This window comes from Myotis yumanensis, unplaced genomic scaffold (genome assembly GCF_028538775.1).
Source record: "Myotis yumanensis isolate MYYU_CA2020_CCGP unplaced genomic scaffold, mMyoYum1.0.hap1 SCAF_5, whole genome shotgun sequence".
Taxonomy (NCBI): domain Eukaryota; kingdom Metazoa; phylum Chordata; class Mammalia; order Chiroptera; family Vespertilionidae; genus Myotis; species Myotis yumanensis.
Genome location: NW_027223756.1, coordinates 40,081,601 through 40,153,689, shown reverse-complemented (window position 1 = coordinate 40,153,689; position 72,089 = coordinate 40,081,601).

Here is a 72,089-nt window from a genome sequence, read left to right as displayed (position 1 = left end):
CTCCATGACTTCCCAGCAAATTCTGCACAGAGAACCTTAAGAAAATGGAGTTGAGAAGGGTAACCATTGCAAATAATTATTTTCTGGAGGAAACTGGTATACCTGAATATACAATACTAGATAGGTATCAGTGTCTTCTTTTTATAATTTGGTTTTATTGTTACTTTTCTAATAAGATGCATTGTTCTTTAAAATGAAGATTATAATATTATGAATGTACACTAATAAAAGGATAATATGCTAATTAGACTGGATAGACTGGACGTTTTCTGGACAAAGCCACAGTGGTGGGGGCTGAGGCAGAGGTGGTTAGGGGCAATTAGGCCGGCAGGGGAGAGCAGTGAGGGGCAATCAGGCAGGCAGGGGAGCAGTTAGGGGCATCAGGCAGGGAAACAAAGTGGTTAGGAGCGATCAGGCAGGCAGGCAGAGTGGTAGGGGCAACTAGGCAGGCAGGCAGGTGAGCAGTTAGGAGCCAGCAGTCCCAGATTGCGAGAGGGATGTCCGACTGCCGGTTTAGGCCTGATCCCACAGTCAAACATCCACCGAGGGGTCCCGGATTGGAGAGGGTGCAGGCTGGGCTGAGGGACCCCCCCATGCATGAATTTTGTGTGCTGGGCCTCTATTCTATATAATAAAAGGGTAATATGCTAATTAGATCAAACATCTTCCAGATGTCATTCTAGACGTTCTTCCTGACAAAGCCGGGGCTGGAGGAAAGCCGGCCTGGGTCCCTGGTGCCTGTGGGCAGCTGGAAGCCCAGGTCCCAGGTGCCGGAGGGAAGCCGGTCCCAGCAGCCAGGGGAAGGAAGGCCTACTCTTGCATGAATTTTCATACATCAGGCCTCGAGTACTTAAATAAATTGAAAAGCAGAGCATTTAAAGGATTTCACAAAAAGGGCTATATTAATCTAATACAATATATTTAACAAATATGTCTATTTAAATGCTTCACATTTCCTTTCTGCTAAATAGAAAGTTTAATTAATAAAAAACAATCCAATCGAAGAGAATCACAGTGTGAGGCTGGCCTTGGAGATAGATTAGCAATGGGAGCATCCTGAAAAGGCCATAAGCTCTTACCTAAACTCTCTGTCCCCTAACAATTAGTTCAGCTGTGTACTGGTAGAAGTCATATATTGTGTGCATTATCAATGCTTATGTCTAAAGTTAGCATTCATGAGGACTCACTTTTCTTAAAGAACTTTCTAACAGTTTACAATTAGGAAGAAGAAAAGGCTGGATATTTCTGTTATTCTCTGATATTTTTAATAGTGCCACTGTAATTAGAATATAGAGTTTTAGCAGATAATTACAATAGATATTTATAGAACCATCTAAGAGCCACTACCTTCAGAATTCTAAGAAAAGTTATATAATTATCGGATAAATAATCATAAAACTTAGGCTGAGTTCTTTTACACACTTCAGCATTTTATGGCTTGCCTACATGGCACTGTGGCATTAGTGCTGGAGATATATGTAAAGAAAAGTAATCATGATGAGTTCTTGCCCTCATGGAGCTTTTGATCCATCAGAGGAGACACTCATTAATTACAGGACCACACAAAAATGTACAATTACAACTCTGTAAAGTACTCTGAGGGAGTGTGACAAAGTCCTATTCGAGTTTGTACAAAGGAATTTTTAACATAGTATGGCCAGTAAAGGATTCATTAAAAGAATGGCATTGAACTAATATCTGAAGTAACTGGAAGAGGGAAGAGAAATTGGGACCCTCCTGTTCAAAGGTCCTGGGACAGGGAGAAGTATAAGAAGCTAAAATAAAGACAGTGTGACTGAATCCCATTTAGTAGAGCTTTAGAAAACAGGTTAAAGCTTTCCATAAATATGCTGAAAGAGATACAAAGCCACTGGAATTTTGAAAGCAGCAGAGATATTATTGGATTTGTTTTGAAAAGTCATTGTGACTGCAAATGGCAAATGGATTGGAGATAGAAAAAGTGAAGGCTAATGCAGTTGTTCAGGTGAGAGTCCACCAGGCTTTAGTCTCTACATCTCTATTAGAACTCCTATTTTTAAGGTCATTGATAACCACCACGTTGAGTAATGGCCAAACACCACTCATTTCATCCAACTGTTCAGCAGTATTTGATATGATTGATAATATTGCTTCACCTGTCCTGCTCAAACCTTCTTTATCCTCCTTCTCAATCTCCTTGGCTGGTTCCTCCCATCTCCCTGGTGAGCTACAGTACTCCAGGGCTTGTTCTATCTCTATGCTTCTTCCATAGGTGATCACATCCAATCCCAGGTCTTTAAATGTATCTACATGCTGACATCTTTTAACTCTATACCCTCATTTCAAACCTTATCCATTGACCTTTTATTATATGTCAATCATGTCAAAATATATTTTGAACCTGACCTTCATTGCTGATACTCTATTTCAGGCCAACATCTTTCAACTGCAATGGCTTCCTACATTGTCTCCTTGCTTTTGCCTTCCAAAATGGAAATCAAATCATGTCACCCTTTGGCCCAAATCCTTCTAAAGTCTTTTAGTCTTAAGAGAGAAATCCAAAATGCTTCTCATGATCTACAAACTCCTACATGACCTGCTCTCTCCCTACCCTTTTAATTATCTTCCCTTGCTATCTCCATTTCAGCCACACTGGCTTCCCTGCTGGTCCTGAAAAAAGCTAAGCAGGCTAGAAATCCTGCATTTTCTGTTTTCTCTACCTAGAAAGCAACCACCCCAATATCACAAGGCCATTTCCCACAGATACCTCGTATCTTTCCTCAAATGTTTACATGTAAAGTTTTTAATCACCCTCTATAAAATAACTCATCTGAATCTCTCCCCTTTACTCTTGCTGGCTTTATTTTTCTTGCTGGAATTTATACCACAATTTATCCCACATTGAATGTATGTCTCACATTTCATTTATTTAGTTAATTAGCTAGCTAGTTATTTTAACTCATCCCCCCAAAAAATTTTTTTTGAGCTCTATGAGACCAGGAAGTTTGTTTTGCTTGTTACTATATGAGACAGCATACATGGTAAAATATTTGATAAATAAATAAATAGACCCATAAAGTTGGATTAAAAATAAACTGCTGAGAATTTAAAGAAAAATGACATATATAGTGGACACTAAAAAATGATGAAAAAATGACGGTTATGAATAATTATCCATACATTATTATATTTAACTCTCAGAAATCTTCATTAAGGTGAAAAAATATTAGTCTTATTTTACAGATAAGAAAATTTTGTCTCAAGAGACATTTGTAAATTTGCCAAAGAGTCTACAGTCAGTACATATTTTAGTAAGAAATCCTATCTAGGTTTTATAACACTTCCCACTGTTTCCTATAAGCAACCTGGGTATTACAAGCAGACTTTAACTGACTTTGGGTATTAAGGTTAATTACATAAAAAAATCTTGGTACAAAAGTAAGATAATGGTTTGTGGAATATGATAGGGATAAAGAATCAGAAAAACTATGCGTCAAATTCTGGCTCAAGCAATAACCCAGGTTATGACCTTAAACACTCTCTTCACCTCTCAACTTCAATATTTGCTTCAATAAGCTGATAATCTTAAAACTTGTGTAGTGCCCGGCAGGATACCAATGATTAATGATAATTCTACAAAGAATTATCTAAGTGCTAAATAATATTATCATTGCTAACAGGCTTGGAATTCTGGCTCAGAATATTTGGCCACTTATTCAAACCTTATCTAAACTATCTTAAAGTCTTGGGTCTTTAAAACTGGCCTTACTAAAGCTTTCTCACTGCATGTAGTCTAAAATAACTTACTTAGAAGAGAGTTGATACTATGAAGGTTATGAAATTTTCCAATTTCTGCTTTGAAGTTATTCCTCAAAAGGAAGTGGAGAGGTATTTACTAGGAAAACAGAAACAACCTGCTGGACAAGGAATTCCTTTTGAATTTGCCATTTGGTGTCAGTATCCTGTGGTGGATGCTGCTAATTTTCTGAACCTATGCTTCAGCCAAATTTCACAATGGCAGTGGAATTCCTAAACACTTCCTGCCCAAAAGGATACAAACTGGAAAATGGGTCATTAAAAAAACAATATCCCACACTGCCATTCAGTAATTTTCCTTGATACCAATTTCAGATAATTCACTGTAGTACCACTTTAAGAGCTATTTTTTTTCCAATGCATAAATACCATTCTGAGCCCTAATTGGTTTGGCTCAGTAGATAGAGTGTCGGCCTGAAGACTGAAAGGTCCCAGGTTCGATTCCAGTCAAGGGCATGTACCTTGGTTGCGGGCACATCCCCAGTAGGAGTTGTGTAGGAGGCAACTGATCGATGTTTCTCTCTCATTGATGTTTCTCTCTATCCCTCTCCCTCTCTCTCTGTAAAAAAATCAATAAAATATATTAAAAATACCATTCTGATAATATTATACTACATATATCATGCATATTGTTTACTAAGATATTTACTGATTGCTTAATAGATGACAAAGACTTTGTTAGACCTGGAAATATGAAGAAAAACACACACACCACACACAGCCAGGTACATTACCAAAAACGCTAATGGCAGTAAACACAGGAGCATGGATGAAAGGCCCTAATCTGATCTGTGGATATTTGTTTCCTGTGGCTTTTGAGAAAGATCTGCATAGTGGTTAAAGCAACAGACTCAAGCCAATTGCGTGGCTAAGTTCCAGCTCTGCCACTTAGCTATGTGATTTGGGGCAAGTTATTTAACTTCCCTGTGCCTCATTGCTCCTTTGTAAAATAGAGATATAATAGAACCTACCTCACAGGACTGTGAAAACTAAATTAGAATAAGCAGAAAACACTTAGAAGGTACCTGGCAGAAAATATGTAATTAGGAGTCGTTGTTATCCCCAATGTAATAGTCTTTCTGTTTTACCAATACACAATCCAATGTTTCAATCAAACAAAAGTCGGAATAACTATAGAATATAGTAGTTGACAGTATTAACTTCTAAATGTAACTGAACAGTCTCTATGAGTTTCATTCAGGGCTTCAGCACTTACTAGGCGAATGAACTTGGACAGGCTACCGAATCTCTCTGTACTTCCATTTCCCCAGTTGCACACAAGGGATAATATCTGCACTTCTGATGAGGGAGGATTAAATTACTTGATAAAAGTAAAGGACTTAGAAAAGATACTGGCACACTGAGTTAATGTTAGTTATTATTATTGCTAATGTCAAAAAACAAATTATGATCAAAAGGAAACAGGCCAAAGTTTCTATAATTAATTGATAATAAAGTCCATCATATATCATTTATAGTGCAAAATGCTTCCTCTAAGATGGACAGTTATTAGTAAGAAATAATCAATTAAAAATAAACACATTTTAGCCCTGGCCAGGTAGTGCAGTTGGGTAGAGCATCATTCCAATATGCCAAGGTTTTGGGTTTGATCCCTGTTCAGTTCAGGGAACATACAAAAATCAATCAATGAATGCATAAATAAGTGGAACAACAAAAAAATGCCTCTCTCTCTCACTCTCTCTTTCAATCTCTTCCTCCCTCTCTCTCTAAAATCAATTAAAAATTAAAAATAAACAAACACTTTTAGGTCTGCAGCTGATAAAGTAATACACACACACACACACACACACACACACACACACACAGCTGACAGCTAATGAATACCATGGGTTTGGTTTTTTTTTGGAATTAGTTGGACAAGCTTCTGTGGGTAGACATTAATCTTTTAAATTTATATAACACCTACCAACTAGCCTGAAACCCTTAACAAGCTGTGACATGGAATGATTTAAAGTAGTAACAAGGAAAAGAAAACAAAATAAAAAGTGGAAGGAAAAAGTGCATGCTGCTCTGTTGAGTTTCACAACCTGGCCAGTGGCCTACTTAAATCTTAAGAGCTACACTTGAAGTTGCTGAGTCTTGTTTAAACAGTTAACGCTAAGTCCCAAGGAAGTGAGAGATCCAATGTCTACCATAACTTTTTATCATAACTTATATGAGTCATCTATAATAAACACCAACCATGTTGGGGGAGTTCATTTTGACTGCACACTGGCAAGGTGTAACAAAATTCCTCTCATCTGCTCACAAATAGAGTGTACTCATGTATAGCTTAGGAGGTAAAAGTATCATCACTTTCTACACTGATGTGTGTAAAAACAATGCTGTTTATAGTCCCATCCACCCAACTTTCCTGTTCTTTCTAAACTCGCTAAATTCTTACTTACAGCCTTTCTAGCCTCCAGTATACACCTCCAGCTCGTTCCTAAGAAGAGATAGTGTTTCCAGGCCTGTGCACACTGAATATAGTCAGAGAAGAGTTCACCTTTGTTAAGGCTAGGATGATAGGAAATTTCCTATTATTAAAGTACATGAACCAGCTTTTATTTACTCCGCATGCTTGATGACAGCACTCTCATGCTGGAATGAACATTCTGGGGCTGGCCAGAATCTAAAAGCAGAATAGTTTCTGTGAGGCAGCACAAATCCTGCAAAATTGTGTGTGGTTTCCCCTTAAAAACTGTTTATTAAAAGCCTCACCAGTAGTAAGGAGTATCCCAGAGATGTTGGCAAGGAAATTCTACTTGTACAAATCATGTAAATATGTGTCTTTAGGATTTTTTTAAATAATAAACTCAAACTGGTTTATATTTTGTTGCATTTACACTTGTAAAAAATAAATAAGGCAACCAGGTCCTCTTTATTGTTACCCAGCCAACAAAGGTTATGACCAAGCTGGTTTTGATTCAGACAAAACAGAAATTGTGTATATCCCTATGTCTAGGATAAGCCTGTAAAAATTCATGAGCATAACAGCAACTAATCCTTGATCTGCTTCTCTTCTCTCCTTGGACTGCAAATGCTTGTTTGAAAAAAAAAAAATCAGCAGTTACAGAATCATGCCTCTACATTGAAGAAAGCTGTGGGAGTGGACACAAAAACTGCCAAAAGGCATATATATACATATACTTTCCTGATTCAATTTCTACAAACTCCCAATTTAAAGTACCACCAACACCAACAAAAATGGTAACCCTGTACTCCTGGTTCAGTATTGTCTCTACTCCAAAGATCATTTTATTAGTGGTAACCCACATATTGCTGCTTGATAAAATAATCTATTCCAGGCAGCCTCTTGGTGACCTAACGAAATCAGTTAGAAATAACCTAATAGATCTGTGGAAAAAATATTCAAGATAATGTTTAAAAGAACATAATTAGTGTTTCCTAGTAACAGAAGAGTTACTTTGAAAAAGAAATGAAACAATACTTTGAAAATGTTCCTTTAAAACATGTAAGTACAAGCTACCACTATGGATGAGATCCAGTTTAAAGGATTCAAGTTCATATTGAGCCATGCAAAAACCACCTTGCTAAACAACTGCATATAAATTAAACTTTTAAGAGTTGAATATGCAAATGCATAATATCTAAAGAACTCTTATTAAAATAAAGATCTTTCCTTGTGGTTTGTTTTGTCATTTTTGTGATACTTTTCAGCAGAAGCCTTAAAACCAGACACACCTACAATCTATAAATAAGAAAAACAGGGGTGGAGGGGATCCATGTTGTAATACCTGTAACCTATCAATGAAGTGATTATCATAAGGACTGTCTAAAATTGAAAATAGCTGGAAAACATTTCTTTTCACTTTTATCTCATCGAGTTTTCCATTGCTTTTTCTTCACAAAATGTATTTTAAAGTTATTGTGGGTTTTGCCACCTATGAACAGTTCCAAATTCCACTTGACGTAGTCATAATGCTTTCTTCCCAATGGCAGGCCTAGGGGAAGGAAAGACCTTAGGAAATAAATAACTGCTGAATCCTCTAATGTTGACTCTCCTGCAAATAAGACATAACAGTTATTCTTATCTTCTTGCAAGAAGTTAATGTATTTTGAATAAGGACCTAGAACAAATGCATTAAAAATGAAACCAGCTTCATGATGAATATATGCAACACAACTATAACACATTTTCCACTCTGGTACTATTATTTCTTAGGTCTTTTTTTTTTTCAAATAGAGACAGAATGTGCCTTCCTTTCAAGAAAGGATCATAAAATGAAATAGGAACAAAGAAATGAGAAATGACAAATCTTTCGCAGGGGACAGCTTTTATAAGGTTCTGCACACTAGGTTATTTCATCGCTTTAAGTGTCTATAACAGTACTTCCCTTCCTCCCAGCAATTTGGACCGGAAAGACAGTAATTGGAATATGAGTCATAGGATGTGCTTTAGGTCAAGACAGCACTTAAGGAATGCCAAGTCAATATTTTTTCAAATTGTGGAAGTTTGGGGGATTTTTCTTTTCTTTCCTTTTTTTTGTTTTGTTTTGTTTGCTTTCATTTTTTAAAGCACTGATTTGATGTTTTGGCCTAAAGTCCTTCGTGCTCTTAGAATTTTGGCTAGCATTTAAGAAGTCATAGGGTGGCCCTGGCCAGGTAGCTCAGTTGGTACGAGTGTCATCCTGATATGCCAAGGTTGTAGGTTTGATCTTTGATCAGAGCACACAGAAGAAGCAACCAATGAATGCATGAATAAGTGATAAGTAGAGCAGCAATCTCTCTCTCTCTCTCTCTCTCTCTCTCTCTCCTTTTAAGTAATTTTAGAGAATTCATGTAGAGAAGGTCCTGATCTAAAGTTATCCTGATCTGAAGTTGAAGATATAAAATATTTTCAGCTAGAGCACATTTAAGTAATTGTGGCCACAGCATATTTCATAGAATAAAACATACTTAGCAGTTTAAAGTTACTTAAATTATGTTTGTAGGGATCTCTTTTTTTTTTGAAGTCTTAGTTTGAAAATCACAATTCCTGGGATCAGGAAGTTTTTGTTTGTTTTTGTTTGTTGTCATCCAATTGAACAGAGTCACTATGCAATGAGCATTCATGGTAGTGTATTATGCCTGTAGACAAGTGTTGATATGGTATGTTGTTGGCATTATAGGCAATTTGAAGCAGGGAATAAACACTGGGTCTGGCAATGTCTCTTAATTTCAAGACATCTATCACCATGATGATGAGATACGTAAACAGACATACTAACTTAAAATCGGTACAGAAGTTACCAAATTTTTTTAGTTTATTGACTTTGTTTTTTTAGAGAGAGAGGAAGAGAGAAACATTGATGTGAGAGCACAACACACCCATCTGCTGCCACCACATCCCTCCTGCCAGGGGATCAAGTCCACAACCCGGCCATGTGCCCTAACCAGGAATCGAACGGGCAACCTTTTGTGTGGGACAACACTCCAACCAATTGAGCCACACCCTCCAGAGCAACTGCTAACTTCCTTACATGCATTGCTGTTGGACGCAGGATCAGGGAGGGGCAGGAGAGTGCGTCATAGATCTAGGAAGTGTAATTAAGAGGAAGCACTTTGCTCCGGACTTGGCTACACCATGATGGCCTATTTCTCAAACAATTTGATCTTGTTTCCTTTGTTAGTCCTGGGCAGTGGAGTAGAGGTATAATTAGAACACATATGGACCAGGACTTCTCCTACTGCACCCAGTAAGAAGTATGGCTATTGGAGTAGGTGGCCCATTACTCTGTTTTTCAAAGCTTAGTTTTGGCAGAACTGGATAAACTGGAATTCACAGAATGATAAATTAATTTAAATTGATGCTATTGGCTTTATCTAGCACCCATGAAAGCAGGAAAAACTTCTCTATTTTCCTTGTGATGTTCATTTTTTAATGCCTCTTATTCATAGAATCATTCAGAAAACTTATCTTCTGCAAAATTCTAAAGTTAACAGACATCCTCTCCGAGGTTTTTCCAATCACCTTAATTAACTAATTACAAACCTTCCCTGGTCATCCTATTTTAGGAGTCTACCTCAGTTCCTCTTGTTACCATTTAAAACAAGAACCTGTTCATAACATTGGCCTAACTAGAGTCATGCTGGGAATTTGGTCATTGTTATATTTGTATTTAGTGTGCCTTAAAAAATTCCTTCTTTTCTAAGAAATCATTTCCCTTGTAAGAAATAATGTAAACTTTCTTTTTTAAAATATATTTTTATTGATTTCAGAGAGGAAGGGAGAGGGAGAGAGAGATAGAAACATCAATGAGGAGAGAGAATTATTGATCAGCTGCTTCCTGCACACCCTCTACTGGGGATGGAGTCCAAGACCCAGGCATGTGACCTCCTGATTTATAGGTCTATGTTCAACCACTGAGCAACACTGGCCAGGCTAAAACTTTCTTTTTTAAAATTAATATACATTCAAATTAAAATTTAATAAAGAATAGAATTTTTTTTAATAAAACAAAGTACTTTACCTAGCAACAAAGTTTTAGGTTGTGTATTTTGTTGTATTTTTTGGAGAAACATGAAAATATTAGATTAAGAAAAATGTGCAATCTATAATTTTTCATCTTTATTTTCTAAGCTAATATATTGTTTTTAAATAGTCTAAGTAAATATAATTTTTAAGTGAATATAAAATCACATTGCTGAGATGCAACATACTTTTAATAAGAAATGTGATGCTTTTATTTTTCCATTTTATTATTAAATAAATTTGAGATGTATTTTGTTGTGTAGTAAAGTGAGGATTTAACATGATCTTTTTTAAAAAGAAAAACAAAACAAAAATGTTTCCAACTACTTTCTTTTAAGCAATATACTCTCTCTTATTGGTTTCATATACTATCCTTAGCTTTGTAACTGACATCAAATCTGCTCTTAACAAAGCGATGTTTTAAAAAAACAAATTTTATTACATTGTCACACTGTCTGAGTAACTGGTGGCATATGAGAACCGTAGGAGAGGTAAATTTTTAGTGAAAACAAACCAGTATACCAGTTTTGAGCTTGCAGCTTAGGGATGAGCAACATCAAGATAATTTTTAAGGCATACTACTGGAGAAGCTCAAAGTTTGGGACCTGAAGCACTCCACTGCTTAAAGAATTACTGAAAAATGAGTTGAGAAGGGGAAGCTAAAGAGTCAACAGAGTGAGGGCCAATGAGGAAAATGTTTCAAGAGAGGGAAGGAGTCAACTGTGGTTGGTAATAAAGAATTATGAGGTCTAAGAGGTCATCCTTGGATTTAGCAACCTGGGGGTTGGTGACTTCAGCAATAGTTGTTTTGGTAAAGTGATAATTGAAATTGATTGGAGTGGGTTTAAGAGAACATGAAAATTCAAGAAATGAGTATGGAAAACCTTTCCAAAGAACATAACTGTAAAGGTAAGCAAATAAATGGGGTGTCAGCTGCAGTAGGCTGGAGAGACAAAAGAATGTTTTTAAATGGAAAGTATTCAGGTGGGAATGATTGGATTAAGATGGTGAAATTAGAGTGCAGAAAATTAGAATAAGAAAGGAAAAATTGCTGGGAAACTGATCTAAAATAGGTTAGAGGGAATAGAATCTATTGTACCAGTGGGGAGTTGGTTTTAAACGGGAACAACAGTAGATGGAGGGGAGCAGAGTACATACAAATGCAGGTTGGTGTGACGATGTGCTGGTGGGGCATGTGATTACTTCAATTTTTATTTTTTAGCCAAATGTGAAATAAGGTAAACTGAAACTGAGGATGTTGAGGCTCTATTGGAGATTTGAGAAGAAAGTGTAAAATGTTCCTCAGCCCAAGTAGGAGAATGAAACAACCAGGATAGTAAAGTAGCTTTATGGGCAGTCCAAATCTGTATCATGAATTTAAAAGAAGGCCAGACAGCATGGTTTTGCATTCTATAATAACCAGTCCATTTAATAGGTAGAGCAGAGAGATAGATTTAACAAGGGTCTGGGTTTTGCCATACAAACATGACAAAAGTTAGGGGAATCAGGAGTTGATGGTGTATGGGGACAGTGATAACAATAATTAATACAGAACATAAGCAGAGGAAGATGGAAGTGGGTAGCTAAGAAGAGAAGTAAAATGTAAGTAGGTTCATGGAGTGCAGATTGTTGAGGAAGCTGAGTTCTAACTATATGTATTAGAGAGAATGAGCTAGAATAAGGCAGAGTGAGGTCAGAAAGTGAGATTCCCAAATCTGAGGCTATAGATTTAGGTAATTTTAAAACATTAAAAACATTGACAACTTTCTCTTTCACATAAAAATTAAACCTTTTTGCCCTCGCCGGTTTGGCTCAGTGGATAGAGTGTCAGCCTACGGACTGAAGGGTCCCAGGTTCAATTCCGGTCAAGGGCACATGCCCAGGTTGCGGGCTCGTGGGGAGCATTCAGGAGGCAGCCAATCAATGATTCTCTCTCATCATTGATGTTTCTATCTCTCTCTTCCTCTCCCTTCCTCTCTAAAATCAATTAAAAAAATACTTAAAAAAAGAAACTTTTTTTGCTGTTGATTCACTAAATACCAGAAAGCAGCTTGACATATTAGAAGAGCTCAGTCCCAACATGTTTTACATACTAATTACACTGAGTGCCAAAGAATGCGGACTTTACATAGTATTTCTAACAAAGGTTTCAACACATTTTCTAACCTCTCATAAGGAGTGAATAAAATGAAAATTCAAATATTCTCTGCCATTCTTGAATAACACTTGCAGTTTTTTTTCTGAGTCTAGAAAAGAAACTACAGAAAAATATACTTTCCAGAGTAAAATAATTTGATTTTAGTATTAACAGTAACTGGGTTATTTGCCTTACAAAATTACTACTAGTATTTGTTAGTAAAAAGAAATTCAAGGAGGAGACAATATTTACTATAGAGAAAAATATTGGCTTTTATATAAGAAATGTGAATGATATAAGAAAAATGCTCTAACATTATGATTTTAATTTTTATTAATTTCAGAGAGGAAGGGCGAGAGAGACAGAAACACCAATGATGAGAGAGAATCATTGATCGGCTACCTCGTGCATGCTCCCTACTAGGAATCAAGCCCACAACCTGGGCAGGTACTCTGACTGGAATCGAACTATGACCTCCTGGTTCATAGATAGATGCTTAACCAATGTGCCATACTGGCTGGGGATGATTTTTAAATAAACACCACAAAAATTAGTATATTTTGTAAGCCCTATTCTCATTGCTAAATTATCTATTTCTAATCTGTATATTTCTATCAAATATATACATATGCACTATTATGAACTAAACTAGAGGCCCGATGCATGAAATTTATGCAAGAGTAGTTCTTCCTTCCTCCGGCTGCTGGCACTGGCTTCCCTCTGGCACCTGGGACCCGGGCTTCCCTCCAGCCCTGGCTTCGGCCAGAAGGATGCCCGGAATGACGTCTGGTCTAATTAGCATATTACCCTTTTATTATTATAGACTAGAGACCTGATGCACGAAATTCGTGCAAGGGGCTCGGCCCCCAATTCCTCCCCCATCCTCCCTCCCGCCCACGGCTTCCAGAAGGACAGAAGGACATCTAGTCTAATTAGCATATTACCCTTTTATTATTATAGATTTCTGTCTCCCACAAATTCTTATGTTGAGCACTAATCCCCATTGTGATGGTATTTTGAGATGAGTCCTTGGCGAGACAGAGTTAGATAAGGTCATGAGGGTGCAGCCATCATGATGGGGTCAGTGCCCTTAAGAGACGGGAGAATTTGCACAGTGGAAAGGCTAATCTAGTACATGTACTAGAAAAAGCTACTGACTGAACCTGCCAAATTCCTTACATCCAAGTTGACTAATACTTTTTATACTCAATGATGCACTTGTTATTTTTGTATCCATAGTTACTCTAGGAGATTCCAAGTCCCTCTTAAAAGAAATTTTAGGAGACTCAGAATAATTAATACCATTTATTTTATATCTTACAATGTTAACTTTTAAAATCATGTGATTACTTCGTCACTTGAAATTGGCTAATGCAGGGTTAATTTCCAAGCAAATACCCACTGGTAAAAAAAGAACAGGTTTCTTTTTCAGCAAACACTCTGGAGTTTTTGATAATTCAGTCTTTCAGTCCTGCCAAATTTTGCTCTGATGCATTCCATGTAGACAGACAACTCTAGCAGGCTTGAGCAGGTGCTATTTGTGAAATCTAGTGGGATTAATTCTTTGTAGTTTAACAAGCACAAGCCATATTATGCACTAAATCATCTCGATGTCAGCCTCCTAAAGAATTCTTTAGCTTAAACAAACCATAATCTGTTGCTAAGAGAGATAAAATAATAATAATAGTTATAGCAGGGAAATGTTGTAACCTTCTGACCAAGACCTTGTTGACATTTCAGCTTTTTCCGTGAATTGAACTTGTCAAGTTTATATAGACGAGTGTTTGCACTGATTTCATTTCAAATGTGCTATTGTTAAGCTTATTATATTTTTCAAACAAAGTATAAAGAAGCCTGTCAAACAACATGGAAAATCCTGGAAGGGAGACATGTGTTAGATACTCATGATAGGTCAAAACAACGGTTTTGATTCAGTCTCATTTTAGTACTTTAAAACTCAGGACTTAAAAAGAAGATGCTTTATAGTAGAATTTGAAATGTTCTTTAGTTTTGACTTATATTTAAGAAATAAGCCACACAGTACATCCTGTAGCTTTACTGAGCCAGCACTGTGCTCAGAATGTTTCTCCTGTGGAAAATAAAAGAAGTACAGATACTGACTGTGATTAAATTGAAGACTGACAGACCTGCAGCCTTCAAGAACACATGATTGACCAACATTTACCTTTAGTGTATTACATGCAGGATATGCTTCAAGTACTGTTTAAACAAAGAGAAATTTCACAGTGCACAAAAGTGTTATATTTAATACAAATCCCCCAGGGTAGAGGTTAAGCAATTGGATCAGTGTCAAGAACAGAATGTTTTTAGCTTTGATGAATGCTCTAGCCAAGCACAGGGTTCCAAATGAAACTCAAGATTACTGTGATAGGACTGACCAGTAAAAGATGAAGTTTCTACCCAAACCAGGAACTGATTAAGTGAAATGAATGAAAAATAGCTTTACAGATTAAGGAATTTCGGTTAAAATGTCTTAGTAATAAGCACAATGCAATTGATAGTTTCCATACATTAATCACTCTCCTATTTATTTATGCCAAGTAACTAAATGGTCTTATGATTTTAAAAATACCATTGTTGATACTCTTGGCACAGTCAGAGACTGTACTATTTTCCTGTTAAACGCTATACAAATTGTTGGTAACCACAATACCAAGCGTGTTTTCCACTTATTTAAGTAATTGTTCTTCACTTTGATTTACCACGGTGTCTCATCTTTTCTGTTGATTTACAGTTGTCAGGGTTGAACTACAAAGGGACCAGGAAACCATGATAAATGGAAACACACATGCAATAAATAGCAGACTGAAGTGATGCATCTGTTTCAGAGAGCTATCCTGCCACTTGGCTAGTTTCATTTCCTGAGTAAATAACTATAATTTTCTTATTATAAACCTTACTGAACTCATGTTCAGGCAGCTGTGAATTTCTATAGTTGCTTCACTGAGGGATGGTGTGTTAACCATTTAATATACTTCCTATTCTAAATCTTCACAGTAGTGAAAAAAATTCTAACAAGACACTTATTAGCATAATGTTCAAGTTTTAAAACTGAAGTAGCCACAAAAGTCTGTTGTTCTAACATTGTAAAAGTTTGTCTTTAGCTGCTTGATTTTAAATTATATATGTCATTTCTAAAAATCAAAGACATTCTTTGAATAACTTTTTAAATCATTCAAATGTGTATATAATATTCTTAAATATTCCCATTTGTTAAGTGGAATTGAAAGGAAAATAAAAACAGGACAGGATTTTAAAATGGCACATGCCCTTGTACACCTCCTATTTATGACTGCTGCCGGAAAAGTGTAATGAGTCTGAATCAAAGCATTATTTCTTTCTTTAACTAGTAATTTTTTATGTAAGGAAAAAAATCTATATGCTTGCACCACAATTAGAAAACTGAATTTGAACTAAGTTATTAGTTGCTCATTAAATATTTTTATAATTATGACAAATTTTTTATACCATGTAGATAGTACTCAAGCCTGGGGTGTCTTTATGGTGGACACCAGACTATTTCAATTAATGAGTTATATGTATTAATAGCTCCACTTTCTTCCTCTCCACACTAATTTCCATCAACTGTCACGCTCACTCAAATTCAGGAAGAGTTAAGGGATGCTAGGACTCTGCCCTTCTCCATGTTGTAGTATAGCCGTTCTCATCGTGCACCATTAACAATGATCTTTGTCTGCAACTGAAGTAGAAGCAAGTTGGATGACAATGGAACATCTGACCCAGAAATATGCATGTCCATTTCAGAGGACCAAAGTAAGTGGACACCTTTATATGCCTGGGCTGCTCATTAAGTTAACTTCAAGCTCAGAAACAGTGTGAGATATCATAGCAAAGAATCAAAGTAACATGTTGCATTCAAAGACTGCCAATGTTTAATTAACAATCAAATTAATATTCTAATTGTAGAAGTATTGCCATTTTATTAGTGATTTCTAAATTTTACCTAATGTTTACTTCTTTTATTATTCTAAGAAAATTGATATGTACATTGTAAGATTGCTTTTATTAAAAATTCAAACAGAATGATTTTACTCAATTTGAAATTCCTTTTTCTAAAAGCAATATACATAACAAAGTGACCTCCAAGGACAAAAATAAACCATAAATTGAAATCCTGTACTAAAGTCTACTGTGGAAAATTATTTATTCTGAGCTAACTTTGCACACTAAATTTAGTTATTCTAAAAATATGCTCAATTACATAATTATTGCTTATGTATTGATAGACTTAAGTGAAAATAAGTATATATGCTTACATTAGAAACAATTGTATATTAGAGCCAAAATTTAATGACTGATTTATTCCCTCTTTTGAATCATCTTAAAATAAATATCTCAAAATTCCATTTACATCACATATTTATAATCAATAAACATTTTATTTTCAAGGTTTTCAAAAAATATATCAGGCAAAGACTTAGAAACATCTGAGATTTTGTTATTATTTTAATGAAAGTAATTTAATTGGTTGGAACCCAGTTTTTTACAAAAACATTTTTAAAGTTTCTTTCCTCTCCAAGGTCTCTGTGCACTTCAGTTACCTAATCACATAACAGCAGGGTGTTTTTACATCAATAGTATAAAATGCAGAGTAGGTTACATTCTAAAAAACAAAACAAACCAAACAAGAAACAATATGGATGCCTCTTAACTTTAGTATAAGTTCAAAATATAAGAATAAGGATGCCCCAAATCTAGTCTAAGAACTCCAGGACTACTGTGACTTCTAGGTGGTCTTCCTCCTATTTTTACCTATCATATTGACAAGAAGAAATCTCTGTCCTCCTAGGAGACTTGCTGTTCTTTGCCATAGCAACCAGTGACCAACCACCTGAACCACACTTTTAAATACTCCATCAAATGAATGAAAACTCACTTCTGTAACCATGCCTCTGAAAGTCAGCTAATCAGTGACAACTCCCTGTTTCTGAAGTCACCCAAATAGTGGTAGCTTCACCGAAGTGAATATATTTTACATGTCAACTAATCAGCCATAGTCTCACTGAGATAATCAGTTTTGTAACTAAAAAATTAGCCAACCTCTAAATACCGCTGCTTCTGAAAGTCCATCAGTCCTTAAACACCATGATTCCCAAGCCCTTATGTAAGGTCAGCTCTCTTTCTTTGAAAGACTTTGCCTTAACAGTATAACTCTGCCCGATTTAGCAAAAAATACATTCGGATTTTGTGTTGGACATTGACTGTCTTTTTTACACCTATAATTATGATAGGTCAATGTGAACAGCAATATGATTAGCTCCTTTAGAAATGAATATAATGGAGTGGAGATAAGTAAAGTTATTTATTTTTCTTGGGTAATAAGAAATCTAGAAGTAGGAAGAACGAGGCTGGTATAGAGAAATATAAAGTTATCAAACATCCAGGCTCCTTCTATTTTTCAGCTCAGCCATTATTACCAGCATCTTAGAAAAAAAAGGAGGGCAGAACAGTTTTGGGGTAGCTAGTACTAACTGCCACAAAATTATAGTAGTTGAGAGTTTTGTTTCTGTTATTTCCTCTGGGTTAAACTTTTTGTTCTGCAATTAGTGTCATGACATTGGAAAAATTATTTAATCTCCTCTGAACCTTATTTTTGTCTGTACAAAGACCTACCACAGAGAATTATAGTAGGGATTAAATGATACAACACTTGTAAGGCATTATAAAAAGTAACTGAATAATAAATATGGATATCATTGCTCTATAAATACAGTTATGTGCACACATTGATTTTTCACAAAAGATAGCATCACAAGTATTAATTCTGGTGAGATTTCTATACAGAAAACATAGAATAGCAAACTAAGATATTTTAGCTCTGCCCAAAGTGACTTAAAACTTTTTTAAAAAGTGGAAAAGATTGCACTAGATTATATTGATAAAAAGTAAGCATGAATTTGTTTGCACTTTAGCTTCCTTTGGCTATCATCTGCAAGTTTTTATTTTTAAAGGAATCTATCTTGTCTAAACATGGTAAAATTATTGACCAGTCCAACTTCCAAAAAAACTAAAATAAGCCCACATTTAATGAAAGTTCATGAACCTTGGCAACGCTTTTGTTGAACCTCCCTGAGTTTCAGGATTATTTGAAACTGAAACCAAGTGAATCTCAGAATGTTTCACAAAGTTCTACAAATAAAATATGATTTATACAACATGCAATATTTGATCCTTACCTGCTGCTAAGTCTTCTTCAAAATTTCTCACTATTTATATCTGACTTTTTATGCTCTATTTAGTAATTTTCAGGCTGAATACTCCTTATATATTTTTAAAGTTTGGTACTTGAAACAAATAAATATATTATTATTAATTAAATATATTTTTATGGTAAGGTGAGACATTGACAACTCCCAGAAGTTCACTCTTCCTCCAAGATGAGTATAATCACATAAGAATTTCTTCCTCTTAAACACTTTAGATCAGTGGTTCTCAACCTTCCTAATACTGCGACCCTTTAATACAGCTCCTCATGTTGTGGTGACCCCCAATTTCATTGTTACAAATTGAACATAATTAAAGCATAATGATTAATCACAAAAACAACATGTAATTATATATGTGTTTTCCGATGGTCTTAGGCAACACCTGTGAAAGGGTCATTGGACCCTCAAAGGGGTCGCGACCCACAGGTTGAGAACCGCTGCTTTAGATAAAAGTATAATTTTACTTGATAATTTTTTTTCAATTTTTATACTTATTGTACATGTATCTCAAGTTGACCAGCTCCAGTTCAGGGTAGTTACTTATGCATTTTCTATACACAATGACTTTAGATTTCCACATTCTTCACTTCTTGAAAATACCACAGACTATTTATTGCCATGTCATCTCTTATTTTAATACAAAGGAAGATAAATAGTGACAAAAGTGCCATGATATATATTATGATTAGTTCAGTAATATGTTATACAGAGTGTGGCAAAAGTAGGTTTATAGTTGTTTATTTGGAAAATAATATAATCTATATATATAAAAGCCTAAGCAACCATTACGACCAAACAACCAGAACGACCAGAACAACCAGTCGACCAGTCGCTATGACGCGCACTGACCACCAGGGGGCAAACACTCAACGCAGGAGCTGCCCCCTGGTGGTCAGTGCACTCCCACAGCCAACCTTCTGCAGCCCCTCTCCCCAGCTGGCCAACCTTGAACAGTCCCTTGCCCCCCAGCCGGCCAACCTCCCGAGTCCCTCCCCCTGGCAGGCCCCCCAATAGGCCTCGATTGCCGGCCAGGCCGAAGGACCCCACCCATGCACAAATTCATGCACTGGGTCTCTAATAATTAATAAATAATAAGACTCAACTCTATGTTTCATGCATTCACAACTGTAAACCTACTTTTGTCCCACCCTGCATATGACCCAAGCACAAGTATTCTTTGATTTTTATACTTATTCACCTTCTTTTTATATCAGTGAGAACGAATTATGGACAAAATCCCTGTAAATATAGATTTCAAACTTATATTAGGTGGGTACCTTAATGTAAATGGCTTCTGAAATCCCCATTTTCTAGGTAATATTATTTAGAAAAGAGCAAGCTTAAATAATTTACCAGCCATCCAATGGGTGCTTCTCCCATTGTAAAATGCCTGGTAAAAGGACAGACAGTCATGTAAAGGCCCTTGTAGTGTAACATGCATATCTATATATATAAAACCCTAATATGCAAATAGACCAAATGGTGGAACAACCGAATAACCAACCAACTGGTAGCTATGATGTGTGCTGACCACCAGGGGTTGAACGTGGAACATGGCGGGCATCGGCAGCAGGCGGCAGAACATGGCAGCCATCAGCTGCAGCGGGATGGTGGAACAGGTGAGTGGAGGTGTCAGACCAAGGTGGGGTGCCAGTTGCTGTCATCAAGGCAAGCCTCTGGTGGTTACTGAAAAGTTTTTGCTCCCACTTGCCGTGGTCCCACCGAGTGCTCGCATCTGCTGCCGGTGCCCGGTGCCAGTCCCGATCACTCGGCACTGTCAGCAGATGCCAGCAGCGGCTGTCGGCCCTGATTGCCCCTCAGGGCTTCTCCACCTCCCACTGCTCCTGAGGGGCGATTGGAGCCGGCAGCCACCTCTCACACCCACTGCCAGCACCAGCCCCACTCACATCCACAGACGATGCCAGAGGCACCACTCGCATCTGCTGCTGGCGCTGTCAGCAGGTGCGAGCGATGGTTGCTGGCCCCAGTTGCCCCTGAGGGCTGCTCCACCTCCCCCTGCTCCTGAGGTGTGATCAGGGCAGCAACAGCCACTCGCACCTGCTGACAGCGCCAGTCCCACTTGCACCTACTGACAGCGCCAGTCCCAAAGGCTCCGTGCCATCAGCGGGTGTGAGCGGGGCTGGTGCCATCAGCGTGTGGGAGTGGTAGCAGCAGGGGCTGCCAGCAGACAGGGGCCCAGGGGCCGCAGCAGGAGGGGCTGGGCGAGGGCACGGAGGATGGGCTGAGACCTGCCCCTGTGCCCACTGCAGCCTCTCGGCCCACAGTTCCTTTCGAGGTGCATGAATTCGTGCACTGGGCCCCTAGTAAGAAAATAAGTGAGGATAAAATTGTATAATGCTAATTAAATAAGTACTAAGAAAACACTATCTCAAAGCAAGAACAAAACTGGTTTTGATTAGCTTCCTTGAAGGAATTTTCCATTAAATTCTTTTATCTACAGACCTTTCTGAAGTCAGAATATAATATTTCCCCAAATATGGATCCCCTGCTATTGCCCCTGCCTACTATTTACAAACCCCAAAGCCCAGAATTTAATGTCTTTTATGTTTAGACTAGAGGCCCGTTGCACAAAGAGATTTGTGCAATAGGCCTTCCTTCCCCTGGCTGTCAGCACCGGTTTTCCTCCGGCACCCGGGACCCAGGCCTTCGCTCTGGCCACAGCGAAGAAGCCAAACCTGGAGGCTTCTCCACTCTGGCCACAGTGGAGAAGGCAAGCCTCTTCAGTCGTCTTCAGTCTTCAGTCATCTTCAGTCTTCAGTCTTTGCTCAGGCCGGAGCCTTTAGTCTTTGCTCTGTGCCTGCATTTGCAAATTAACCACCATCTTTGTTGGGTTGATTTGCATACTCATCCTGATTGGCTGGTGGGCGTAGTGGAGTGACACAATTTGCATGTTTCTCTTTTATTAGTGTAGATCACTTCCTTCACTAATTTATGTTACTTGCTTGGACCCATCAGGCATTTTGATTTGCTACTCCATCAAAACCAATACAAGAAAAAGAGAAAGAACCACTGCAGACAGATTATGAATTTAGAGAAAACTACCCAGCAATTATTAGCATGTGAGTTGTTCAGTTACAAAGTTGATGTTGCTACATTGAACAAAACCAGATTTCCTGATGAAGCCACACAGAGGAAGGAGTCAGATTCTATTAGTTCTGGGGAAATGGTCATCCTCAAGAAAAATGCTGATTTCTCACTGCATAAAAAGAAGTACATTTCCTGACACTTGGAAAAGCACTAACATACAGGAAGCAAAATGAGGGAATTAGAAGAAACTGAATATCTCTCTGTAGGGGTATTTTGGTGAAAAGTATTGAGGGAAGATGATAAATAGTTGCTTACATTTTAAGGTCATGATACCGTGGCTAAGATGTTATACAGTAGGTATGTTACTATTCAAAATCTTGGATGAAAATCATATCCTGGATTCTCCCTGTATTTTATGTATCACCTTGTTTCAACCCCCAACACACACAGAGCAAAACATTTTCCTGTGATGCCAACATCACATAAGATACCAACATCTTGACCCTAGAGTGCTCATGTACTAGGCTGCTGAAGAGAGCTATGCAGGTCACACATATTTGCCCAACTCCAGAGGTGCCATTTTCCCAACCTAGAGGTGGATGGTCAACTCAACAGCCTTGCTAACATGAATTAACCCACCTATTAAGAAACAAAATCAAACTCTAAAATTCTCATTTTTAGGTCTGAAGATATAATCTACCATTGATTGTGATATAGTAAGAGCCACTGCAAATGAGAGGTTAGGCCAATTGAGCTGGCAATGTTCTTTCATTTCCTACTCCCAACTTTTACTTTCTTAATTTCTGTATTTTTATTCTTTACTCATGTGTTTCAATTAATAGTCACAAGAGCTTTGAAACAGGAAAGTTTTTTTTGACTCTTCCTCTAACCCAACTGACATGCTCCCATGTGTCTTCCCAGAAAGTGGCCTCTCCCACTCGCAGAAACCCTCCCAGCCAGCATCACAGCCCAGGTGGCTCTGTTCTCAAGGGTGTTCAGCAGGTTCAGTCTGGTTGGAAGGTAGTGCCTGCCATCTGACCTTTGTCCTGCACATCTACACGGACGAGATGGAGAAACAGAGGGTTGGCATTGCTGAGCACTGGGTCAGGAGAAGGAAGAGAAAGAGACAAAAACAGAGTCTGGGATCCAAGAAGGCCAAACACTGTTTGGCTTGGCCCTCAGACATGGCAGCTCAGCAACAGGAAATGTCAGCTTATTAGAGACTTCACATGGCATCATCGGAGGACAGCCATCAAACTCCCTGGCACAGTCCCCAAGATCACACTGAGGAAGGAAAAACAGTATGAACCAATATGAATGTCTAGATTTCCTTTCTAAGACAGCAGTGTTTACTAGGCTGGCTGATTTGGCAAGCTGTTAACAGAACTAATTTGATTGCTTTGGCAAGGATAAGAGGATGCACAAGGAGGTCTACCGGCTCTGATGCCAGCTTTGAATCCCAATGATTATCCTGTATTGCTGGTGACCTGCTGTCGTTGAGGAGACGGGGTGGCTTGGGGTGGAGACTGCAGAAGCATCACCAAAAGTTACCAGAGTGGATGGAAGTTAGCCACTTGTAGGTGCATAGAAATGCCTTCTCTGTCAGAGGCATATAGGACCCATCCCAGGGCTATTACATTTTGGGTTGAGGTTCCAAAGAGACACATTTACCATGTTTGTCACACCTGTGAATGTGCCACTGGTATTATTGTCCTCACCATGTATCACTTTGCTCTTAAAACTGCTGGCTAAAAGTCCTTCCTGTTCTGGGATAGATTCTACTTACCAAAGTGTAGAGTCTGTTGAAGTACAGTCTTGGAAAGTTTTGTTGCTATTGAAACCCATAGCTGAACATGAAGGAGCAAACAGAAGTCAATATGGCCTGCCTTCGTTAAGATTTTTAGGATACTCCCAAGGCAACTTTCTCACTCACTGCAAAATGTATGTGCCACCAGCGCAGGAGGCACATGGACTCATTCACCACTGAGGAACTTGCCTTTGCTGCCAGCATCCCTGTCAGAGCCCTGTATTCCTCTTGGCATCTCTCCCTTTTAATCACACCATACTCAGAAAACCAGGCCAGGCAGATTTAATTATCAAGAAAGCCCACAGGGACCTGCTAGAGGCAGGCAGAAGGAAAGGGAGTCTGAGCAGGGACTCAGCCCAGGTGTTTGGCAAAGGTTCCTCACAGCTAGTGAACCTTAGTGAACATGGGACAATTGTGCATTTTTCAGAGGCTCCATGCTGTAGAGCCTTGGTTATTGCTTCAAAAGATATCCTAGATTCCAGACTATACTTGAATACATCATCTGAACTCCTAGGGAAATACATTTCTCTTATTTTATACATACCCACCTGTCTTGGTTGCTTTTTCAGCGCTATAACACTGGCTGCCATTCTAACCTTGCTGAAATACACACTTACTCCTTATTTGTTTATATAAAATAGGTGGTAAGTTAAGGATCTAGGACATATTTTAAAAGGCGATTTTACTTAATGGCATGAGTCATATTCTTATTTATTAAGCCAACAGTATTTATACTATTCACATTACATGTGCAAGTCACTATGCACAGAGAGAATGAATATAAGTTAAATGGGTAAGTTTCCAGGCATAATCTAAAGCAGTGGTTCTCAACTTTGGCTGCACATTAGAATCACCTGGGAATCTTTTTAAAATCCTGATTTCTGGGCCTCATCCTCCGGAAATTCTGTCTCTTTGTTACTAATGTTGTGGCCCCACCCCATAACAAAGAAACAGAATTTCCGGAGGATGAGGCCTAGAAATCAGGATTTTAAAAAGATTCCCAGGGGATTCTAATGTGCAGCCAAGGTTGAGAACCACTGATCTAAAGGAAAAAATATATTTTCTCTTAATAGGCTAAATTACTTTATCAAAGGTTAAAACTGCCAGGTTTTATAATTCTCTCTCTCTCTCTCTCTCTCTCTCTCTCTCACTCCTCTCTCTATCTCTCTCTCTCACACACACACACACACACACACACAATCAGAAGGAGACATAGATTCTCAGGGAACTACACCAAATAGGGAAGAACATAATCTTAGACTCTTAGACTTGTTTATCAGGGCACATGTGCATTTACCAGAGAGTCTGAATTCAATATGCAAGCTCAAACAGCTGGAAGTGGTTCTAATTTGTTTGCCTGGCTGTTTTTAATAAAACATAATCTCAATAGTGATCTGCACTTTAAAAAATAAATGAAGATGTCAAAAAATTCCTTGGAATAGTGTAAGGAAAGAATCTAAACACTTAGAAAATTCTACCCATGGTAGTGTATTTATCAAGGATAATCCCCCCCACCAAACCCCTAACCTTTTACTTCAAGAAGGTGCTGAAATCTGTCCTCAAGACATTGAGAAATAGGTTTTTGAGAGAAATATTGTTATTTTATTATAGATATACTTGTATTAATGGGAATATTTTCAACACAAATATGAATAGAATTACTATTGCCTGAAGAATGTCCTTAGTCCCAAAACTATATTCAGTTTATACCAGAAACTACACATAACTATCATATGGCAGAATTTGTCCCAGTTTACAATCTATGTGAAAAATAAATAAATGTGAAAGATTAACTCTGTGGCTTCAAGGATTTGGTAGTGTTTCTCCTAATAGCACTTTATGTAGCTTAATGCTTTCACTATAAAACAAAAACGCCATTTATTTTGACTCTTCAGAATATTATAAATTGAAGGATTCCCACTGCAATGAGCATGCCTATTTTTCCAAGACCAGAAGGAATGTAATAGCTAACTAAATAACTGGCTTCAATTCTAGGAAAACAATGTGTTTTACAGGGCAAAAATTTAAACACTAAAATAAATTCTAAATGTATGTGTCAGAGCAGCAAGAGAGTCAAGTAAAAAAAAAAAATCCCTTTTGTAATGGACATGTTTCTCAAATCTGTCTTGAACCATCTAAGACTTCTCCCTTGGCTCCGGTTACTTCGAGTTCACCACTGGAATGCCCAGTTAACACATCAGCACGCCAGACCTCACTGTCCCAAAGCCGAGGCCAGACTCTCATGCCACAGGTGCGTCACCTGCATCTTCTCTAAGGTTCTTGCCATAATTCTGAATTATAGGCATATCAGCCCTACGTTGATTTTTGCCTTTTTGCTTTCTCTAATGCGTCGCTATATTTCTCCCACAGTTTATAATAATTATATATATATATATATATATATATATATATATATATATATATATTTGGATCAACACTTTTCTCCAGTTCCACAGGCAAAACCACTGCCTGGTATGCCACTGCTGCATTTTTCCCTTGACTGATAAAAGAGATTTCTACATAGTATGTCGTCTCCACTCTTTCCCTGTCTATTCAGAATTATCTTCTCCAAAAGCAGTTCCCATCCTCAGGCGCTGGCTAGTGACCTTGCAATTAGGGCTTGCACCTGACAGCTGGACAGTTAAATTAACGAACCCTTCTGTGGGTCTCCCCCGCCATACTCCACACCTGGCTGCCTCGCGGAGCAGGCCCCTGGCAAAGCGTCCTAAGCCCGCGGCCCGGGAGCCCCTGGGAGGTGCAGAGGTCCCATCCTAGGCAGAGGCCGATGACGCAACTTCCGACTCCCAGAAGCGGCCTGGGGGCTGGAAGGCGGCTCCTCTGACCACCTGCCCCACCAGGAGAGGAGCAGAGAAAGGCCGGAGCCTCCCTCAAGGTGACCCGAAACCCCCACCCACAGCAGGCAGGCCGCTGAGCCTGTGCGCAGAGGACTCACCTCCAGCCCAGCCGGTGGCCCTGCCGCCGCCATGGCACTCCTGGGCGCAGGCCCCAGCGGGACGTGGGGTGGCGGCCGGGGCGCTGTGAGTCCTGGGCTCCTCGCCTGCCTTCCGCAGCCTCCTCCTGCCTCAGGGCCTCGCCCTCCACGGCCTCCTCCTCCCCAGCGCCCAGAGCAGCGGACCCACCCAGGGCACTCCCCACTGGCCAGGGGGTGAATGGAGCAGCAGGGACTCCCGGGTGAAGGGTCGCCCAGGGGAGGAGTCCGAACACTTGCACGCCCCGCTCCTGGAGGCTGCCCAGGCCCTGAGCGCAGCACGGAGCCGCGCAGGCCTGGAGGGCACGGGCGGGGCGGGCGCACTGCGCCTGGTGCAGTGGGAGGTGCTGGGGCGCCCGCCTTCCAGGGCCTCCCCGGGCCTGAGGCCGGCGCACAACGCAGAAGGGCCGCACTGCGGCCACCAGGCCCTGGACGCTGCCTGGGAAGCCGCAAAAAGACAACCTGCTGCTGGAGGGCAGGCATGTGGTGCTCCAGGAAGATGCCGGAGGTAGGGAAGGAAGGTCATGGAAGGGAACTGAAGTATGGTACCTATTTGCTTTGTTTAACAATGGACAGGTTATTTTGATTTTCTGAATTGTATAAGTCATCCCATTCGATTGAATGCCTTATTGATTGAATGACTATCCCATTGATTGTGATCTTACTGGTTATCAAAGCACATTCTTCTGTACCTGGGAACCAGGACAGCACAATTATCCCAAGACCTGAGGGTTCCAGATAATGTTTCCCTGTCAACTCAGTGGACCCAAGACCCGAGGGCTCTAAATAATGTTTCTGTCAACTCAGAGGTCCAAAGACCCAAAACTATAAACAATCTTTGTAGATAACTAATCAGCTCAATCTTGCTTCTGTAACTGCTTTGTGCAAACCAGGGTCCTCATTCCAAACCCTGGGATGTAATCAATACCTTTGTGATTTTTGCCTATATAAGTCTGGTTTTGCCACCATCTTATTACTATGAGATTTGGGAATGTCCCCTCATAGTCCCGGATTGCAATAAATGTGACTCTTTAATTCGACTTCTTGAGGCGTCCTTCTGTGATTCGTGGGGTACATTACAACATTTGGAGGCTCCAGTGAGATGCAGTCCCTTAGGGGTGCTGTTTTGGACGCAAAGGGAGGCAAAACCTCCCCTGAGCCGTTCGTGGAGGCTGAGGGATCTCTAGGGGGTGCGCACCCTGAGAAGTTCCAGGGCCCCGGAGAACTCCCTTCGGTTCCAGCGAAAGGGCAGGGGACGTTCCCCCCCTCCCTAAAAAATTCATCGAGTCACCTGGAAAATCCTCTAGAGGTAAGCTCTGGAATTCTGGGACCGGTCACTGGTGGTGGACTCAAAAGAGGGCTGGACGCAGCGGAACCTCGGAGTCCAACTCCCTACGCGACGGCGTCTGGGGGTCCTGGTCTGGGCAACCTTAGGTTGCATTTGTCTGGTTTGTTTTGTCTTTGCTAGCCTTTTTGGTTTTGGATTTTTGTGAGCCTTTTTGGCTTTGGTTTTGGATTTGTTTGTAAGCCTTTTTGGCTTTGTTTGTGAGTCTTTTTGGTTTTATTTGTTAGCCTTTTTTGGTTCTGGTTATTGTTTGTGAGTCCAATGTGTTCAGTCTGTCGATTTTGTCATTTCGCCGAAATCCTCTTAGAGGACATTGAATGGTTCTTTCCTTCCTCTTTAACTTTTGGGGGATTGTGTGAATGGATTACTGATCTAGATTATCAAGGATCTCTGTTCAGGGACTTGTCCTGTATCTGGAGGAATGGCTTCTAGACGGTATTCACCGTCTCTGGGACTTCCAGGAGGGAAGTCAAAACTCGGACTGGCTAAGGGTCCGAATCTGGCCTATCTTTTAAAAAAGGTAGAAGAGAAGCGTTCCTAGGCAGTTTTCTACTGCCTCTGTTCAGGGACTTGTTCTGTATCTCGGCACAATTGAAACTGATTTGTTGGTATTTTGAGGTATAAATGTGGCGCGCGCCTGTGTAAAAGTGTTTTTGTTTGTTTCTGTTTTGTTTTGTTTCCTTTGAAAAAAACAAAAAACAACCTTCTGAACATCTCCTGAGTTTCCGTGGTTAATGGGGAATGTTATCTGTCTTTATTGTTTAAATGTGTGTCTTTGTTGTTTAAAATTGTTTAGCTAGTGAAATTTCTGTTTGTGTCTCTTAGAAAATATGAATGTATTGCTAATCTGAGGAATGTCAATTACTTACATGTCACCTAAAAATTAAGGTTAAGAGTTCTAACTAACTGGAAAGTATGGCTTTGGTGCCATGGAAGGAAGATAAAGAGAAATACTTAATGGAAGTTTTGAGGCATGGTTATGCATTTTTGAAGGACATAGAAAGAAAGTTTGAAGGCTAATTTGAAAGTGTGAAATTTGTGAAGGTTTTGTATGTGATGAGAAGGAAAAGAGAAATGTTCAAAGAAAGTTGAATGCATGATAGGCCAGTAAGCTGGGACAAGTGGAATAGGGAAACTAAGCAAAATCCTGTCTTCCCTAAATCAAAGACATTTGGAGTAAATGCTTTGCATTTGCCTCCCTAAACAAAGGTTAAATCGTTTATGTCAATCTGATTAGTGTCATTTGCTGTCCACACCCAAGGACAAATGAAGTTAGAAAATAAGCCTTGTTTTGATTAGTTCTTTTATTCAGGAGGAGCCAACCCGGTCCCTCCCTGCAACATGAATGATAAAATGTATGTTAAGGAATTTTAAAATTGCTCAAACCTCGCCGCCTTGGTCCGGTTCTGCATGTGTAAGAAGGGACAGAGTAAGGTTTAGTAGCAGGAGTGAAGAGGCAGGCAGGGCAGGAGCAGGCCAGAAGAAGCTGGCAAGGCCATCCAAACCACCCGGCTGCTCTTGGCCAGAGCCGCCTGAGGCAGACCTCCTCGGACTGGCAACAGCTGACTCCGACTAGGACAGGCTGGGCTCTTTCCAACTGGGCCCCCATGAGCCGATGGTCGAAATGAAAATCAGGGGCCAGACTGTGAACTTTATGGATGATACAGTGGCAGAGCACTCGGTAGTTACTCAGAAGGTAACTCCCCTCTCAGGACAGGAAGTCAGCATTATTGGAGCTACTGGGACCACAGCTGCAGACTGTCTGCTGCCCCCGCCGATGTCAGTTAGGCGGCCACCAGGTGGTTCATGAATTCTTGTATTTGCCAGTTGACCTGGTCCCTCTAATGGGCAGAGACCTTTTAGCCAAAATGGAAGCGGAAACCACTTTTGCCCCAGATGGTTCAGCACAGCCCTGCCTAGGTGAAGAGACCTCCCCAATGATCCTGCCCTTAGCAGTGCCGAGGGGGGAAGAATGGAGACTTTATACCCCCCGGCCAAAGGCCCCCACATCTGTTCCTGTCAGGCCCCCATCAGGGGACTTAGGCAGTGTTCCTGTTATCTGCTCAAGATCCCAAGACTGTAAAAGTACTTGTTCACTGAAAAGGTGTAAGTGTAGATGTTTATTTGATGTTTGTATGTCTACTTAGGTATAATTATTTGTTCATGTAAGTGTGGAAGTCTGTGAAAGAAAAAAAATGTTTGATTTCAGGCTGAATGATCTGACCCATAGCAAAATGCCCTTTCCCAAGGGCGCTTGCTCTCTGTCAGAGGTGGAATCTGCCTGCCTAACTAGTAAAAATTTCTGTCTATGTTTGTGTACTAGGGACTTTGATTTGCTCTGTGATATTTCTGTGTTGGGTTGAGATTTTAGAATTCTGGGGTAGATTTAAAGGTATTTGTGGCTTTTCTTGTCTGATTGGGACATTCAGGGTGGGGCTCACAGTTCCTCAGGGCAGAGATTTTATGGGCCCTTCCCCCTGCTTGTACTGAATTAATCTGTAAAGGTGGGCGGGAATGAAGCTGGTCAAATGTATTGAAAGGGTTCCGTACCTGTAGCTGCTAGCAGAGGAGGGGCTGAAATCCCCTTCTAGTGCACTCCCTTGGGAGAGACCTGACTGCTGCTCTGTCACAAGGGACCGGTAAGATGGCAGGGGCCTGGTACCCAACCCACTGCCACAGGAGCGCTTTGTAACATGCCGGGCGTGTTTCCCCTGATCAGCTAAGGGCTGCTGGCCCCCACCATGCCACCATTGCTGGCTGGAGGCAAGCGCTTTTTCCCAGTGGGAACAGAGAGAAAAGGGCTGCCAGATGAAAATGCTTTTCCCCCGTGGCAGGAGCACCTCCACTGGTCACCTGGGGACCTGCGCAGAGCTCCCCGCCTCCACCTATCCGGCTCCCATCTCCTGCACCCTCTGCTCACCGGGATTGTAATTGCCTCTCATCCCCCGAGGGGTTATTTTGAGTAGATGGTGGGGAGGGAAATTTCCCTGTGCCTCCTTGTGCCTCCCTGCGCCCCAATGAGACCCAAGGCCTCCTTGGACACTTTTCACTGTGTTCTGTTGGGAGTTTGGGGGGTGGGGCTTAAAAGGCAGCAGTTAGAAAAAGAAACTCTAACAATTAGAAGGATTTAAAGGAATGAATTGGTCACAGCTGGTAGAGGTAGCCCAGAAAGTCGTTAACAGTAGGGACACCCCAGAGGAGAAACAGGGCTTAAGGAAAGAAAAGGCCGGCAGCAAACTAGGAAGGAATTAGTATGCCTATTGTAGGAAGTGGGGGCACTGGAAGATAAATAGGACCCCCAAGTTAGTTTCCTGGTGTGTTCTGGAGCAGCCTATTCAGTCTTGACAGAGCCAACGGGACCCGTAACATCTAAGAAGACATCGGTCCAGGGAGCCACTGGACAAACTGCCTTTTTCCTTGGACATCAAAGAGGACTGTGGACCCAAGGAACCCAGGCCCGGACCCATCCTCCCCTGGCTGCATTCTTCTAACCTGTCCTGTCTCAGATGAATATCTCTTGCAGGAAAGGGCCAATGTGATTCTGCTTACTTGGGGAAATTACGTCTCTTTCCCATGGTTTGGGCAGAAAACAACCCCCCTGGGGTTAGCAAGTCATCAAGCACCTGTAGTAGTCCAATTGCAAGCCACCGTCACTCCAGCTCGGGTTCGGGAATTCTTAGGGGCAGTTGGATACTGCCGCCTGTGGATACTGGGGTTCGAGGAGATTGCTTAACTTCTGTGCTCAACTGCTGGGGAGGTGCAGCCGTTAAACTGGACCGAAGTGGAGCAACGGGCCTTTGAGAAGCTAAAGAAGGCTCTTGTCTCAGCACCTGCCCTAGCCTAGCCAGACGTCAGGAAGCCCTTCCACCTCTACCTGAGTGAGGTAAGGGGCATTGCCAAAGGGGTTCTCACCCAGACTCTAGGTCCCTGGAAGAGACCTGTGGCCTATCTGTCTAAGAGACTAGACCCTGTGGCTGCAGGGTGGCCAGCGTGCCTCCGGGCAGTGGCCACCACAGCATTGCTGGTAAAGGAGGCAGATAAGCTGACTTTGGGCCAGGAACTAGCCCTGACAACACCCCATGCTGTGGAAGCCCTCCTTTGAGATGCTCTGAAGAGATGGATGTCAAACACCAGGTGACCCAGTGCCACGTTCTTCTCCTGGATCAGCCCTGCACTGGCCATCAACCCTGCTAGCCTGCTCCCAGATGATGATCCAGAGGAGCCATCCATGACTGCATAGAGGTAACAGACGCAGCTCGCCCAGACTTGACAGATGTACTGCTATCATCACCAGACAAGGTACTATTATGTACAAGATGGGAGCAGTTATGTTCAGGATGAAATCTGGTATGCAGTAGGAGGTGGTAGTTACCCTAGACTGCTCAAGGAAACTGAGTTGCAGACCAAGCTGCCAAGGAAGCTGCCCAAAAACCAGTGGGGCCTTTACAAGAGGAGGAATTGGCAGAACAGAAGCAAGCTACCAGAGGACCAAATGGTTGGTGGACTCTACCAGATGGCAGACTGTTGGTCCCAGAGGCTCTAGGTCAGACTTTAGTTGCCCAGTTACACCAGGCTACCCACATAGGTGTCACCAAGACTTCTGAACTTTTGTGAGGCAGGTCACAGGTAAATGCTAAGCAAGGTAAGAGGGTCCCCCTAGGAATTCAGGCCTGGGGGAACTCCCCAGAAGAGCATTGGGAGGTGGATTTCACAGAGATTAAGCCACTGACATCAGGGTATAAGTACCTGCTAGTTTTTATAGAATCTTTCTCGGGATGGGTTTAAGCCTATGCCACCAGGACAGAAACTGCCTATGCCTAGATTTGGGCTGTCAGCAGTTATAGGGTCAGATAACAGCCCCGCCTTGTAGTCAAGGTATCTCAAAGTACAGCGAAGGTCTTAGGCATAAACTGGAAACTCCATTGTGCATACCGGCCACAGATTCAGGGCAGGTATGAACAGGACTCTAAAAGGATTTTAACTAAATTTATCCCAGTAACCGGTGAAAACTGGACCAACCTCCTGCCTTTGCCTACTTACAGGCCAGGTGTACCCCCAACCGGGAGGGGTTCTCTCCCTTTGAAATCATGTTTGGTAAACCTCCCCCTATTCTGCCCAAAGTTAGGGGAGGAATTAAAAGCTAAAAGTCATAACCATTCCTTGATCAAGTCCTTGCAGGCTCTGCAGTATACCCAGAGAGCCACCCATAAGCTTGTTCAAGACGCCCTGCCAGTGCCACCTCGGACACTGTACATCCTTTCCAGCTTGGGGACTCGGTGTGGGTAAAGAAGTTCATGACCCAAGGACTCACCCCAACTTGGAAAGGACTATACACTGTCGCCCTGCTGACGGCATCCAGACCTGGCTACACTACTCCCAGCTCCTGCATCAGAAAACGGCCTTGATCCTGGCAGCCGGCAGCCTCACCTGTGAGATCCCTAGCCTGGGCTCCACGCAGGCTAGGAGGAGGCTCGACGTCTGCAAGAGTGGAACTGGACTTCAAAAAGGACAGTACTGACAGGGACTGTGGCACTAGGGCATTTGGTAACTGTAAGAACATTTTTTTCTAGCCAGTGAGAAAGTCCAGGGCCAAGTGGGGCTAGATGTGCTAGGGGACAGGAGAGCAGGAACAGAATAGAGAATGCCCCTAAAAGAAGTGGGGTGAGTAAATGAAAATTAAATGTGCCAAGCTGGCAGTTTAGAAAAATTAATTCGGTCAAACTACTTGTAGTTAGGGGGCAGTACAATCCCTTAACTAATGAAGATGAGTCCATGATTTGACTCATGTACATAAAACCAGTGGGGAATGAAGTATGGTACCTATTTGCTTTGTTTAACAATGGACAGGTTATTTTGATTTTCTGAATTGTATAAGTCATCCCATTCGATTGAATGCCTTATTGATTGAATGACTATCCCATTGATTGTGATCTTACTGGTTATCGAAGCACATTCTTCTGTACCTGGGAACCAGGACAGCACAATTATCCCAAGACCTGAGGGTTCCAGATAATGTTTCCCTGTCAACTCAGTGGACCCAAGACCCGAGGGCTCTAAATAATGTTTCTGTCAACTCAGAGGTCCAAAGACCCAAAACTATAAACAATCTTTGTAGATAACTAATCAGCTCAATCTTGCTTCTGTAACTGCTTTGTGCAAACCAGGGTCCTCAGTCCAAACCCTGGGATGTAATCAATACCTTTGTGATTTTTGCCTATATAAGTCTGGTTTTGCCACCATCTTATTACTATGAGATTTGGGAATGTCCCCTCATAGTCCCGGATTGCAATAAATGTGACTCTTTAATTCGACTTCTTGAGGCGTCCTTCTGTGATTCGTGGGGTACATTACAACAGAACAATTGCAAGCGGAGATCCCGGAGGTTCTGAAAGCAGAGGACCAGCTCCCTGCAGACCTGAACTCCGTGTGGGCCTCTTCCTCGGCCTGTGGAAGCGGTGCGAGACACAGGAGGAGGCGATGGACCGGGGCTGCGCCCAAGGAAGACTCGGAGGAAGCCACGTGTGGACAGGGCCAGGAGGAGCAGGCAGGCCCGGGCGGAGCCCGCTGGAGCGCAGCCAGACCCCAAGGCGACCGCCAAGCCAGGCCCCAGGGAGAAGCGAGCAGATGCCACTCCACTCGCTGGAGAAGACCTTTGAGCAGAAAACTAAAGAAACCGATTTTACCTCATTTCCCAAGTGGAGAACTGTTAGCATGTAAGCCCCTGACCAGTGCCCAGCCTCTCCTCTGTCTGTTTGTCTGTCTCACTCTGAGGTACCTACCATGTTCTTTGTTCTCTCTTAACCTCAACTCATTTTTAAACTAGATTGCTCTAAAAAGAAGACTAAATAAAGTTTCCCTTAAGTTAAAAAATGCGTCATATTTCTGACACTACTGAGTTTCTGACTTTCTTTTCCTGTACTTCCTTGCCTCTACCTAGAACAGTTTTTCCTGGAGTTGAATCTACTTGGCTGCTTTGAGTCGTTCCCACTTCATGACTCTGATCTCTTTCCTCATATGCATAGTGTGCACTGAAGCCTATAATCCCACCAGATGCAATTATTCCTTTTTTTTTCCTGTGTGCACACTGTCTTTCACATGAGATTATCAGTTTCCTAAGAACAGAAGTGTCCTAGTAATTCTCTTAATACTTTCAAAATGTTTGAAATATAGGAATCTGTGGAGAGCGGCTACAAGTGTTTGGATAGGTTAGGGTTCAAACCTGTGGTCCCACGTGGCTGAGTGATATGGGCTGCCTGAGGTGCAGCAAGTAAACAAAGCTTAATCCGGTGCATGTAATTGAATAGATTCAAAACCCAGGAGAATGTTGTAAACATCTTGACCAGCCCTCATTTTGCCTCGTGGAATCTAGCTATAAAATAAAGACCGGCTTGCAGGCTGTGGCGCTGTCCCTCCAGAGAGGGCAGCGTCTCCCCTAGCACCCAGCTTTCTTCTCTTGTCTGTCTTTTCTAAATCCTTCACCTGCCCCCTCTCAGGTTCACCCATGACTGTGCCGGCTTGGCACAGGAATCAAACTATAGTATGTGAAACCCTAAAAATCATTAATTTTAGTATTTAAGGTAAGGCCCATGGATTCCATGGAGTTAATGGATGGGCTTCAGAAAAGTTATAAATCTCCCCCTTTAGTATTATACAACAACAACAAAAAATGTTAAGAATCATTGATCTAATACTAACTTTACAGATGTACAAACTCACATCCAAGGTCAGAAAACTAACTTACCTGAAGGGAATATACTTTTTGAATCTTTATTCCTTTCAACTCCTGAACTCAATTACATATACTCTTGGGGGCATAAAATTCCAAAAAAGGTCTTCAAAATCCATTACCCTGCCTGCAGGCAGAAATTGTCATTAAGATCCCAGAAGTTGCACCCATGTTACTATTAAAGATCCCCTGGGAAAGGAATTTCATAATTTCCTTCAGTTTACTTTCACACAAACATAAAACCAGTCTCTTAGAACAACCACTACATTACATTCTCTTATATCCTGAAAACAGAAACACACATATCCACACACATACACTCCCTAGGGCCTTCCATTTAGTGGGGAATTAAGTACAAGGGTAATTTACCTTACTTAGTCTCTCTACCAAATATTATTTCAACTTGAGCTTTATTTGAATATGAAAATTAAAACAATATCAAATTAGTTTTTATGTTTTTGTTACATAAAAACTCATATTGATAAATTCAGCAATCCACAACCCTTCAGCCAAAGAAACAACTGTGCTGTTAGCATAACATCTTTATTCTGTTTTTGTGGGGTTGAAATTGAGAATGGAAATCCCTGCCTTGGTCTGTGCTCGGGGAGTAATATCAACACTAGGAAATTGGGGGAGGGGGGGAGGCAACTACAGTATCCTTAAACCATCTAGGGGTTCCAGAGGGCCTCTCATGGAGTGGGTGGGAATAGAACAGGATTTTTCTTCCTCTTACATCCAGGAATCCCTACCCTGCTTTCACAGTCCTTCAGGCAGTTTGCTCTTACTCTAGCAAAGAATAGGATTTTGAGTGGTTGGCGCCTAAGTTCAAGTGAAACTATTTCTAATCATTTGCGTTTCCATCTCCAAATGTATGTCTATGTCACAGAGAAACAATAGAAAAGATTGAACATGATGAACAGGAGTCAAACTATCCTGACGACATGATTTCTCAAAATAATGTTTTGGGTTAATTAATATATAGAATCTAAAAGTACCAAACAATCCCCCCCAGAATAAATTAGTTGGGGGGAGGATGAATTAATCAAAACAAGTATGATCCTCAATTCACAGGACCATAGTGAAAGAATAGACAATTTAGCAATTGGATAAATAAGAGCTGAGGGAGATGGATCAAACAAACCCTAGCTACTGCTAAGGAAGCATCCAGATGACTGAGAATTACAAAGTTCAAAAGGGGAATTCAAGCTTGGCCTGATGTAGAAAAGATGTAGAGGAGGCTGACAGAATCTTTGTCAGAGAGGACTGCATGGCTATGGATACGAGCCCGAGAAGTTGAATAAGAGAGTTGGCATGGGCATGGACAGGTGTCTGGAAATAAGATCGCGTTCCCCTTCGGCAGGCTTCTCGGGGGGAGGGAGGGGGGGGAAAACAAAATAAAGCATGCTGTTTCTTTCCCAAGGGAGACTTCTTTGAGAGTTCTGCTTCTCTGCCTTCCTGAGGTCCTAACTTCCTGAAGAGATCGTTCAAGATTCTCATTGTTGCATTTTGGGAGATGGTCAATACTCTGAAAACACCACGATTGACTGCTGCCCAAGCACTGAAGAGTGAGTAGTCAAATGTTGCTCCTATTTTCCCAGGGTCCTTTCTCTGTAGAGGGAGCAAAAATAGCCATTTTCCTCTTTTCAGTGACACTGTGGTAGAGTGAAGTGGTTGATGGGCCTTTCATGACATAAGGATGATACTTCTTGGCCAGTGCTATTCTCATTATTTCAATGTGTCTTTTGAATAGAGCTTGGTCTCCAAAGGGGAAGGGAGAAGTTACGTATGAAGAGGGAGTCTCTGTTCGGATTACCCTTTCTAGTTCTTGTTTTGCGTGGAGTGAGAAGTGTCTTCCTAAAAGAAAGTCAAAAGGCATTATTGTTTCTTCCTCAACATCAATCTCTTTCCAATGCATAGAAAATTGGTAGCAAAGGGGGGAGTGTTTTGGGAAGAAGGAGGGAACGTTTTCAGTATATTGTCAAAGACATGTCTGCACCCAATCAGGAGAGCAACGTTTCCTTTTCAGCTTGAAAGACAGAGTTTGCTTTTTAACATTAGAACATGACTTGTTCTTGACATTTCTCGGAAAACTTTTGTAATCTTTTTTTTTCTTTTGAGATATCATTGACATAAAAAATTATATTAGTTTCAGGTGTACAACATAATGATTCAATATTTGTATACATTACAGAATAATTTCCACAATAAATCTAATTAACATCCATCATCGTTCATAATAACAGATTTTTTTCTTGTGATGGAAACTTTTAAGATTTACTCTCTTAGCAACTTTCAAATATGCAATACTGTTTTATTAATTATAGTCACCATGTTGTCCATTATATCCCCATGACTTATTTCTTTTATATTGGAAGTTTGTACCCTTCACCCATTTCACCCACCTTCATCCCCAACCTCTGGTGACCATTAACCTCTATGAGCTTACTTTGTTTCTTTTTTTTTCTTTTTCTCCTTTTTTTTTAGATTCCACATATAAGTGAGATCATATGGTATTTTCCTTTGTCTGACTTATTTCACTTAATATAATGCCCCCAATGATCCAGCCATGTTGTCATAAATGGCAAGATTTCATTCTTTTTATAGTTGAATAACAGTCTATTATGTATATACTAGAGGCCTGGTGCACAAATTTGTGCACCAGTGGGGTCCCTTGACCTGGTCTATGCCCTCTCACAATCTGGGACCCTTCAGGGGATGTCAGAGAGCCAGTTTCGGCCCGACCCTCGCAGGCCAGGCTGAGGGACCCCAGTACCAGACCTCTAGTATGCATATAAAATCTTTGGTTAATCTCTTCCAGCCCTCATCCCTCCCCCATTTCCTCTGAGATTCATCAGTTTGTTCCATGTTTCCATGCCTGTGGTTTTCATTCTTGCATTAAGCATCTGCCCCCAGGTGGTCAGTGTACATCATAGCTACTGCTTAACCATCTTCCACACTTTTTAAATTACTCTTTAAATTTAAAGAAAAAAATGACAATATTCCTTTTATGAGTAACTAAAGGTTAAAGTTATGGTTATGTTTTTTTCTCTAAATATTTATTTTTCCTTATTTCTAACCCATAAAATGTGAGAATCTCTGTTCTAGAGAAAAATCAACAATCATTTCTTTTTGTCAAAATCACCAATTTTAATGAATATCTTTTGAGTGATAACCATGTGCCCAGAACCATGTGCTCAGTGAAATGAGAGGCAGCCCACCATCTGGTCCCAACTCAAGGACCTTAAAATTTATTTGAGTATATGAGCCTACTTATATGAAAATGTTTTATGGTAAAAAGTAAAAATTCCATAAATGTTTGTAAAAATAGATTTTAAAATGTAAAATGAAACAAAAGACAAAAGGAGGAATTAACTTCATGGCATTGGATAAAAATTTTCGCAGGAAAGCTGGCAAGAAATGAAATTGCTTGGGAATGACATCTAAAAACACAGATATAAGAGTGTTGTGATATCATTTCAGGATTAGAGGGAATTATAAAAGTGGTTTAATTGAACCACCCACTCAATATCATACTTGAAAGCTAAAGGACAAACACGGAGGGGTAGGGGGTGGTTAGGGAGTGGGGAGGGGAGATAGCTAATGCTCAATGAATGCTACTTTAATGTCAAGGACTCTTCTGAGCACTTTAAATTTATTATGTTATTTAATCACTACAAAGCTCTATAAAGCAAGTAGTTTTTTAATCTGACTTTATGTTTGAGGAAACAAAGGTCATAATAGGGTTAAGTAGTTTTTCTAGGTTACACAGAAAAAGTTTTAGCCAACATTTGAATTTCAGCAGCTTAATTCCAGAGCCCACTCTCTCAAATAATATGATATTGCAGGGCTGTATGGCCTGAGAGCACGAACTCTGGATCAAGACAGCTTGGGTTTGAATCTCTGCCCTATCATTTGCTCTCCCTGGGGAACTTACATGCATATATTCATAGCCCATGGACACAGACAGTAGTGTGGTGAAGGCCTGGGAGGGGGTCAACGGGGAAAAAACAGGAACATCGGTAATACTTTCAACAATAAAGATAAATATTTTTAAAATTTAAAAAAAAGATTGATAAATGATAATACATTTTATGCTTATAGTGAAAATTAAAATTTTAAGACATTTCTTTTTTAATGATTACTACAGTTGGCTGAATTTTTCTATGAATCATCCAATTATGAAACCTAATTCCATCAGATAAAGAAGTTTCTAGGTTTTATTACTGCTAATAGTAAAAATAATGTGCAAGAAGACACTGTTAGCATGTTATTTTATTGGGCAAATATTATGTGACTTCAAAAATGTACTTTTTAAATCAGGCTAATGCTTTTCTGCTTATTTTGTGTGTGTCATAATCTAAAGTCAGTTTCTGATAAACTGACCACATTCTGTCCCTTCTGCTGCTGCTGGCTAGTTCTTTTTATCACCTTTATCTCTTCCCTTCATGTATGAAAAAACATCACAAAATAAACACACTTCGCCCTCTGTCTCTGCATACTGCCTCAAAAAGCTCTTGTTGAAAAGTTACAAGTTCCTTGTTATCATCACTCCTCAACCATTTTTTACCCTGCTGACACTCCAAACTACATATGATCAATGCAGAAATATGCTGCAAAATTGCATTTCTATAACGGAGTAAATCTGTTGAATTCCACCCAGGCTTTAAAGAGTATCTACGTGTTCAGGGTCTTCTGTCTTCTATGTGCAAAAGGTTGTTTATGCCTCACAAACACTGAGGAGTTGGCACAGTGGAAAGAAAGGTGAGGATTTAGTAGATATCTGGGCAACTATTTGGACAGGGAGGAGAAAAGGCAGTTGGCTTCATGAGATATCAATAGCTTCAGTAGGTCTTGAAGCCTTTGAGCACTCCAGACAGGACACGAGGGCACTGCACAGTCATCTGGAGAGAAGAACAGCATGGCTGCGTTAGTCATTATATAATCAAGCTTTAGATTTTATGCTAAAACTTGTATTCCTTAATGATAGAAGCTTCCTCAAGGATAGAAATCACTAGAAGAAAAGAGCAAGAAATGAGAATGACCTCCTGGGAGATAATGGTACGTAATATTAGCCTTCCCAACTTCTCTTATAGCATTATTTATTGTCAAGTAAGTTTTAAATATGCACTTACATTAAACCTAAATCTGAAGGAAATACAATTTCTGTCATCACTGTGTTATTTATGTCCATGTGGATGATGGCTGAAACATTGGCCTTTAGGATAAACTTGACTCAACCACAGGGAGCAATATTGAAACTGATCCACTGAGAAACATATTCCTATATAAATTGTTTTTGTTGTATTCATTTCCACTCTAGCTTCCATGACTTAATAGCTTTAACAGACTCATGATATCATATTGTTTCCAAGAATTGCTTCACTTGAAGAAGTATAGCACACAACTAAAATATTAACTGTGTGAGAGTTCTGCATGAGCTATAAAAAGCAGAAGGGAATTAGCATCAACACAAATATCTTGGCTGAGTGTCTAAATGTTATCCTTTGACAGTGGCAGGCTATTAAACAATTTCTAAATAAGACATTTTCCCACCACAAGGAAAACATTCATTTATAGGGACTTTACAACCCGAGATTTAAGGCTTTAAAAGAAAATATGCTGTCTGTACCAAGGATTATCTAAAGGCATTGGAAAGACCTGCAAATACAATTGGCTTGAAGTTGGAAGGGTTGAAACTGCTTTAAGATTAAAAAAAAAAAATGTCTAAGAACAAATGAGTCATAGACAAAAGGCCAAACCATCTCATTCTGAAGGAGTAGGAAATGTCAAAGAGCAAAGATTACCTAAGAAAATATGAATAAAAAGTAGAAAAAAGATTACTTTATTCCCATTAACCTTTGCTATTATAGAATATAATCTTAGACACTTGAGATAAACTTTAGTTGATAGTAAGATTCAAGTCTTTTGCAAGCCATGCTAGTTTTCCATGGCTTCCCATTCATCTGTTGAGTATACTTTACAGATGTAATATGTTAACAGATGTTCCACTCTGTCTAGATAACTCACAAGGTGCTTTGATGACCTAAATCACCATTTCTCAACAGAAGCACTGTTGAACTTTTGGATAGATAATTTTTTGTAGTAGAGCACTGTTCCTGTTCACTGTAGGATATTTAGCAGCATCCCTGGCCTCTCTGTACTAAATGCCAATAGCATCTCCCCAATCACATAACCCAAAATGTCTCTAGAAATTGTCAAATATCATTTTGGGGTATGTTCACCCTCACTTAGGAATCACTGATCTATATCAAGAAATTACATTATGAAATTTTTGCCATGTATCTATATATAATGTATATACTTGTCCAATTTACCTCTTATATAATTTTATAAAACTTAATAGCTTAACAAAATTAATTTATATTACACTAAGAACAATTTAGTATCACAGGTAAAATGTTGTATGTGAATTATGCACTTAAAAAATGGAGCTTACCTGTTTGGAGCAATCAGAACTGTACAAGCAGGCTCCAGTCATTAAACTCAGATCATATGGGAAAACAATCTTTGAGCGGTTACCAAGTCTAGTGGTCAGGGAAAGGAGTTCTAGGAAGGCAGATCTAAGGTCTTAAGATAATTAAAAAGGATGAAGTGAAAACAGCAATTAAAAATAAAATGAAATGTTACACCTGAAACTAGTATTATATTGAATGTCAACTGTAATTGGAAAAAAAATTAAAAGAATGATAGAACTGTTAAAAATCAACAGATTTAGCCCTGGCCAAGTAGCTTAGCTGGTTCGAGCATTATCCTGATATGTCAAGGTTGTGGGTTTGATCCCCCCAGTTAGGTCACATACAAGAATCAACCAATGACTGCATAAATAAGTGGAACAACAAATCAAGATTTCTCTCTCTCTCTCTCTCTCTCTCTCTCTCTCTCATCAGTCATAAATAATTTAAAGAAAAGCAAATATAAAAAAAACCACAGATATGTCCATAATCAGAGGGCAATGATGGAAGCCTATTCCTGGATATAAAGCTAAATATCAAATTTAATACAACTTAGAAATGTTGTTTAAGTGGACAGATTGTCCATTTCTCAAGATATTGTGATGAATGAAATAATTGAAAGAGTTCCTGCAAGAGAATATGGTACTCATACACGTGCATTGCCTTAGGACACAAACTTCCAGGAAGTCTCTACAGTTTAAGGATCTTTGTTCTTTCTAGAGAACTCTCCATAGATGAAGAATCATGATATCATTTCAGTATCAGAATAATTTGGATAATATTTTGAGAATGTTAGATAGAGGATAAATAAATTGTATGTAAGATTTGTTTCCCGGTATATCTGTTAGTCTTACTCCCTCAAAATCCAGGATGTGAGAAACACACACACACACAAAGGGAGACAGCCCCAGTGAGGAGTTATACTCAAAGATAGAAGCAAACTGGGTGTTGGACTCCAAGGGTGACAGGGGACTGTGGTAAGCTGATTGTAACAGACCCCGATAATTCAGACCAAATACTTCCTTTAAGCAGGACTGGTGGAGATCTAATTATTAGATATGCTCTACCCCACCTCCCAGTCCAAACCATTAACCTATGATTTAGCTAAACAAAACCAAATGACATTCAAAAGGGATTCGATTTCTTAGATTCATAGGAGGCTTTTACAAATTAATTTTGTGGCCGGGTGCCAGATGGGTGAATTTAGGAATAAATAAAAGGCTTCTGTCTACAGAGTAGATAGCATGTATATTAAGTTTAGAAATAAAACATCAGGCAAAAACATTGAAATGTGATTTTCTAACCACTGCGAAAAGATAAGGAAAAACTGGGGACATGAGAGATTGTGGTTTACTCTAAAAAGACATTGCCTATATTGGCCCACCTACTCAAATCGGAGCTGCCAGTTTTGTTTCCAGTAGGACAGTTGGAGGTTTATTTTAATGTGATGAGGGAAGGGGAAGTTTAAGGGGAAACTTCATGCAGGTTCAAATTAGGACTGCAGTTGTTTTCAGGGTCATCTTGCTGGACCTCAGTTTCCTCACCTGAAAAAATGAGGATGGCAGACTTAGGTAATTATTTCTCAGAGTATGTTCCATGGAATACTTCTAGGAGAATCTCTGTGAAAAAGTATTCTTGGGCAAATAGATACACAATGTGTTTTCTATAAGATGGATATATAATGCAGATAATATTGTGTACCAACATATTGTAAGTTTTTTCACCTACCTAATGTAGTAGTATCATTATGCTAATGCACAGAAAAAAAAAAATTGACCAGCATCGCACTATGTGTGAGTGAGAAGAGAACCCAGCACTCTTCCATTCTTGCAGCTTTAGGAGGCATATTACATATTTTTAAAAGCCTTTTACTAAAGAATCTTGTTTAATTTATATATACCAATATTTTCAAAATTACTTTGACCACAGAACCATTTTTTTTCTCATAACATATATTTAGGTTCTGCAGGGTGCTCTGAAAAACATAGGTCTCAGTTATGTCTAATGTCCTTTCAAGGTCTATCATATAATAAGTAAAAGATTAAAAAGTAGTTTATCAAGAGGCATGCTTATATAATCTGTTCAGAGACAGCAAGTATATCTTCCATTCTGGCCATGAGATTGTGGTTCTTCAGTCTTGAAACTAGATACTGGCAGTGAAATGAGAAAACTTCGTGTCCAGTAGAATAATATTGAAAAGGGATCAGTTAACTAGTAATGCAGCATGTGTCCAAGGAAACCCACACGAAAGACTGTGCCTGCAGATGCCAGGAATTATGTGGCCAGAAGGAAACCCCGATTCTGTGGTCTGCAGCCCTTGCACCTCTCTGCTTACTGTCCTGAGCTTGCCAGGCTTTCCAACTGCATGATTGAAAGCACAGAAGTTTTACAGAAAACTAAACAAATGTTGCTTTTGTTAGCCCTCCTTACAGTTGTTACTTAGCTTAAAAATATATAATATATAAAGGCATTCAATTCACATAATGTATGCAAAACACTTAGAACTGCGTCAATGATATCGTGCAGATAAAGCACTTTAAATAATGTGATTAAAGAGCTAACAGTGTGTAATAGTGTGACAGTATTGTGCACCGGCATTACAAGTTTGTTATCCACCCAATGCAGTGATATCTTTATGCTCATTGACATGTAGTAACTTGACCAGGATGACATGGTTGTGAGTGAAAAGGGAACTGAGTGCTGTCCAAATACAAGTTTCTTATTCTGAACCACTGCCTCCTGCAGGAAACCTCCCTGATCCAATCTCAGTTCCAGCTCGGAGGCTAGTGTCTGCTCCTCACGTTTATATCAGATGGCGTGAGGGCCAACAAGGGAGTCAGCTCCTCTCCTATTCAGAGTCTACGTGATTGGTCTTCATTGTTCCTGTCTCCAGTTCCTCTACAAGAAAAAAAAAAGACTGGAGTTGGGTGTCTTTTTATTCCTTCCCAAGTTATCTTCTCTGCAGAGTCAATTGTATACACAAACGAGTTTTAAAATAAGTAGGGCAGAAAAAAACCCACCCCACTACCAATACTATTTCATATTTCTTAGCATTTTGTAGTTTACAAAAGTTATTTATCCATTTTGTCTTTTTTTATTCTAGAAATAATGCCATATAGATAAGACTTCTTATCATTCTAAATACAGAAATCAAAATTTCAGAGATAGACTTCTAATAGTATGCAAATTACATTTAAGAAGCAGGGATATAAATCCAGAGTATTATGTATCATGAAAATCAGTGTAGATCTTTGTCAATCTGCCATAAAATAAGCTTCTATTTAGAGCTCCTAATTGAGAAAATTTACTTTGAGAGATCACTCTTCAGCTTTCTTTTCCATTGTCTAAAAAATTAGATTTCCAAGGAAATCCCAAAGCAGTTGGTCAGAATTGTCTTTTTTTTTTTTTTTTTTTCAGAATTGTCTTGCAGTTTAGCCATTTCCACTATAGTTGCTTTCTAGGTGATGAATCTTTTACTATAATTAGAGGATGTTGAGTGCCCTGAATTGGAAACCACACCCACAAAATGGACACAAAATTTTCTAAGTATTCTATAATCGAAAGACAGCCACAACGGATAAGACAGCCAGGGCTACTTGTCAGGCATATCAACATCCATTCCCTCATTTCTTCATTTATATGACCATCACCTGGAAGAAGCTTTGGGAGAATGTGTCAGCCTGTGGGAGAGATCACAAAACTCAACTGAGGGGGTACTCCAGAAGAACCCCGTAATCTTCCCTACACCTCTCTAGAAGAGGAATAAAAAGAGCAGACTGATCTCAGAATGGAGAAAGGAGGCAGAAGTAGAGAACTGTGCGCTCCCACCATTTTCATGGCAAAAAAGCATGAGTTTTCTGGACATTGGGCGAAGGGCGAATATGTAAGAAGGTAGATGGACTTAACCATCTTGCCTGAACTCTAATAAAAAGGGTGCTGGCTAGGGCAAAAGAAATAAGAAAGAGCAAATGGATCTCCCAGCAGGGGCAGGTGCTGAGATGCTGAGAGGAATTGAAAGGGATTTAGCTGAGGCTTGATCTTCCTTGACTGAAAATTGTGTGTGTGTGTGTGTGTGTGTGTGTGTGTAAAAGGGTTCCTTGCTGGGTTCTCTGAACTTACACACTCACAGATCCTTCCTAGGAAAGATCCAACATTTTGTCACAGCCACAGAAAAGACATGAATGACATGCCCCTTTTGAACTCCTTCCTCCATGACCATAGGTAAGAGGAAACAGAAAGTTAGGAGGAGGTAGAAAGAGCCAAATAGCATGTAACTAGTTGTGCTCTGCACAAATATGCCTGTGCTTGAAGGTGACGGGCAGGAAAGAGAAGTAAAGAGCCAACCAGGATTCCTTCTCATCTCAGAACCAGCCAGCAGAAGGGGAGAGTCACTTCATTAGACTCTTCCTCTCCCTTCCTCTCTGAAACTGTTGTCAGTTGATCTGACACTAATTTTAGATTATGGGATACTTAGGATTTTTGTTTCTGGCTACAGGGGGAGGGAAAATCAGTTTATGAAATAATACTGATGTTATAAACTAGAGTAGACAAAATTCGTGATTATTGAAATTGCCGAAGTTATCAAATTTGACCAAAATTTTATCCATCAGAGAAAACTTTGAAGGTGGTGATGGTTAAAACATTAAATAATTTCATGTTTATTACACTCCACCAAGTTGAGTGTCCTCAGTACACAGTTATACCACATATGGTTTTACATACCTTTCTAAAGGGTCGATTTCAATACCCTTTATTTGTCAGAATGGAAGTTCTATCTTTCTCCTGGAAATTCATTATCCTCTTTTGTCTCTCATCACAAAAATCAGAAAATAAACATAAAAATTGACATTTTGCCTGGCCGGTGTGGCTCAGTGGTTGAATATTGACCTATGAACCAGGAAATCAAGTTCCATTCCCAGCCAGGGCAAATGCCCAGGGTGCAGGCCTGATCCCCAGTCAGGAATGTGCAGGAGGCAGCCACTCAGTGATTCTCTCTCATCATCAGTGTTTCTACTTCTCTATCCCTCTCCCTTCCTCTCTGAAATCAATAAAAAATATATATATTTTAATTGACATGTCAATATTCACTGATTTCTATGTTTCGGTATATTTGGATTAAAAATATTCAAAATATCATAGTATAAGTTCAGTGATTAAATTCTAAACAGAGAGTCATCAACCAGGGTGATTTTTAACTTCATTAGAGATAATAGTGGAACTGGGTGGAGCAATATGGGAAATTAAGGGAGTGGCAACTAAAACTGCTGAATCCCAGGGAAGAGAGCAGGTGATGCAGAATACATATTTACAAACATTTTTAGATGCATGGAAATATGAATTGAGTTATTCCTTGCCAACTGTGGTTCAGTTGCACTTGTTTAAGATTGAAATTTGCTGTTGGGCAGATTTGAGGTCTATTATGGGCTGAATTATGTATCCTCCCGAATTCATATGTTAAAGCCGTAAGTCCCAGTAGCTCAGATTGTGACTGTATTTCCAGCTCTTCAACTTTCTCAATAGAACGGGGGACTAGGATGAAAATTTCAAGGTTCTAATTGTGCGTTGGTCTTTCCAGTCACTAGCCCTCATCCAGGAGCCCATCCAGAGTCACTTCATTAGAGCAAAAACTCCTGTCACCTAGGAAACTATAAGGGTGTCAGAGCCTTGTGCTAGGAACTGAGGCAGAGACCAGTATTTTCTATTATCTCACATATCTTTTAAAGGTAGATAATTTAGCCCTGGCTGGTGTGCTCAATGGTTAGAGTGCCATGGGTTCAGTTCCAGGTCAAGGAGGCAACCAATCGATGTGTCTCTCTCACACCGTTATTTCTCTCCCTCTTTCCCTCTCCATCCTTTTCACTCTCTTTCAATGGAAAAAAAAATATCCTTGGGAGAAGATTAACAACAACAACAAAAAAGAAAAGAAAAGATAGCTAATTTAAAGTGAGGTCATTAAGGCCTTAATCTGATGACTAGTGTCCTTGTAAGAAGAGGAAATTAGAATACAGACATGTACAGAAGGAAAACCCTGTGAAAATAAAAGGAGAAGACAACCATGTGTAAGCCAAGAAGAGAGGCCTCAGAAGAAACTAGTCCTTCTGGCATCTTGATCTCAGACTTGTAGCCTCCAGAATTGTGAGATAATAAATTATTGTTGTTGAATTCACCCAGTCTGAAGTACTTTGCTATGACAATCCTAGAAAACCAATACAGGGTTATATCATATAATTCTGAACGCATAGGAGATTTGCAATTTGACTAAACTAGATCATCCAACAGGACAGGAACATATTATGTTGGTGATTAAACATATATCACACAAAATGTTAATTAAAATAAGTTTTCTAGCACTTCCGTTAGAAATACATTTCAGAATTTAAACATACATTATCTTAGTTTTTCAGTTATACTTTCTTCATGCACTTTCAGCTTTTATTATTTTCCCAAGAATAGAACTCTTGAGACATAACTAATTTTCAAAAGCATTATTAATAGCCAACTCAAACAGTTACAAAATCATCAACCTTTTTATGCAATCTGTGGGAAAATGAATCCAACTTTTTATAAGAACTTCTTTCTTAAAAATATCAGACACCTGCATATGACAGTTTTATGAGTGTAAGATGAAATATAGGAAAACAGTTAAAACCAATGTGTACCCATACAAATCTGGTGCTCACTATTAGTGTTATTATTTGTATTTAATAACAACATTACTCTGAAATTTATAACTTATTCTGGTCAAAGATACAACAAAGAACTACTCCCGCATATGCAAGGAAACACTAAACTTGTCCTAGTGATTCGGTTTTTGATCCCTGGAATTACTTCTCTTCATGTTACATGATAGCCCTTCCGGGTAGATTTGGAGGATCTAAATTTATATTTGATCCATAAACTAATATTAGCAGAGACATTTTTACACATGTTTCTTTCTCCCCAGTCTTTGTCCTGGTTTCAGCCCTACCTTCTAAGGCATTTGACATTGAAGAGTATATATCCTATTTCTGAGAATGATAAAGTCTGTTCATTTACCACTCTAATATCAAGGAAAGAAAGACAAATAAATAAATATATAACCTTTTATGAATAAAAGGGACTTTACTCTCTTAGCTATCTGTAACTAAAATTCCATTCCAATACGGTGGCCCTTTTTTCCCCTTGATCTGCAGCATAATAGCTCTAAGACTGTACATGGGACAGATAACTTCCCACTCTTCCACACTAATTCTAATTGTATCCAAAATAAAAGATAACCCTAAAGATTATGATTTTTTGGGGCGGGGGGGTTACCCTCTAGGACAGTGATGGCGAACCTATGACACGTATGTCAGAGGTGACATACGAACTCATTTTTTTGGTTGATTTTTCTTTATTAAATGGCATTTAAATATATAAAATAAATATCAAAAATATAAATCTTTGTTTTACTATGGTTGCAAATATCAAAAAATTTCTATATGTGACACAGCACCAGAGTTAAGTTAGGGTTTTTCAAAATGCTGACACGCCGAGCTCAAAAGGTTCGCCATCACTGCTCTAGGAGATTAACTAGCACTGTATCTAACCTTGTAATCTTATTCCAACTGTGTTGTATTGTTTTAGATACTCAACTTTACAAAAGCATTTTGAACTAGTCTTATCATCAGACTGGTGCCCTTGTTCATTAATAAGTTGAATAAAATTATTGACAAGTGTTTTTATACTTGTATGAGAGTCATGTTTTAACATTTGCAAAATGTACTTTAACAACTTGTAAAAAATGGTGCTGTTACAAAGATGGAGTACTTCATAGAGTAAGATTTCTTCACTAAATATTTTGCCTTTGAGATGGTAGAAATATCTTTCTTGGAACCAAAAGTTTTTATCATGACAATTCCCTTTTGTTTAAACCATGCATAACTATAAAACAATGGACTTTAAATTTGTAGCTAAATCTATTAGGGAAATTTAACAATTTACAGAGAGAGTTGCTATGGTGTCTTTTGTGACTCACCCTGTCCAATATCTACCACATACCTTGAGGCGTATAAACCTGTACCAGTCCAGAATCTTCAGTACTTAACGCAGCAAAGCCTCACCGACCACCAGGTAAAGATTTCTAGGTCTTGCCTGCTATCTACAAAATATATTACAAAGCTCATTACCCACTCAACTTCTCATTATAGGGGTTGGTTGGAAACAAAATATGTCCCTCATCTTCCCACACTGGGATGAATAAGAATACAAAAATAATAATGACCAGAAGTCACCTTATTGTTTTTCTGCAAATTAGTTTTAGTGACAGACACCAGCCCAGGGATTTGATTTTTTTTTTAAGTATCTGCAAAAAAAAAAAAATGTATCTTGCGCAGGCAAAAAAACAAGATGGTTTTCTAAAAGCAAGCTGTTGTTTTAAGAATTTGTTGGCTTAATAAATGAAACAACCTAAGGCTGAACAGATGCCATAACGATTACATTTTGTTGATGAAGTCGGTGCCTCTGGCTTTTTTGTTTTAGAGCCACAAATAGTCCTCTTTCTGGGCTGTAGTTGCAGCTCTGAGCCGTTCCTCCTACTGGAGATAAGAAAATAACAGGCATATAAAAATAACTAACTGAAACAACATGAAACTGACCCACTCAAGTAATAGAAGCAGGCTATGATTGACAAAACACTATTTCTTATAATGTAGTGAAGATTGGTAAATAGTTTCTTATGCCTAAAGCTGTTTAATTTAATAAAGCTAGCCATAATAATTTGGCAATGCTCCTGGGCTGGATTGAGACTCGGTTATGAAAGTGGCTATGGATCCCTTCCAGCTGCCCTTGGTAATGGTAGTGATATTGGCCTCAAAGGCTATGTACACATACACATGCTAACTGATGAAAAATTTTAGATGTTCAAATGTAAATCCAAAAATTAACAGATAAGCAGAGCATATGCTCTTTGATTCTGGGGGTATTTCTACCCTGCTTCCTTTAGTTAAAAAATCTTAAGTATAAGCCACAAATAGGGATCTAAATTAAAGTTGGATTCTACTTTAAAACTAAGAACAAAGCTAAGCAGTGGCCTCCAGGTCTAGTTTCCATTTGACCTTGATGATCAAGGGTGACAAAGCCCTTTATAAGTATGGCACTTGATTATATTATTTTAGCTGGTACTTCGGGAAACTAGTAAATTAAATATACACCTTATGATAAAAATTATTATTAACATTTTAATGCTTATAATGTATGTAACTTGATTAAACACTTTATAATTTTATCTTATTTGATCTTCACACTGTGAAGTAGATACTGTTATTTTATTCTGGTTTATAAATAAAGATACTGAAGCTTATAGAGATTAAGTTATTGGCCTAAAGTGACACATCTACTAAAGTAAAAACTGGACAAGGAATTTGGGAAATCAGACTTTAAAAGTAGATCTCTAAACACTAGGCTACATGGCCTCTTTTAGTATCATTTGGTGTCTGTGTAAATTAATGTTGGTTAAGAAATAGAATTAACAGTTACATTGTTCCTATATTATCTCTCTCTCACTGTAAAGCTAGTGATGATTGTAATTCACCAAGATGCTGTTCAAGCTATCAGAAAATTACAATAAGAGAAAGAGAAATGTAAATGTTCCCATAATTAATTAATTTACAACTAGTCTTTCCTTATGGGCATACTTTTAAATTCAGTTTTTATTTTCACAAGTAAATATGAAGAAACGTATAATTCATAATTTTATCAACACCCAACTTATAACCCCACCTCATAGGAAATTAGTTCTGTTTTTTAAACCAAAGCTAATGAATTTTAAAAACCAAGAATTCTGCTATGTTCCCAATCCTGTTTTATTTTCATTCACCCAATACAAGTTACTCCGTACTACTTTTTAATGGGAGATCATTAAATTCCAAAGTTCCCTTTACCATGTTGTTCTCTTAAAATTGCAATTCTTTCTTTAGATATCTAGAAAGTATATTAAAGGTAATTAACATGTGGTTACATTTCTACCTCAAGCAGCACAGAAACTCCCTATGATCTGAGCCATCTCGAAGCTTTTGTCATAGTTTCTTTTTGAAGTTTTAAAAAGTTATGACTTCCTACACACCGGTGCATTGGCACAATACCCTGCCTGCAGGTCCCCATGCCATTGTTACCACTGTGTTTTGATGGGCCCCACACTTGCATCTCTCCAAGGATCCGTGACTGAGTTGAATGAAACCTTTGCTACTTGGCAGGAGTGGTAAGAACACATAAAACCTGCCAGCTGTCAAGGATGTAAATGCTGATTTTGTTTCACTTTTTAATGAATTAAAGCGAGATTGAAATCTATCCAAAGACAGCATGTTTGGTCTTTTAAAGGAAGAAAAATGAAAGAGAGGGATGTTTTTCTCTCCAAGCAACGGTGTGCAGTGAGGTGTTGACGATTAATATGTGTAGTCAACACTCTAGGAAAGCTATCTAAAGGCTGTTTTTGTTTTGGATTTCTTTGCCTTCTAATCAAATGCACTCAATTGGCCTGAGGCAAACAGATCCGCATCATTTAAAAAAAAAAAAGTGTCTACACTTCTGACCTTTCAAAGGCAAAAGCTAGACTTTCCTTAAATGTTATCATCTCTTAAATCATTCAGCAGGGTTGGGTGAGGGGGAGAACACCCTAAAAACTATACATTTTTAATCTGGGGGTAAGGAGGGGAGGGCTTGCTTTCTTTCTCCAAAGCTGGTAATTAGTGAAATTTATTTATGCAACTTTGACTCAGTGAATTACAGCAAGTACTTATAGTAACTGACAGAACCTAATTCCACAACTCTCAAGTGCACTCAGAATTACATTGTTTTGTTAATACTTACAAGGTATTGTGAGCACAACCATTTATGTTTTACCCAATCAGGTGATTCACCTATAAAAGAAAGTGTACAGATTTGCTATTGTTGCTTGTGCCAAAATAGCAGGGTCTTTCACTCTCTATACTTTAGCTTTTCTTTTTTAATGTGAAAACAATCTGGTGGCAACTTGGCTAAAAAGCACAAGAAAACTGGTGATTTTCATGTCATCCAATCTTCATTTGCATTTTTTTTCTTAAGGTTGTAATAATATGGACCTGGCATACTCTCATCTCTTTCCTCCAACAAACATAAATACTTTTAAATTCCATAGGGCTTGCTTTCCCTGTTTCTCCCTGGAATTATCAACTCTCACTATATTGAAGATGATGATGTCCTTGTCTCTACATTTGTGATTTACCTTGTGAATTGCTAAAGTCAACCCAACTCTTGCCACCAGCCTGTCATCACCTGTGGTTCAGAATCAGCATCTTTTGCTTCATTTGACAGAAAATGAATAAAACAGAATCAGGGGCGGGGGTTGCTCTCATTGATAAAGAAGGTTTCTACTGAGCCTTGAGCATGTGTAGCCTTTTGAAAAGGCCTTTAACCTAGAGCAGTGGTTCTCAACCTTGGCTGCATATTAGAATCACCTGGGAATCTTTTTAAAATCCTGATTTCTGGGTCTCATCCTCTGGAAATTCTGTTTCTTTGTTACTAATGTTATGGCCCCGCCCCATAACAAAGAAACAGAATTTTTGGAGGATGGGGCCTCGAAATCAGGATTTTAAAAGATTCCCAGGTGATTCTAATGTGCAGCCAAGGTTGAGAACCACTGACCTAGTGGTTGTAGAGCTCAAGTAATCAGGGATTTCTACAAAGACAACAGAGCTACTGCTTCCTGGAAAACTGATCAGAATCAACAAAAACACATCTGATGGCAAAACTGAGACTGTATCCTCTCAGGGCAACAATCGAGTCAAGGCTCAGCAATGCACCAAACCAAGCTCTCTTATAACCAACCACTTTCTGAACTGAAGCCAGGACTTGCCTAAATGGTCCATCACCTTTGCTTGTAAACTTGGCAGCTTTTGCCTTTTGAGCCTTACTATTGCCTTTCATTAGAGAGACGGTCTTTACAAGGGCTGCTCTCTCAGATGTGCCTTGTAGGAGTAACTCCTCATGCTTAACACTGATCATCTCTGAGTTACTCATCACAGCTTAAAACTCTCTGTTTTCCTTTCCTTATTATATATTACATACAGGACAATGAGCTAAACATTGCCTATATTTTTTTCAAATTAAAAGACAATCTCCCCTCCAACTTTGTTGATAATTTTCCAGGAATTATGAAAGACTGATATTCTCAAAGTCAAGAAGCACATGACTCCAAACATAATAAGTAGAGTGCACACAAACATAGCATAATCAAATATCAGAAGAGAAACAGAGTAGAACTTACAGGCAGCTGGGGCGGAAAGGGAAGCTCTGCTGTTAAGGAACATGTACTGAACTCCCTGCTGACTCCTCAGCAGACAACAGTAAAACCCCCCACGGGACATTGTAAATGTACAAGATAGAATGACTGAAACTGGAATTATGCGTATAATGGAACTGTTTGTTAAGGTGAAAGAAACATAAAGACATACTCGAAGAAATAAAAACTGTGCACTTATTACCACAGCTCTTTTCCAAAGGAGGTTTGAGACTCTAGAAGGCAGATAATGTACTTGAGGAAGCAGAACAATGCTAGAAGCAACAATGAGAAGATAAAATATTAAGTATGAGGGTAAATCCAAACACATATTGGTAATGTAAAATAACTATTTCTCTTTTGAGGAACAAAAGAGATTAACTAAAGGAAAAGTCAAAAGTAGCATATAAATTATTCTAAGGTTCTTGTATTGTTTGGGAGAATGGTACATATGTGGATCAGCTTTAGATTTTAAGAATATTTGTTAAATTTTATTAACTGGGTCAGTAATGTTACACTAAAATACACAACAGTAACAAATGAGGACAGCAAAGAATTCGTTCTCTCTCATTTATCTCTTTGAGTATGGCTTTGCTCCACATTCTCCTTCCAAATCAAAGCTGAAAGAGCAACTCCTTACTTACTATAGGCCAGAAGGAAAACAGAATTGTCAAATACACACCTTGGCTATTGAAGTTGCTATTAGCAAGTCATATATCGAAGACTGATGTCCACAGAGGGAATATATAACCCAGAAGCAGGCATTCCGCAAGAACTGGTAAAGAAGAGTGACAAGAATCATTTTAAAATAATACAATCTGCCACAAAGGGCAGTAACTAAAAAAGAAAGTGAATAACTTCTAAACATATGAGGAAGTAGAATTAGAATGAGAAAAACTAAATACATTCATCTACTCAAGAGGCTGCAGGGGGCAGAAAGCAGTCATGGACATGGTGAGACACATGGAAACTATAGAATGGGATAATAATTCAATTATGTAAATAATTACAGTAAATAGAAACAAACTCAGCTTTTCAGTTAAAAGACAAAATGTCTTTCAGAATAACCCTTTTAAAAAATTAGGCTATATATCCTTTTCAATGTAACTTAGAGAAGTTTGAAAGATTTAAAATATATGTACCTAAAATGTGGGAAGTAAAAGAAGGAAAAAAACGTAATCATATATTATCAACAACAAGGAGTCTATGTAGCTATTTTAATGAAATAAAATTTAAGACAAAAACTTTAAGAAAAAAAAAAGCTATGACCAGCAATAAAATTCATTACATAAAAAAAGGTTCAATTCATCAGGAAGCTAAACTATTCTAAATTTTATTCCCTCAATCAAGTAGCTTCAAGATGTGTATAAATTTATATATATTCTCTATATAAACATATATATATATATACACACACACAGTATATATATATATATATATATTTATAAATCTTGAAGGCAGACCTTCAAGAAGAAATTAACTGATCTCCCACCTTACTGAGAGATTTTTAACACAACTCTGTCAGTATTTATAAGAAGCTCCCCTCCACCAGGAAAAATAAAACTTTTTTAAAATAATGAAGCTAATGCTTCAATTAGGAAACTAATTCAGCCTGAGTAAAAGTGATCCCTGATACATAGGCTCAAACAAATGATTCCAAAAATTAATTTTTGTCTATCTTTTAAAAATATTTGCCTCTCAATTTAAAGATGACAAAAGTATACATAACATACAGTTTTCCTTGCAAATGAAGAAGACAGTCTCTCAAGCATGCAGGCAGCATTTGTAAAAATTAACCCTGACTAGCCTATAAAACAAGTTTCAATTAGTGTGTTGTTGTTTTTGTTTATTTTTATTGATTTCAGAGAGGAAGGAAGTGGTAGAAAGAGATTGAAGCATCAATGATGAGAGAGAATCATTGATTGGCTGCCTCCTGCATGTCCCACACCTGGGGATCAAGCCCAAAACTCACGCATGTGCCCTGACTGGGAATCAAACCATGACCTCCTGGTTCATATAGGTCTACCCTCAACCACTGAGCCAAGCCAGCTGGGCTCAATTAGTTTTTAAAAATGCCTAATATTCTCTGCCTAAACATAAATAAGGTAGGAACAAAAATATGTAATTTTTTAAAATAATATTAAAATTATAAGGAAATTTTATGTTCCTAAATAACTCAAGGGATAAGAAATAGATTATTATGAGAACTAGAAAATACTTAGACATTTTAAATAATGAAAATATAGCAAATATAGACCAGATCAATTATATATTATAGATTTTTTTTTCTTTCGGTTTTATGGAATTCGGTGTTTCCAACCCTTTACTGCATTGCTTTTAACATTTATTTATTCTAGTGTATATTATGGGATAAGACTCTATTCCCCCTCCCGCCCCCCCCCCAACTGCTAATTTTCAAATCAAAACATATTGAGTAATCCATTTCCCTCCTAGTGGTTGTTTATCATATTGCAACTCTTTTATGCATTTAATTTTGTTTCAGAAAAATCAATTCTTTTCCATTGTTTTGCCATATCACATTTTTTGTAATTTTTAATTTTATAATATTTTAATAAATCCTAGGGAATCTTCCTTTTATATTTTCTTTTTAATGAAAAATGTTACTATTATCACCAGTTTCCAACTGTTGATATCTTTACAAAATTTACTCTTTCCATCTATCAGTTAAGACAAAAATTTTAAGGGGAAAAAATGAGTTAACTCATTTTTTAATTTTTTTATTGTTTAAAGTATTACAAATAGTAGTACATATGTCTCCTTTATCCCCCCATTGACCTCCCCCAGCCTCCCCTACCCCCCAGCACATGCCCTCAATTCCCCCACCCCCCCCCCCACCTCAGTGTCTTGCGTCCATTGGTTATGCTTATATTCATGCATACAAGTCCTTTGGTTGGTCTACGTAAGATGGGAAACCACAAAAATCTTAGAAGAAGCCATAGGCACCAAAATAGCAGACATTTTTCATAGCAATATCTTTAACAATACAACTCCTAGGACAATGGAAACTAAGGAGAAAATAAACAAATGGGACTACATCAAAATAAAAAGCTCCTGCACAGCAAAAGAAACCATCAACAAAACAACAAGAAAACCCACCTCGTGGGAGAACATAGTTGCCAATGTTATATCCGATAAGGGTTTAATCTCCAACATTTACAGGGAACTCATACAACTTAACTCATTTTTAAACTAATTATTAGATATGTCCTTGCTAGCTTTTCCCTTCACATTTCACACACAGTATTGTCTATCTTAAGCTGCTACTGGGCAACCTTTACCTACAGCTTCAGTTCTTGGGGCTCCTAGTACCCACGCCCTTCCCTGACACTCCAGGTGTGAAGATAGTAATGGCTTTCTGCCAGTGCCAACCTGGGCTTTTCACTCCCTTACCAGTTTTCCTTTAACCCCACCCACAGGTTCCTTCATTAAATTCTCTTCCAACAATCCTAATGAATGTGCCATCTTCTTCCTTCTAGGTCTCTAAGGTGAATATGTATTATTTTATAAGCCCTATTTTTTAAATATATTTTTATTGATTTCAGAGAGGAAGGGAGAAGGAGAGGGATGTAGAAACATCAATGATGAGAGAGAATCACTGATGGTAAGCCCTATTTTTTTTTAAAGGAAGTGATTCTCACAAAGGTGCAGTCACTTTTCTAAGCCTACACAGCAGGCAAAGTGGTGAAAATCCGACTTAAACCCATGTTTTCAAATGTCAAGATTCATAGATCTCACCATGTGGGGTGCTAAAGACTGACCTATAGATTATAGTTGGTCTATTAAAAAGTTGTAATATAACAAAATGTATTTTTACAATATTTTAGAACAAGCGGTGACTGTTCAGAAAGTTTTAGATCATTATTAACTAGGGTTTTGGCTATCTGGCAACAGCAGGCTTTTTCTGAGAGCAAGTCATATCATAAGATCTGGGCCATTGCAAGGGTGAGATTTAGTACAAGAGACAGATATCAGGAAGAGCATATTTCAAAAAATGAACTTCACTAGGAATGAATGTCCACACAGAAAACCCAACAGTTTACTGCCTGTTAGCCTTCTTTCCAGTCCCCATAAATCCAGGGCAAAATGGCCCAAATCTCAATCTCACAATAGATGCAAAGGGAAACATGTGGTGGTAGAAGGGGAGAAGATGGGCATTCTCCCACTCTGTACTTGGCTAGTTTTCTGGAAACTAACAATAAATTTTCCAAACTTAATCTGAACTTGCTTGGCTCTGTTGAGCCTTTCATGCATAATTAATGTGAAGTTTTCACCAACACTGTATGGCCCACATGTATTAATCCCGCTTTTTTTGTGTGGTTTGATGATAAAAATTACAGATCTTCACAAGTGCATATAAAATTCAATGAAGCTTTTAAAAGTTTCTGGTTTTGTTTGGCACATAGATTTTGCAGTCAGGACAACACTGAAATTTCAAAGGAAGCTTAATACTACAAGAACCCCAAAACACTGAATCAATTCAACCAAGTTCACCTAACTGGAAACTACCAAACATATAATCCTGATTGTGATCCTACTCTTTTCCCGTAGTGGTATTTAAGATCATCTTTTTTTCACAGCTTTATTGAGATATAATTAATATATAACATTGGTAAGTTTAAGGTGTACAACATGATGATTTGATAAACATAGATATTATAAAATGATTACCATTATAAGGTTAGTTAATACATCTATACCTCACACCTTTTTTGTTCTTGTGTTGTGACATTTAAATTTTACTCTCTTAGCAACTTTCAAGTATACATTATAGTATTAAGTATAGTCATTACATTTCCAGAACTTATATCAAAGTTTGTACCCTTTGACCAACATGTCCCCATTTCTCCCAACTCCTAACCCCTGGAAACCATCATTCTACGCTCTGTTTCTATGAATTTGGCTTTTTTAGATTCAACATATAAATGAAATAATATAATATTTGTCTTTGTCTGTCTTATTTCATTTAACATAATCCCTCAAAGTTCATCTATGTTGTCATGAATGACAGAATTTCCTTATTTTTTATGCCTGAATAATGTTTCCATGTGGTGTGTGTGGGCGTGTGTGCATGCGTGCGTGTGTGTGTGTGTAAGCCATATTTTATTTATCCATTCATCTATTGACAGACACTTTGGTAGTTTCTATGTCTTAGCTATTTTATATACTGCTGCAATGAACCTGTGGGTGTAACTATCTCTTCAAAATAGTGATTTCATTTCCTTTGGATATATACCCAGAAGTGGGATTGCTGGATTATATGATAGTTGTACTTATAATTTTTTGAGGAACCTCCATACTTTTTTACATATTGGCTGTATCAATTTACAATCCCATCCATATTACACAAGGGTTCCCTTGTCTCCTTATCCTCACCAACACTTGTTATCTCTTATCTATTTGAAAATAGCTATTCTAACAGGTGTGAGATGATATCTCATTGTAGTGTTTGTTTGCATTTCCCTGATGTGTAACGTATTTATCCAAAGTTTTATATAGCCAATTTAAAACTCTACATTATTAAAAAAAAAAACTTAGTGTTTTAAAATATATCTTTTTAAACAAATCTTAACATATAAATGATTGATATTTCCTCATAAACAAGCACATTTTTACTTCAGGTATAGTTTATTAACCTTTTGAAATATTTAATACAGTCACATAATACAAGGTTCAAAAGTTACCAAAGAGAATAGAAAGAAAATAGTCTTCTTTCTACCCTCTTCCGTAGCCATGAGCTCTTTTCATTGGAGACAGCTCTGGTTACCTATACTTAAGTATCCTTCCAAAGACAGTCAAAAAATATGTATTTATGAATGTGGTTCTGAGGTATATACATATATTTATGTATTGTTTTTACTTTATACAAATGATAGCATGCTCTATATCAGCGGTTCTCAACCTGTGGGTCATGACCCCTTTGGGGGTTGAACGACCCTTTCACAGGGGTCGCCTAAGACCATGGGAAAACACATATATAATTACATACTGTTTTTGTGATTAATCACTATGCTTTAATTATGTTCAATTTGTAACAATGAAATTGGGGGTCACCACAACATGAGGAACTGTATTAAAGGGTCGCAGCATTAGGAAGGTTGAGAACCACTGCTCTATATGCTTTGCACTTTGCTTTTTACCCCCCTTAAAATGTATCTTGGACATCATTTCATAGCATTTATAATGGATAAAGAGAATTCAGTTGCATGAATATAACCCAATTATACTACTAGCTAATATATTTAAAACATTTAGTTTAATTCTGCCACTGTTCTAATGCTTTGACCAATTCAATTTTTAATAGAACTATTATTCTAAGTATGAGGAAATGGAAGGGCAGAGAGGTTTGTTAACTTACATAGATCACAGAGATGAAAGGTAGTAGAGGTAGCAGAGACATGCTAGTTTAGTTCCGAACCCTGAGTTTGTTGCGAGGCAATTCTTTGTGGTTCTCGTGTTGCTGCACATCTTGTGAACAGAGACTCTGGCTGCTTTTGTTCCTGACTATATTTTCAAGAATATTTGCATAGTAAACAGCTTTGGAAATAGAGATTGTAAATCTCTTCCAGGTAGATGGAAGCTTTATTTACTTCCCAGAATAATAAAGATAGCATCTTTCTTCATAGAAAAGGACTTAGGGTGTGGGGTTTATTTTGTGTGTGTGTGTGTGTGTGTGTGTGTGTGTGTGTGTGTGTGTGTGTGTTTGCAGCCAATTATAAAAGATTTGAGTTCTCTAAGCTTGAGGTTCATAGCTGTGATCAGATCCACTGTGTGTGCAGCACCCATACCAACCCCTCCACATTGCCTCCATTCCACTAGGAGCACATGTTGCCCACTTTTCTCAAAACACCTAGGGACTTTCTATGGTGCTGCAAATAAAAGAGCTATATTACTGGCATAAACGGTAGGGCCCTATTTGACCTTTCACTAGGCCTATTCCTCCCATCTTCCTTTCTTCCACTCCCCCTTCTCTCACACAGCACCAACCACACCACACCTTGTTTCTCTAATGTGCTATCTTGTCCCCAATTTAGTGCTTTTGAAATCTTCTTTCCTGTACTTAGATTACTCTTCCATTAAATATTCCAGTGATTTTTCCTCATTGCATACATGTCTCTCCTGAAATATTCCTTCCTTAGAGAGGCCTTGCCTGACCTTCCCATCTAAAATATCCTCTTCCAGCATCATTCTCTATTCCTGAGCCCCTTTTACTATTCTTTTTAAATTAAATTTATTGGGGTGACATTGGTTAATAAAATTATATAGGTTTCAAGTATGCAATTCTATGATACATCATCTGTGTATTGTATTGTGTATTTATCACCCAATGTCAAATCTTTCGTCACCATATATTTGACACTCTTTCATAATATTGTAAGTTCATATTTGCTTATTATCTGTCTCTTCCACTAGTATATATGCTCTAGAAGGATCAATTCCTCTTTCACTCCATGACCATTACTTAAAGCATAGTAGGTGTCCAAATAACATTTGTTGAAGAAATGAATGAATAAGAGACTGAAGTAAACTTATCAAATAAGACCATTTCTCCCAATCCAATTTGGTTGACCCTTATTGTATATAAATAAAATGTATAAGAAATTTATTTTATTTGTATATTTATAACCCTTTTACTTTTCCAAAATATATGCCTAAAGTATAAAAAGAAATCAAATTTGCCTAATCTGAATTTTTCCTCTCAATGTGCATACTATATTTCATATTCCAATTGCATTTTCATCTCTTTTTTTATGACTTAATGTGTTGATTAGGCGGAAGCCTTCTGAAGCAGTGCCGAAAAGAATCATCAGATGATAAGAATGCAAATTATAAGTATAATCTCTTCCATCAGCAAGTCAATAAAGGAGAGAAAATAATGGTATGGATCATTTGGAGAATAGAAATTGTTACATGGAATAGAAGTCAAAGTAGATAATTTTAGGGACTCTGTGTTTTGAGTATATCCATGTGGATTTGATATAAACATAAGAGCAGAACTGTATTGAAAAGCGGTTTCCCCTCCAAGAAAGTCCTGGTTATTTCTGGCATAAAGGCTCTAGTAACTGCGACTCTGCTTGAAATTAGTAAATCTTTGTATCTCTCCTTCTGTCCTTACACCCACACCCAATTTGTCTATATTGTCAGTAAATTAAAAACATTTTATCAACCAAACCAAAGGTGTTCTATCTCCAGTCCTGACAAACTTTTAACCTTCATAAATCTATTCTGAATACTCACATCCCATAGCACTCAAATGAGTCTCACATTCATGCTTCATTCCTGTAGTCTTGTAATAGCCTGTTGATATGCCATATACTTCACTTCCATTTGGCATCTGCCAACTTTGTTTCTTTACAAAGAATAGTTCAAAAGTAGAACTCTGAAAAGTAGCAGTGTACACATTTAGTGTGTGTGTGTGTGTGTGTGTGTGTGTGTGTGTGGCCTTCAAGTGATCATGTAGATAGTAATGGTGATACACTCCTCTGTCTTTTGTCTTTAAAGCTTGGCTGAAATCAAGTTTTTATGAAAATAAAATATCTTTCTTTTTACCATCACATTATTTTAAATCTTCAATGTTCCTTTCCTTTTTGTTAAGGATGAATCCTAAAGATAGAAAAAAAAATTCCTTCATGTTTAGGTAAATTTAAGTGTTTTCATTTTTAAAAAAAGGAATTAATGAAGGTTTACAAATGTAAAGTAAAGGTTACTGTGTCTGTGTGAATAAAGATATTGTCGAGTACGTTTGTCAATGACAGCCCAGGAAGAAAAGACAGGGAGGCATTGTTTTGTTGAGCCACACAACAACAATACTTTGAAGTGTCGTCTTTGAATCATTTTCCAAATATCATGAATGATTGTTAAGAGCTAGAAGATCATGGGAAGACAAATGAAGCAATAAAACAATATTAAGGTAGTTGTGGTTTGCGTGCCCAAGTATATATTTTTAAAACATTTTTAAAAGAAAAGAATGATCTAGTGGTTACACAGAATAGGAGTCAGAGCCCTCAGGCTGGATTCCCAGCCGGCTTGTCAATGCAATTGAAAGGAGAGTGTAGCAAGTTTTGCCTCTTCCACCCTGAGCAAGTAATATTGATAGAATCCATAGGACTAAGTCAGGAAAAAAAAACTTCACATAAATATATCTTGCAACTGTATAACGGAAGCCATCAAGAAGGTATTTGCTAAAGAGGATAAGAAAATATGTCATTAAGTTACCAATAATAAAAAGGTTTTATTTTTCATGTCTTATTAAAAATATTTTAAAGAAGAACTTCAATATTTGAACCTTGGGTTGATTAAATGTCTTATAAAATGCAGTCTCATATTATTGTTCTCACTTCTTGTGTTATTTTCATTTCATCTCAATGTTCTTTTGTCATTGGCAGACTCTGAACTCTATATATCTCTTATAATCTCAAAGAGCTATGTCTTTAGAATTTGCCAAGTTAGTATACTTTCTAAGACTTTGACTTAGAATATTTAAGACTGTGGCTTAGCCATAACCGGTTTGGCTCAGTGGATAGAGCATCGGCCTGTGGATTGAAAGGTCCCAGGTTTGATTCCAGTCAAGGGCATGTACCTTGGATGCGGGCACATCCCCAGTAGGGGGTGTGCCGGAGGCAGCTGATCGATGTTTCTCTCTCATCGATGTTTCTAACTCTCTATCCCTCTCCCTTCCTCTCTGTAAAAAAATCAATAAAATATATTTTTAAAAAAAAAGACTGTGGCTTAGACTTGGGATGCCTTTTAAAAAAATAAAGTTACATATTTTATAAAAATACTGAATATAACTAAATATTTTGTTTAACAGCTACAAGTCAGCTCAGGGGCCAACAGAACACCTACCAGGCTTAGTTATATAAGAAGCCTCTCTAAACAGCTTGAGGTGGACCCTCTGCGGAAGTTCATGTCCCGTGCTCTGAAATGTCCATCAGAGGATCTCAGTAGAAATACACTTGTGTGGACTGTCCTCATCCTCCAGATTAACTGTCCCAGGAGGAGGATCAAAACGAGGGTCTATTTCCCAGCTATTTTTGACTTTGAGAGACATCTTCTGAATGAGCTGAGAAGGCATGTTCTTGTGCACTGATTCCTAGCACTAAAGAGACAGTGGCTACTTCTGTGGAGCATTGACTGTCCCTGAAACAGGATCCACATTTTACCTTGGTCATCTGTCCCCAGACCAAGTAAAGATTCATGAAAACAAAAACATTAATTTAGCCCTAGCTGGTTTGGCTCAGTGGATAGAGTGTTGGCCTGCAGATGGAAGGGTCCCAGGTTCAATTCCAGTCAAGGGCACATGCCTGGGTTGCGGGCTCGATCCCCAGTAGAGGGCGTGCAGGAGGCAGCTGATCAATGATTATCTCTCATCATTGATGTTCCTATCTCTCTCTCCCTCTCCTTTCCTCTAAACTAAAGTGATTAGTTTAAATTAATCACTGCAACAACAAAAAGGTATTGAAAATGTCTCAGGCACTTTGCTAGATCATTTATGTGCAGTAAATAAAATTTTAGTTATTAAAACATTTGTTCAAAAAACAAAATTTAAAAAAATACTTATTAAGGATCTTCTCTGAGCCATCACAACTTAATGAGACAGTTAATATTATTATTTCATTTTATGGATGAAGAAGCTGAGTTTTAAAGAGTATAATATTTTGCACAAGGTCACATGCTAAATACATGAGCTGGGATTTGACCTCAGGTGTCCCTGATGCCTGAGACCAAAGGTAAAGCTCATCACTGCCTCCCATGATGCCATCTTTAGCTGCTAAGCATGTTTTCCCAACCTCACCTAGCTCTCAGATACACTTTTTGTATTTTTTTGGAAGCAAGCCCATCCAAACATTCACTGTGACAATGTAGAAAGGTCAAGGTTTGGGTTGTATTTTTTTTTGCATGCCATTTCTCTCAAGCCACTGTTTGCAAATTATTGCACAAGGTGCCAGGATACTCTGTGACTGTACCAGAGACAATTTCTTAATAGATCCAGTTCCTACAATAACAGCCACAGGTCAGAAAATGAGGGAGTTATGGAATAAGTGGTTTGGGGCCTGTGTTTTTTGGCCTGGCACTGGTGAGAGTGTATAATCTGGATAGATGTTAGCTTTTCAAACAAACATAACCTCTGGGTGCATTAAAGGAGGAAATAACATTTAAACTTGTTCTCATTAAAGAACTTTACAAAACTAGCATTTGTTGAACTCAAAATGGACATTAGTTCTGATGAGCAAAAATGATCACAGGAATGATGGAGCTACCAGAATAATTTTAAGTCTACTTTTCTCAAATAATCAAATGGGTGTTACATTAAACATAGGCCTCACCCTGGCCGGTGTTGCTCAGTTGGTTGGGCATCATCTGTACACCAAAAGGTTACAGGTTCAATTCCCTGTCAGGGTACACACCGGGGTTGGATCCCTGGTCCAGTGTGTGGGGGAAGCAACCGATCAATGTTTCTCTCTCACTCTCTTCCTAAGAAAATAAAAATAAAAATGTGTCTCAGCTCATTTATATAGTAAATAAAAAATAGTGAACTTGTGTGTGTCTGTGACAAGGTCCTGGAGTAGAGCTGAATTTTGACATGAAGACTGGGTCTCATCAATATTCTTTTCTTTGGAGGCCTTTCTTCTTTGACCTGATGCTACCAGTGGGATATTGGTAATTTGCATACCTCACCTGTTTAGACAAAAGTTTATAAATTCAAAGATAAAAAGAAAACAAGAAATTACTGAAATAAGATGAGGGACACTGTCATAAAGGAGTACTGTAAAGCAGAGTAGGTCTAATTTGTGACCTGTGTTTTAAAAAAAAAATGTTTAAGGGGACATATGTAATAAAAAAAAATTAAGTTTACACTATGGGAAAGAAACAATAGGGGAATACACTTGTTTCTATTTTTAATCCAGGTTAATCCTTCATATTGTGAAAGAATATGAGAAAGAAAAATTATGTAACATAAAACTACCCTTTATTCACAAGTGAATAATGCATCCTATAGCTAGAAAAAAATAGGTCTATGAAATAAAATAATTTACGTATGGAAAGATTTTAGGCAAAACCTAATTGTGGCTCATTAAATTTAGCTTTATTTGCTGGAAGACACTATTAATAAGGTGAGGATGCAACTATGCCATGTTGTTTGTATTAAAAGATATTTATAGTTTTCTGCACTTTAAAAATAAATGTCAGGTTCTAAAATCATACTATTACTATCAAAGCAGTAGCCTCATAAAAGACAAAGGGCAGAAAAACACATCAGTAATTTCAAGGCATTACAAAATAGCTATATTCTGTACTAACATTGAGTAAAGAAATCAAAAGCCCCCTGTGATCAGTTCAGGATTTCTTTTTCTTTCACTACTAGGATTGAAGAACATCTGATATCCAGATACTGATAAAGACTTAGATTTTATCAGCTCATTTGTCCAACTGAAATATTTATTAGAGCTTATAAAGATATGTCTGTGATTTTATAAGTAACCTACTTATTAAAAACTTACTAACATAAAACTAAAACCAAGCACAAGTAAAGAACTACTTGTTATTGCTGAAAAAGAAAAGTGTTGAAAGATCTTAGAACAGATCTTTCTGCTATAAATCCTATATACATTCCTTAAAAAGAATTGCATGGTACAAAACCTTGCACTAAAATGAACAGGGTTTGTGTGTGTAATAGAGTTCAAAGCAATCCACTCAAATCTTTGTAACATTGTAATGCCATCATTAAAAAGCAATCTTCAGCAGTAATACTGGCACAGACAAATCTTCACAAACATTTGCAACCAGAATCAAAGTCCACATCTGATTCTCAGATCTTGAAACACGGGGTTTGTGCTTTTACTTTTCGATGTGGATACTAGAGGGCATTTCGTTGAGGCCAGTCTTACTAAAACTAAAAACCCGATCAGAGAGGTAAATTTCTATATCATTTGATATTTTTAATTCTGGGGAATGTCTTCACAGCCTCTCCATCTGGGCTGTCAGCTTCCCCAGATAACTTAATTCTACAAAGCACAGCAGTTTTTGAAGCACATTAAACAGATGCATCTTGTAACAGAACAGAACAGTTCAATGTGATGTGTCGGAAAGAGAGATCACCTTCACACAGGCCGACCAAAGTGGATGAAGTTAGTTTTTATTTTGGTTTTTTTGTTTGTTTGTTTGTTTGTTTAAAATCAACTTTATTAGTGTACATTTGACAGATAATAAAACACATCATTTTCAGTTAGTGAGATTTGACAAATGTATTACGCTTGAGTCATCGACCACCCTAATCAAGATCCTTTAAATCCTGCGACTTGTGTGTCTTTTAAGTTTTTGAAGGAGGTACGAGTCTCTGGCATTCTCTCCAGGAATGACTATAGGTTTTTATTTATTATCTTGGTGAGGGAAGAGAAACTCTTTCAAAGGCTTCTCCTTGGCCTCTTCCATTATAATAACTCTTACTAAACAGGCCAAGAGACTAATGAAAGGGTTCTGCCAACAGCTAAGAGCATCTCTTCCAATTATATAGTAAAAAAAAAACAGGGAGTGCACAGCAAGTGGGTCTGTGAAGCCAACAGTTACGATGTGAGATGGACCCGAGTAAAGGTTGCATTTATTCCCTGACCCTTATATACCCTTTCTCTATTAGGACTGCCATGACAGCACATTAGGGCAGCACAGGGTATCATCATACCCGGTATCCATCAGTTCTAAAAAAATCTATGGAGTCCCCTTTGTCCATGTACATTTACTAGAGTAGGTGGTTAGGTCCCTTAGAAAAAGGACGGAAGTCACTACTATGTAGATTTGCTGTTGCGTTGCAGGGTCCTTCCTCACGGATTGCTGGATTCTCTTTCAGTTGGTAGGTTCTGTGTCTAAGGTAAGCACAGGCCTGAAAACTGGACAGACACTTTCCATTGTGGTGGGTGGCCTCGGTCCTCTGCATGCCTGTTCTTGGTCTTTCAGTTACCACCTTGCAGCCTCTCTGTCCTTTTCAGGTTGCTTCTGATAGCTTAGTGCTGCCACTTACTTCTGTTCTGTGGTTCCACCAGGATTGTTTGGCTCAGTGGATAGAGCGTCGGCCTGCAGACTGAAGGGTCCCAGGTTCGATTCTGGTCAAGGGCATGTACCTTGGTTTCGGGCACATCCCCAGTAGGGGGTGTGCAGGAGGCAGCTGATCGATGTTTCTCTCTCATCGATGTTTCTAACTCTCTATCCCTCTCCATCCTCTCTGTAAAAAAATCAATAAAATATATTTTAAATTTTTTTTTCTTCATAGAATTCTTATATCTCTTTTATTAGGGGAATTCCTAGACACTTTATTCTTTTACTTTTTATTGAATTTTTTTGGGTGACACTGGTTAACAAAACTATTTAGGTTTTAGGTGTACAATTCTACAACATATCATCTGTACACTGTATTGTGTATTCACCACCTCAAGTCAAGTCTTCATTCAACACCATCTATCCCCCTATGCCCTCCTCTGTCTCCCCCTCCCCACTGGCAATCACCACACTGTTGTATCCGTGATGTTTTTCTTTTCTCTTTCTTTTTTTCTCAATCTGTCCACCACTATCCCCAAGACCCCCGTCCAGGCCCAACAGCTGTCATCCTGCTCTCTGTCTGAGTCTGCCTCTATTTTGCTTGTATATTTCCCAGTTGCTTATCATTGGAATAAATAAATACTGTTGAGTTTCTTTGTAAGAGAGTCTTGTGCCCATACACTTTATTGAATTCTCTTGTTCTAATTGTTTTCCTAATGATTCTTTTGGCTATTTTTTTTACAAATATATGTTTATATGTATAAATATGATACAATTCTCTTTCCCTCTAAGACTTGCATCTCTCCTTTTATTTCCTTCCCCCCCCCCCCCCTTTCAGTGTTGATCAAAAACTAGTACTAATTTAAACAGGCCAATAGTAGAGGACATGTTTATGTAGCCTGAATGGTAAACTAAATACATTTGCAGTCTCCCCATTAAGTGTAATATTTACTGATGCTTTGGTATATGAAACCTTTTAAAAAAATAAGAATTTCTTTTCATTTCTAGATTTTTCTTTTTTAAAAAATATGTGTGTGTGTTTTTGTTGTTGATTTGAGATAAAAAGCGAGGAAGGGAGAGAGAGAGAGAGAGAGAGAGAGAGAAACATCAATGTGAGAAATCTATCAACTGCCTTCTGCATGTCCCCCACTGGGGATTGAGTCTGCAACATGGGCATGTTTCCTGACCAGTGCATGAAAAGACGCTCAACCAACTGAGCAACACTGGCCAGGGCTATTTCTAGGTTTTCTAATTATTTATTGTAAATATATATTAAACTTTTATCAAATTTGTTTTTCTATCTTTTAAGGAACTCATGTTGTTTTTTCTCCCTTTGTTCATTAAAAAGATATTTACATTTGAAGAGTTCCTGCTATTCATCATCTTTTTATTTCTGGGATTAAAAATACCACTTGATTTTGGTATATTTTGTGATATTTACTTAGTTAATATTTTTATTTACTTAGTTAATATTTTTGTTTAGGATTCACTTAATTAATATTTTGTTTAGGATAATTGCATTTATGTTTTTAAGGCAAATTATTCCTTATGTCCTTACCTTTTTGTGGTTCTTGTTTAGTTTCTAGAAACACAAACGTAATATAGAAAATAACTATTCCTTAAAAGTTTGAGAAATTAATTAACAGTCTGGATTTTTGAGAAGTGTCTGGAAGGGTAAGATGATTACTACTTCCATTTTATTAGTACTCACTTTTCTATTTAAATTTATTTATTCCTTCTTGTACCTTATGCGCATTTTATATTTCCCCCATAATTTATTCCATTTAATTAAGTATTCAAATTTACTAACAAGTTCTTGTTCATAATAATCTTTATTATTCCATTTTTCTTATTTCTTTGAATTATTTTTCTTGAAAAAATATTTATAAAGCTAAATTTTTTCTTCTAAGTACCATTTAGTTCACATATACATTTTATCTTTTAGGTATAAATATTTCACAATTTTTCATATGATTTCTCTTTATATCTAAATGGCATGTGATTTTTGTTTTTATAAGTGTGAAATTTAGTTAGATAGCTTTTTTATGAAATTTACTTTTATTATATTGTGGCCAAAAAAACATAGTCTGTATGCCATTTAAGTTTTGAAATTTATTCAAGATTAGTTGGAACAGTAGTAGAGGTCAGTTTTTATAAATTATCCATATATGATAAAAATGTATAATCTTTATTAGGTTTAGATTTTTATAAATACCTAATAGTTTGGACTTATACATTATATTATTTATATCTGCTATTTTGCCATTTTTTTTGTTCTACTTGTTTTTTGTTTCTGAAAAGTTATATTTAAAAAATCTCTAACTACAATGGTTAATACATCTATTTCTTCATGCATTTCTGTTCATTGTACTTTTACATATTTTGAGGCTATACCATGGAATATATCATCATGATGAACCATTATATCATCCCCCTTTATTGTTCCTTTTACCAGTATATAAGATCATCTGTGTCTCTTTTTATCTTTTTTTGGTCATGGATTCTATTTTGTGAAATATTAGTACCTAGAGATAATTATACACTTCTCTTTTTAAAAAGACCTGTGATCCCAATTTTCTGATTTCTGTAATGAAGTTTTGTTGAGTATATGTTCTATTTTATCAGTGAATAAAACAGTAATTGCTTCTTAAAACAAATGTGCACTATGAAGAGAGAGCTTTGAAAATGGATACTTAGAAATGTTGTTTGTTGCTTTAGATTTTTGGTTGCCAACAATAACATGGAAGGAAACTGTTTCCCAGAATAGGCCTTTGTGACTCCAGACATCACTGCTGTGCTTTACCTCAATTCCTCTCCCACAAAATTATGAACATAGTAGTATAGTTGTTTTATGTTATTCTGTTTTGGGAAGATTTTTTTGTTTCATAGTAGTAGATAATGAGACAAATAATCATTGAGTCAGAATGTGTATATGCATACAGGGATATGCAAGAGTAGGTTAATAATAATAAATACAATAATTAATAAATAACACAAGAATAAACTCTCCCATACTCACAACTGTAAACCTACTTTCGCATAACCCTATATATACATGTGCACATATGTACACATGTACACATGTATGTGTATGTGTTTATATGTGTGCATATATGTATACATGTGTATTTGTGTGCATGCATACACGTGCACATGTACATATATGTATATGTGTATACATGCATATATGTGTATACATGCATATATTTGTGTATGTATAATGTGTATGTGTCTTAAAAGAAATATGTAAAATAGATTTCAATTATCCACTCAATTTTTTAGTTATAATTATATTATGCATCTATATAGTAGTATGATAATTTTCAAAGAAATCAAATTGTAATTTAAATGAATTAGTATCCTCACTTGTCAAATACTTTGAAGCAAACTGGTATGTCAAATAAAACACACACACACACACACACACAAAAATGGATTTTTTTGATTCATATCTGATGGCCTTTCCCTCAAACCACATTGCTTTATCTATCTTTTGTGTTTTACAAATGTCATGCATTTTTAGAATGGACCAGTCCAAAAGACATTGATTCAGAAACCTTTATTTTTGTCTTAAAGTTTTACCTAGTTATGATTTTGCTGTCTTACAAAAATCTATATCATACACAGCAATGTATTTTATTTTTAAGAACTTTTTTTTGAAAAAAAAATCTTTTAGTAACATGAGTAAAATTACAATTAATTTTAACAAAGCACAGTGTTATGGAA